This window comes from Anolis sagrei, chromosome 4 (genome assembly GCF_037176765.1).
Source record: "Anolis sagrei isolate rAnoSag1 chromosome 4, rAnoSag1.mat, whole genome shotgun sequence".
NCBI lineage: Eukaryota > Metazoa > Chordata > Lepidosauria > Squamata > Dactyloidae > Anolis > Anolis sagrei.
Window position 1 is genome coordinate 243868814 of NC_090024.1, and position 72089 is coordinate 243940902.

A 72089-nucleotide genomic window follows, 5' to 3' on the forward strand; every position below is an offset into this window, starting at 1 on the left:
CTGCAACTGATTCACGCTTTGGTCCTTGGGAAACTACAACTCTCACAAAGGGCAGAAGTCCCAAGATCCAGCCATTTCCCAAAAGCCTCGTGGGGTCCTTGTTGTCAGTGCCTTGGCAATGTGACCAAGACTTAACCCTTGTTGTGTAGTCTGGTGCCCTTGCCCTTTGCAGAACTATAAGTCACTATCCCTTACTTTGGGGGTGGGGGCTCGACATCAATATACTGTTCTTTTGTGTCAGTAAAATAATAGTAATAATAATAATAATAATAATAATAATAATAAACTGCTTCAAGTGCAAAAGACAAAGAGGGAATATCATAAAAATACAATGCAGAGCAGAAAAGAAAACTGGCAAGAGAAGGCTCTCCGTGGACAGTTCCTCCTCCTGCCTTTCCTTTCCTTATTTCCTCTTAAGGGTCAACCCTCCCTTCCTCTGGGATCTTTGTTGACCCCAAATAACTCCCAGGTGACACCAGGTGAAGATGTCTCCTTTCCGAAAGAAGGAAGGACGGGAGTATTATCTGCCGCACCTGCAGCAGGTTTCTTTATTAACAAAGGCAGCGAATGAGCCGCAGGTGAGCCATTAGAGCTCCCTCCTGAGAGGGTTTGATCATTAACCCCTGGCGATGAGGAGAGAGGCTCCTTATCAAACGGATACGAAAGGAAAACAGAAGAAAGGAAAGGAAGAGAGGAAAAGGAAGGATGGAGGTCACCACGCTCCCGCAGGGGCTGCTGACCACAATGGACAAAGGAGCCACACAAAAGAGGGTGGCAGTGGACAACCCGGCTGACATCGCTGTTATCGTGGTCTACTTCCTGGTGGTCCTCGCCGTGGGCCTCTGGGTGAGTTCCAGGAGGGTCTTCAACACATTGCCAAATCCTTGATCCACCAAATTCCCTCAATCCCTTATTCACTAAATCCACAAATCCTCCAAATCCACAACTCTACGAATACTTGATTCTCGCAATCCATGAATCCACCAGATCCCTCAATCTTTTATTCTGTGACTTCCCCAAATCTGCAAATCCTTGAGTCTCCGAATCCTTAATTCACCCAATTTCCCAAACTCTTGATTCACTAACTCTACAAATTCGCCAGATCCCTCAGCCCTTGATTCTGTGAATTCCCCAAATCCTTGGCTCACTAAATCCACAAATCCTCCAAATCCACAACTCTACGAATACTTGATTCTTGCAATCTATGAATCCCCCAGATCCCTCAATCCTTGATTCTGTGTCTTCCCCAAATCTGCAAATTCTTGAGTCTCCGAATCCTTAATTAACCCAATTCCCTTAACTCTTGATTCACCAACTCTACAAATTCGCCAGATCCCTCAACCCTTGATTCTCTGAATTCTCCAAATCCTTGGCTCACTAAACTCATTGATTTCTCAAATTCCTCAATCCTTGATTCACCCAATTTCCCAAATCCCTGAACCCTGGATTCACCCAATCCACAAATTCCCCAAATCTATGAATTCCCCAGATCTTTGAATCCTTCCTCCCCAAACCCATGAATTCACCAAATCTCCTGAATTCTTCAATCTCTGAATTTGTCAAATTCCCAAATCCCTGACTCCACAAAACCCCAAATTTCTAAATGTCTGATCCCCCAAGTCTCCAAATCCATGAAATCCACAAAAATCCCCAAATACTTTGCTCCCCAAATCCTCCAATCTGTGACTCTTCAAACTCCTGAATCCTGGATGGCATAATATCATCAATTCCTTGAATTCCCAATTCTCCAAATCCCTAACTCCTTGCTTCCCGAATCCTTGAATTGTTGGATTCCTGGGGCTTTTAGAAAATTGTATCTCTATGATTGATAGACTGATTTACATCAACTGCCCTGTTGTTCTATGGGCTGCATTCTCTGGACTTGCAACATAACAGCCTCCACTGTCCACTTCAATCAATCAGTCAATCAATCAATCAAATTAGCCAACCATGGGACAACTGACTGCTTTTCTAGATTTAGTTGTCTCATTTGTCGTGTTTACTATCTATCTATATATATAAATCTGTAGGGGGCGTCGTACGGAGCCGCATAACTCCACAACCCCCCAACGAAACTTAACCAAAATTGCCATGCCCCTAGGCCAACCCACTCGCTACAAACTAATCTACTCCAAAATAAAACAAACACCACTGCAACGACAAAAACACCACAAAACAACTGAACATGCGCACTGGCGCAAACTCCCCGGCACGCGCGCACGTACGGCCCCTCCCACCCCCCACCCCCCGCGCGGCACACATGCGCCCGCAGCGCAAACTCCCCGCCACGCGCGCATCCGCCGCCCCTCGCCCCCCCCGGCGGCACACACGCGCGCGCGGTGGAAACTCCCCGCCACGCGCGCACCCGCCGCCCCTCACCCCCCCCCGCGGCACACGCGCGCGCGGCGCAAACTTCCCCCCCACAAGCGAACCCGCCGCCCCTCGCCCCCCCCCGGTGGCACACACGCGCGCGCGGCGGAAACTCCCCGCCACGCGCGCACCCGCCGCCCCTCACCCCCCCCCTGCGGCACACGCGCGCGCGGCGCAAACTTCCCCCCCACAAGCGAACCCGCCGCCCCTCGCCCCCCCCGGCGGCACACACGCGCGCGCGCGGCGCAAACTCCCCGCCACGCGCGCACCCCGCCGCCCCTCGCCCCCCCCCCCGGCGGCACACCCCCTCCCCTCCTCCCTCTACCCTCCTAACATTACCTCCAAGCCACGCCCCCTTCTAAACCCATCCCCCCTCCCCTCCTCCCTCCTCACGTTACCTCCAAGCCACGCCCCCTTCTAAACACCCCCCCCTCCCCTCCCCCTCCTCACGTTACCTCCAAGCCACGCCCCCTTCTAAACCCATCCCCCCTCCCCTCCTCCCTCCTCACGTTACCTCCAAGCCACGCCCCCTTCTAATCTGTCAAGGAAGAATCATAGAATCATAGAATCAAAGCGTTGGAAGAGACCTCATGGGCCATCCAGTCCAACCCCATTCTGCCAAGAAGCAGGAATATTGCATTCAAATCACCCCTGACAGGAGAGAAAGAGGGAGGGAAAGAAAGAAGGAAGGAAAGAATATAGGTAGAAAAGGAAGAAAGGAGAGAAAGAGGGAGGGAAAGAAAAAGGGGGAGGAAGGAAAGTTAGAGAAAGAAGGAAGGAGAGAAGGAAAGAAAAAAGGGAAAGAAGGAACGAAAGAAGGAGCGAAGGAAGGGGGGAAGATGTAGAGAAAGAGGGATGGAAGGAAAGATGGAAAGAGAGAAGGAAGAAAAGACAGACTGCAGAAGAGAAAAAGGAAGAAGGAAGGAAAGAGGGAGCGAAGGAAGGGGATAAAATGTAGAGAAAGAGGGAGGGAAAGAAAGGAGGAAAGAGAGAAGGAAGAAAAGAGAGACAACAGAAGAGAAAGAAAAAGGGGGAAGGAAGGAAAGCGATAGAGAAGGAAGGAAGGAGAGAAGGAAAGACGGGAAGGAAGGAAGGAAACAGGGAGTGAAGGAAGGAGGGAAAGAAGGGGAGATAGGGGGAAGGTTGGCCACAGCACCACTACTTTGTCAGTACTACATTTTCCAAAACAACACACTACGCCACAGCAACGCGTGGCCGGGTACAGCTAGTTGATCTATATTTTGGGTTGTTGTAGGTTTTTCCGGGCTATATGGCCATGGTCTAGAGGCATTCTCTCCTGACGTTTCGCCTGCATCTATGGCAAGCATCCTCACAGGTAGTGAGGTCTGTTGGAACTAGGGAAAAGGGGTTTATATATCTGTGGAATGACCAGGGTGGGACAAAGGACTCTCGTCCGCTGGAGCTAGGTGTGAATGTTTCAACTGACCACCTTGATTAGCATTTGATGGCCTGGAGCAAACTTTTGTTGAGAGGTGATGAGATGTCCTTGTTTGTTTCCTCTCTGTTGTTGTGCTGTTCTAATTTTAGAGTTTTTTTAAATATTGGAAACCAGACTTTGTTCCTTTTCATGGTTTCCTCCTTTCTGTTGAAATTGTCCACATGCTTGTGGATTTCAATGGCTTCTCTGTGTAGCCTGACATGGTGGTTGTGAGAGTGGTCCAGCACTTCTGTGTTCTCAAATAAAATGCTGTGTCCAGGTTGATTCATCTAAAATTACAACAGCACAACAACAGAGAGGAAACAAACAAGGACAGCTAATCACCCCTCAACAAAAGTTTGCTCCAGGCACTGTCAGGCCATCAAATGCTAATCAAGGTGGTCAGTTGAAACATTCACACCTAGCTCCAGCAGACAAGAGTCCTTTGTCCCTCCCTGGTCATTCCACAGATATATAAACCCATTTTCCTAGTTCCAACAGACCTCACTACCTCTGAGGATGCTTGCCATAGATGCAGGTGAAACGTCAGGAGAGAATGCCTCTAGACCATGGCCATATAGCCCGAAAAAACCTACAACATCCCAGTGATTCTGGCCATGAAAGCCTTCAACAATAGATCTATATTTTAATCTATTTATTTATCTAATATCTTTTTCTCTGTTTCTCTCTGCAGTTCTATCATTCATAAATATCTACCTATCATCCATCAATCGTTATCTATCTCGATCTATAATTCCATTATTCTGTCCTCAATTTTATCTATCAATATCTATCCATCTGTCTACCTAATATCTTTTCTCTCTTTTTCTATCTACAGTTCTATCAATATCTTTCTCTATTTATCTATCTATCTATCTATCTATCTATCTATCTATCTATCTGATATCTTTCCTTCTCTATCTATCTGTTTTTCTATCTTAATCAAAACCTTCCATTAATGAATGAGAGTGATTTTATGTGACCGACAATGCATTGACCTTGGATTATTATTCTGAATTTGCGTATTTTTAAGTGGATGTTTTAATAATTGATATTTTAACTATTTTTTTTCCTCTGATTTTAGGCCATGTATTCAACGAACCGTGGGACTGTTGGGGGCTTCTTCCTGGCTGGGCGCAACATGGCTTGGTGGCCGGTGAGTGGCTTTATTGATTTACTGATCAATCGATCAATCAATCAATTAGATTGAGCAAATTTTCCAAGAAAGGCACTTCATAGCTTTGCCTCTCCCTCCTCTCTTCCCTGATTGGGGCACATGGTTTCCTGATGTTTAATTGATCAATGGATGGCTCGATTGACGAATTAATAAAACTGTTAATTGTTTTAATTCTGGGATATGTTTTTACTGGCATTGAATTCTTGCCGAAGCTGTAAGCTGCTTTGAGTCCCCTCGGGTGAGAAAGGCAGGGTAAAAATGAAGTAAATAAATTGATCGACTGTCAAATAGATTGCTTAATGTATTGCTCGCTTTCTGATATCCTCCAGATTGGGGCCTCCCTCTTCGCCAGCAACATCGGCAGTAGTCATTTTGTGGGTCTGGCTGGGACCGGGGCAGCTGCTGGGATTGCCATTGGGGGGATCGAGTGGAATGTGAGTATTGATCCCAATTGATTGATTGATTATAGGAAATTTGACTATCTATCTATCTATCTATCTATCTATCTATCTATCTGGAGCCCGCGGTGGCGCAGTGGGTTAAAGTGCTGAGCTGCTGAGCTTGTTGACCAAAAGGTCGCAGGTTCAAACCCGGGGAGCGGCGTGAGCTTCCGCTGTCAGCCCAGCTTCTGCCAACCTAGCAGTTCAAAAACATGCAAATGTGAGTAGATCAATAGATACCGCTCCGGCAGGAAGGTAAGGGCGCTCCATGCAGTCATGCCGACCATATGACCTTGGAGATGTCTATAGACAACGCCGGCTCTTCGGCTTAGAAATGGAAATGAGCACCACACCCCAGAGTCGGACATGACTGGACTTAATGTCAGGGGACAACCTTTACCTATCTATCTATCTATCTATCTATCTATCTATCTATCTATCTATTACAATGTAATATAATAATAATATTATAATAATACATATATTACATATATAATAATAATGTGATGTAATGTAATACAATCTAGCAGTAACATAATAATCTAATATATAAAAAATAATATTGTAAAAAAATCTAATTATCTATATAAAACATATATAATATTATAATAATATAATTAAATATATCCTAATAATATTATAACAATATAATATGTTATATATCATATCATCTATGTGACTGGAAGTGACTGGACTGACCTTGAAGGAGCTGGGGGTGGTGATGGCCGACAGGGAGCTCTAGCGTGGGCTGGTCCATGAGGTCACGAAGAGTCGGAGACGACTGAACGAATGAACAACAACAACTATGATAATATGATCTATCTATCTATCTATCTCTCTATATCTATCTATCTATCTATCTATCTATCTATCTATCTATCTATCTATCTATCTGTATCTTAATTGGCTCCAGGCGCTGGTGATGGTGGTGTTCCTGGGCTGGCTCTTCGTCCCCATTTACATCAAGGCCGGGGTGAGTATGAACTTAATGGTGACCCTAAGACTAAATATAGGACTCTAATTTGAACCGTGATCCTTATTCTGACTCTAATTCCAGCCCATCTGTAACTCTAATGACGTCCCTAATTCAAGCCCATCCTTGATCAAACTCTATATTTGACCCATAACAAACCCTCACTAACCTTGATCATTATCCTAACTCATCCCTTAGCTCAGGTCTACCCCTAATTGCAACCAACTCCTGACCCTAACTCCAACCTTGTCCCTGACCCCAGTTCTACCCCTAAATCTTACTCCAAGCCAAATGTAGAACTAACCTTTATTCTAACTGATTCCTGACTTCAATCCTAATTAATCCCTGATCCTAACTCTAGCTCTAACCCATCTTTTATCCTGAACCCTAACCCTATTCAATCCATCCTTTACTCCAACCCCACTCCTAACTCTTATGCTAACCTCTATCTTCCTCCAGCCCTTAATCTAACTCATCATTTCACCCAAACTGAACCCTTACCCTGATTCTAACCCATTTCTGACTCTAATCCTGACCTTTGTTCAAACCCATTCCTTACAACCCTAACTCTCATCTGAACTCTATACTTATTCTAAACCCATCCCTCAGGTTTTTACATTTACCCTTTACTGATGTTGTTTTAATGTGTTATTATTGCTTTTGTAACTATTTGTTTTATACTATTTAAATTGTACTACGTATTTATTGAATATGCCTTCTAACCCTAACCCTTGACCCTAAACCAGTGTTTCTCAACCTTCCTAATGCCGTGACCCCTTAATATAGTCCCTCATGTTGTGTTGACCCCCAACCATAATATTGTTTTTGTTGCTACTTCATGACAGTCAATTTACTACTGTTATAAATCATAATGTAAATATCTGATATGCAGGATGCATTTTCATTCACTGGACCAAACTGGGCACAAATACCCAATACACCCAAATGTGAATGCTAGTGGGGTTGGGGGAGGATTGATTTTGTTATTTGGGAGTTGTAGTTGCTGGGATTTATAGTTCACTTATAATCAAAGAGCATTCTGAACTCCACCAGTGATGTATTTGAACCAAACTTGGCTCCCATGACCAATGGAAAACACTAGGAGGGTTTGATGGGCATTGACCTTGAGTTTGGGAGTTGTAGTTCACCTATATCCAGAGAGCACTGTGGACTCATGCAATGATGGATCTGGACCAAACTTGGCACGAATACTCAATATGCCCAAATGTGAACACTGGTGGAGTCTGGGGAAAATAGATCTTGACATTTGGGAGTTGTAGTTGCTGGGATTTATAGTTCATTACAATCAAAGAACATTCTGAACTCCACCAACGATAGAATTTGCTCAAACTTCCCACATGGAATCCCATTACTGTGTTTTCTTATGGTCTTTGGTGACCCCTCTGACACCCCCTCACAACCCCATCAGGGTTGAGAAACACTGCCCTAAAACATAACTATATCCAATCTTACTGCAACCTTAAACCTTATTCAAACTCAATCGTAACCCTAAGTGACCCCTAACCCTTGTTTGAACCCAACCTGCCTACCTGTCCTATCTCTACCCATCCCTTACTCCCACCCTATTCGTAGCTCTAATGCTACCCAACTTCAACATCATATGGAGGTCTCATAATAACAATAACTCCAACCCTTACTCTAATGAAGCCTTAGTCTAACCATAACCTCAATCATGACTCTAATTGTAATTAGAGTCATGGATGATCCTCAATCTCACTGATCTTTGACTCCTGATGCTAATCTTTGACCCCTGATCCTAACTGACCCCAACCCCTGAATCTTCTAACCCTCATCAGGTGGTGACAATGCCAGAGTATCTCAAGAAGCGCTTCGGAGGGAAGCGGATCCAGATCTACCTCTCCGTCCTTTCACTCCTACTCTACATTTTGACCAAGATCTCGGTGAGTGGTGGCCACCTTCGAAGTTGGGGGGCCCCTTTGAGGGAGGGGGTGGAGCCTCCAAGGGGCAGAGACTATCCAATATGGCCTGAAGCATCCTCCCTCCATCCATTGCTGCCATTGGCTTTTGCTTTAAAGGAGGGGGCAGAGCCTCAAGGGGAGGAAAGTCCCTTTCCCGTGTTCCTACCAAGTGTCCTTGAGTGGGTGGTGGGACCAAGAGGAGGTCCTTCCTAGTTGTCAACCAGGTTCATAGAAATTGATACAGACCTTCAGGTAACCTCGACCGGAGCCATAAAGGGTTTCATCACCAACCCTTTTAATTGTGTCCAGAAACAGACAGGCAGCCAGTGGAGCTTCTTCAACAGGGAGGTTGTCTGCCTCCTTAGCCAACCCCAGTGAGCAACCTGGATGCAGCTCTTTGGACCAGTTGAAGCTTTTGAGCACTCTTCAAATGTAGCCCTATGTAGAGTGCATTACAGTCATCCAGGTGGGACGTAACTAAGGACCATATCACAGTGGGATATAATCCGTTTATATCAGTAAGCATCTGATATTCTTTTAAGACTGGATGCATACTGTATTGAGGCGGGATGCATCCTCTCCTCATCACACCTGGTAATTGTGATTCTTATACTGCTCTTTGACTCATAGTTCCTTGGAAGGCTGTCTCATAGAATCAAAGAATCATAGAATCAAAGAGTTGGAAGAGACCTCCTGGGCCATCCAGTCCAACCCCATTCTGCCAAGAAGCAGTAATATTGCATTCAAATCACCCCTGACAGATGGCCATCCAGCCTCTGTTTGAAAGCTTCCAAGGAAGGAGCCTCCACCACACTCCGGGGCAGAGAGTTCCACTGCTGAACGGCTCTCACAGTCAGGAAGTTCTTTCTCATGTTCAGATAAAATCTCCTTTCTTGTAGTTTGAAGCCATTGTTCCTTGTCCTAATCTCCATGGAAGCAGACAACAAGCTTGCTCCCTCCTCCTCCCTGTGGCTTCCTCTCGCATATTTATACATGGCTATCATATCTCCTCTCAGCCTTCTCTTCTTCAGGCTAAACATGCCCAGCTCCTTAAGCTGCTCCTCATAGGGCTTGTTCTCCAGACCCTTGATCATTTCAGTCACCCTCCTCTGGACACATTGCCGTTTGTCAATATCTCTCTTGAATTGTGGTGCCCAGAATTGGACACAATATTTCAGGTGTGGTCTAACCAAAGCCGAATAGAGCGTGGGGAGCATGACTTCCCTAGATCTAGACACTATGCTCCTATTGATGCAGGCCAAAATCCCATGGGCTTTTTTTGCCGCCACATCACTCATGGCTCATGTTCACCTTCCTGTCCACGAGGACTCCAAGATCTTTTTCACATGTACTGCTCTCAAGCCAGGCATCGTCCCCCATTCTGTATCTTTGCATTTCGTTTTTTCTGCCTAAGTGGAGTATCTTGCATTTGTCCCTGTTGAACTTCATTTTGTTAGTTTTGGCCCTTCATCTCTCTAATCTGTCAAGATCGTTTTGAATTCTGCTCCTGTCCTCTGGAGTATTGGCTCTCCCTCCCAATTTGGTGTCTCCTCCCAATTCATTCAAAACACACCCAACATCACTCTATGACCTTTAAAAAGGTTTTTGTACTAAAATTGCACAGTGATGTAGCCTCAAAGTCTGGAACTATTCCTAATTAAAGTTAAATGCTGCGGATGGAGCATATCTGGATTTCAGTAAGGCCTTCGACAAGGTCCTCCATGATCTTCTGGCAAGGAAACTAGTCAAACGTGAGCTAGGTAAAGCTATGGATCTGGTGGGATTATCTGCCTTGATCTTCTGGGATATAGGGCTGTGTAGAAGGGCCCGTCGTTGCTATGGAGAGATAATGACTTTGACCCCTTGATAAGCGGGTTACTAATTAATCAGTCTGATCTTAATTTCCCATTATATAAACCATCAAAAGGTCAAAGGAAGTAGTGAATGAGTGCCATAAAGTGGGGGCTTAATGGGATGGGAAGGGAACTAATGGAGGCTTGGACCTTCTTATATATATGAGACATAATAATATATTACAATATAATATAATAATAATATTTATTTATTCGTCGTGTCAGGGTAACCAGTCAATTATATTACATTTCTAACAGAACAAAGCAAACAAACAGACAAAATACAAAATTTGTGAGTTTGGTAGTTGATTAAAATAATAATAATAATAATAATAATAATAATAATAATAATGTGATGTAATTCAATAATATAATATAATCATTATAATATAATATAATATAATAATATAATAATGTAATATAATAATATATAGTACATATATAATAATAATGTGATGTAATACAATCTAGCAGTATCATAATAATCTAATATATATATAAAATAATATTGTAAAACAATCTAATTATCTAAATAAAACATATATAATATTACAATAATATAATTAAATATATCATAGTAATATTATAACAATGTAATATATTATATATCATATAATCTATGATATAAAATATAAATATTATATTATACAATATACAATATAGTAATGAACATTATATACATATTATCTTATATATTAATACAATATAGGTACTGTATCATAGAATATTATAATACAATATATCAATGAATAATAATATGTACTATAATATCTTTTAGATTATTTGTATCATAGAATATTATAATACAATATATCAATGAATAATATGTACTATAATATCTTTTAGATTATTTATATATATATATATATATATATATATATATATATGTATAATCTGAAATATATTATAGTACATATTATTATTCATTGATATATTGTATTATAATATTCTATAAAACAGTACAAATATTGTATTAATATATAAGATAATATGTATATAATGCTCATTAGTATATTGTATATATATATATATATATATAATACAATATATCACTGAAAAATAATATGTATACTATGATATTTTATATCTATCTACCTATCTACCTATCTATCTGTATAATCACAATATTTTTTATATATATATATATATATATATATATATATATATATATATATATATATGTTAGGGGCATCCAACGGAGAAACAAAACTCAAAAACCCCCCAACGAAACTTAAACAAAATTCCCATGCCCATAACACAACCCACAAGGTACAAACATATCTACTCAAAATGAAAAACAACACAACAACACACTCACAAAACAGCAAAACAACAAAACTCAAAAATCCCCCAATGAAACTTAACCAAAATTCCCGTGCCCATAACACAACCCACAAGGTACAAACATATCTACTCCAAATGAAAAACAACACAACAACACACTCAAAACGGCAAAAAAACAAAACTCAAAAACCCCAACGAAACTTAACCAAAATTCCCATGCCCATAACACAACCCACAAGGTACAAACATATCTACTCAAAATGAAAAACAACACAACAACTCACTCACAAAACGGCAAAACAACTGAGCATGCGCATTGGCGCCCAGCCGCAAGTTCCCTGGCGCGCGCACATGGCCTTCTGGCCAACGTTCCCTCTGCGGAAACCATGCCCACTCCAAGCCCCGCCGCGCCACTTCCCGCACACACACACCCCCTGCCGCACACACACACACAACCCCACACTCCATCACTCCCCCCGCCGCTGCACACACACACGCAACCCCACTCCCCCTGCCGTCGTACACACACACGCAACCCCACACTCCATCACTCCCCCCGCTGCCGCACGCACACACGCAACCCCACTCCCCCCGCCGCCGCACACACACACACAACCCCACGCTCCATCACTCCCCCCGCCGCCGCACGCACACACGCAACCCCACTCCCCCCGCCGCCGCACACACACACGCAACCCCACGCTCCATCCCTCCCCCCGCCGCCGCACGCACACATGCAACCCCACTCCCCCCGCCGCCGCACACACACACGCAACCCCACGCTCCATCACTCCCCCCGCCGCCGCACACACACACGCAACCCCACGCTCCATCCCTCCCCCCGCCGCCGCACACACACACACAACCCCACGCTCCATCACTCCCCTGCCCCAATCTTACCTCCTTTTACTTCACGCCACCTCCAAACCCCACCCCGCCCCTTCCCGCCCTGTCAAAATCTAGGAAAGACAGGAAGGAAGGAAAGAAGGAAGAAAGAGAAAGGGAGGTAAAGAAAAAGGGGGAAGGAAGGAAAGTTAGAGAAAGAAGGAAGAAGAAAAGGAAAGAAAAGGAAAGATGGAAGGAAAGAAAAGAGAGACAGCAGAAAAGAAAGAAAAAGGGGGAAGGAAGGAAAGAGATAGAGAAAGAAGAGGAGAAGGAAAGATGGGAGGGAAGGAAGGAGGGAAAGGAGAGAAAGAGGGAAGATTGGCCACAGCAACACGTGGCGGGTAAAGGTTGTTATTTCTATTATTATTATTATTATGCTATTGTTCCTATGAGACTCTGGGGGAATGGGAGAGGTGTCAGGTCCCAGACGCAATGCATTGCATTATTGTTATTATTATGATGGTGGTGGTAAAATAAAAGGAAATAAAAAGTGAAAGAAGGAAGCAAACAGGGAGGGAAGAAAGGCAAAGGAAGAAAGGGGGAGGGAATGAAGGAAAGAGAGAAGGATGAAACCAAGTAGTGAAAGAAAGAAAGAGGTAGAGAAGGAAGAAAGGAGAGAAAGGGGGAGGAAAAGGGGGAAGGAATAGGCAGGTACCTCTCTTTCATAATAGTCCAGATATCTACCTCAACTTTGATAAGTTTTACTATAGGCCACAGCAACGCATGGCAGGGCACAGCTAGTATGACATATATGTTTGCTCTTTACTTGCATGGCGGGGGGGGGGGGGGGGTTAAACCTGATGGCCCATGTCTTCTCTTCCAACTCTATTATTCTATGATTCTAAGATTACAAAATATTATATATTATGTGAAAATAATATTGTACTAATATATACAATAATAATATGTAATAATATGTTATGATATATTTTAGATTTTTTTATATATTATAATACTGTGTGTGTGTGTGTGTGTGTGTGTGAGATATATGACACAATAATACAATGTGATGTTGTTCATTTGTTCAGTCGTCTCCGACTCTTCGTGACCTCATGGACCAGTCCACGCCAGAGCTCCCTGTCGGAGCTCTGAATGAAAACTAAATGGATCAGTACAACCAGAGATACAATGTGATCTAGTATAACTAACAAAATGAAGTTCAACAGTGACAAATGCAAGATACTCCACTTTGGCAGAAAAAATGAAATGCAAAGATACAGAATGGGGGACAATGCCTGGCTCGAGAGCAGTACGTGTGAAAAAGATCTTGGAGTCCTCGTGGACAACAAGTTAAACATGAGCCAACAATGTGATGTGGCGGCAAAAAAAGCCAATGGGATTTTGGCCTGCATCAATAGGAGCCTAGTGTCTAGATCTAAGGAAGTAATGCTACCCCTCTATTCTGCTTTGGTTAGACCACATCTGGAATATTGTGTCCAATTCTGGGCACCACAATTCAAGAGAGATATTGACAAGCTGGAATGTGTCCAGAGGAGGGCGACTAAAATGATCAAGGGTCTGGAGAACAAGCCCTATGAGGAGCGGCTTAAGGAGCTGGGTATGTTTAGCCTGAAGAAGAGAAGGTTGAGAGGAGATATGATAGCCATGTATAAATATGTGAGAGGAAGCCACAGGGAGGAGGGAGCAAGCTTGTTTTCTGCTTCCTTGGAGACTAGGACGCGGAACAATGGCTTCAAACTACAAGAGAGGAGATTCCATCTGAACATCAGGAAGAACTTCCTGACTGTGAGAGCCGTTCAGCAGTGGAACTCTCTGCCCCAGAGTGTGGTGGAAGCTCCTTCTTTGGAAGCTTTTAAGCAGAGGCTGGATGGCCATTTGTCAGGGGTGATTTGAATGCAATATTCCTGCTTCTTGGCAGAATGGGGTTGGACTGGATGGCCCATGAGGTCTCTTCCAACTCTTTGATTCTATGATTCTATAATAATATATGTAATAATATAAAATATAATAATATATAATACAATCGTATGTAAAATAATAATAATATTTTCGCTAATATTTCCCCAGTCAGACATCTTCTCGGGGGCCATCTTCATCAAGCTGGCCATGGGTCTGGACATCTATGTGGCCATCATTATGCTGCTGGCCATTACAGCCCTCTACACCATTACAGGTAAGGGTATCTTTCTTTGAATAGATGGATGGATGGGCCTTGTTGGGAGTCCTTTGGGAGTGCATTCCTGTATAGGAAGGGGTCAGACTAGATGACCCTTTGAAACATCTTTCACACATATTTCTCCCTATTTGCATCTGTTATCAGGCGGCTTAGCTGCGGTCATCTACACGGATACCTTGCAGACCATCATCATGTTGGTGGGGTCCGTCATCCTTGCTATATTCGGTAAGACAATAATAATGATAATGATAATGATGTAGAAATATAAAATGCAATAATAGTAATAATAGTAAAAGAAATATAAAATGTAATGATATAAAGCATTGTAATAATGTAAAATATAATATAAAATGTAAATAATCTGTGATGGTAATAACAATAATAGATCCGACCACAGAGCCACCGCTGCCCACTTTCTTACTGATTCCTTTCTTTCCTCTCCCTCCATAACCTTTAAATATAACTAATATGAAATATAATAATAATCTATAATAACAGGGATGCCCTCAGGAAAACAACAGCCAGGCTTTGCACCTGCAAGGCTACTCAATGCTATTCAAGCTTGCTAATGGCAACATCCACACTTGCTTCAAAGAGACAAGAGTTCTTTTTCCCCATCCTGGACATTATTCCACAGGTATGTATACACCCCACTGGCCTCATTTCCAACAGACCTCAGAACAAACAGGAAGGTGCCATGATCCACTGATGCAGGTGAAACGTCAAGAGAGAATGCTGCTGGAACATGGCCTACAGCCCAAAAAACACATAATAACCTAGTTATTCAGGCCACAAAAGTCTTCGATAACACATCTGTAATAACAATCAATAATAATAATAATAATAATAATAATAATAATAATTCACCACACAGTCCTAGATGCTTGGGAAGTGTTGGACTTGTGATTTTGTGATATGAAATCCAGCGTATAGATCTCGTTTGCTGTCACATACTGTGTTTTTGTATCAGTAAATAATAATAATAATAATAATAATAATAATAATAATAATAATAGTGTCTGACATGTGATCCAATACAACAGCCAGCATAATGACCTTGTTTGCTGTGTACTAATCTTCTTGACAAGACAGAGGTACTCCTGGTCAGTCGCAAGGCCGAACAGGGTATAGGGTTACAGCCTGTGTTGGATGGGGTCACACTCCCCTTGAAGACACAGGTTCACAGCTTGGGTGTGACCCTGGACTCATCGCTGAGCCTGGAACCCCAGGTTTCGGCGGTGACCAGGAGAGCATTTGCACAGTTAAAACTCGTGCGCCAGCTGCGACCGTACCTTGGGAAGTCTGACTTGGCCACGGTAGTCCACGCTCTGGTTACATCCCGCTTAGACTGCTGCAACGCTCTCTACGTGGGGTTGCCCTTGAAGACTGCTCAGAAGCTTCAAATGGTCCAACGTTCGGCAGCCAGGTTGCTAACAGGAGCGGCACTCAGGGAGCACACCACTCCTCTGTTGCGCCAGCTCCACTGGCTGCCAATCTGCTACCGGGCACAATTCAAGGTGCTGGCTTTAGCCTATAAAGCCCTAAACGGTTCTGGCCCTACTTACCTCTCCAAACGCATCTCCTCCTATGAACCGACTAGGACATTAAGATCGTCTGGGGAGGCCCTGCTCTTGGTCCCGCCCGCATTGCAGGCGCGGTTGGCGGGGACGAGGGACAGGGCCTTCTCGGTGGTGGCCCCTCGGCTGTGGAACGCCCTACCTGTGGACATCAGACAGGCCCCTTCACTGCTGGCATTCCGGAGAAAGGTCAAGACTTGGCTTTACGAACAAGCGTTCGGCTAAATAGTGCAATGGAATATAGGAAGATGGTACAACTGAACATAGGAGTTGGTATAAAGGATTATGATTACGGATTCTGATTCTGATTTGTTTGCTGAGGCGCACATCTATGATAATGATTGTTTTTGACTTGATATGTTTGTATAATGTGCTTTTAATTGCCTTTTTGATGTTGTTGTGTTAACTTTTACTATGTAAACCGCCTTTCGGCTGAGAAAGGCGGTATAGAAGTAAAGCAAATAAAATAAATAATAAATTGTGTTTTAGATAATAATAATAATAATAATAATAATAATAATAAATAGACCTGACCATGGAGTCACCGCTCCCTAGACACGTATGCCACTTTCTCATTGTGTTTGCTTCATGTACCTCTCAATGCAGCCTTCAACGAAGTGGGGGGCTATGAGCAGTTCAGGGAGAAGTACATGAAGGCTATTCCAAACCTCACTAATGCCACTGCCAACATCTCCGAGAAGTGCTACATGCCTCGTCCGGACGCCTTCAACATCTTCCGGGACCCTATTAATGGAGATCTGCCTTGGCCGGGAATGATCTTTGGCCTCACCATCCTCTCCCTTTGGTACTGGTGCACAGACCAGGTCAGTTAATATGGTTCATCTGGATTGGATGGTGGAAAAGCAAGTGGAGTACATATACACCTGTGGAATAATGTCCAGAGTGGGAGGAAAGAACCCTTGTCTGTTAAACTAGTGTGAAAGGTGCTGTTAGCAACCTTGAAAGTAGCCTAGCCTATGTTCCCTGATGCTAGAACACATTGGCCATACAGCCTGGAAATCACACAACACTCAATTTGTTTATATATATATATATATATATATATATATATATATATATATATATATATAATACTAAAGTATAGTATACATATAATAATATAGTATTAGAATTGGGTTGTTTTGTATTTTTCAGACTGTATGGCCATGTTCAAGAAGCATTCTCTCCTGACGTTTTGCCTGCATTTATGGCAGACATCCTCAGAGGTTGTGAGGTCTATTGGGACACTCGGAAAATGGGATGGGAATGTCCAGGGTGGGAGAAAGAACTCTTGTCTGTTGGAGGTAGGTGTGAATGTTTCAATTGAGTACCATTTGATGGCCTAGCAGTTTCAAGGTCTGGCTTTTTGCTGCCTGGGGGAATCCTTTGTTGGGAGATGATTAGCTGGCCCTGATTGTTTCTTGTCTGGAATTCTACTGTTTTGAGCGTTGTTATTAATTTACTGCAATGTTTTTAGAATTTTTAAAATACTACTAGCCAGATTTTGTTCATTTTCATGGTTTCCTCCTCCTGTTATTTATTTACTGCAATGTTTTTAGAGTTTTAAATACTCCCAAAACAGGTTTTGTTCATTCTCATGATTTCCTCCTTTTTTGTTGAAATTGTTCACATGCTTGTGGATTTCAGTGGCTTCTCTGTGTAGCCTGACACGGTGGTTGTTAGAAAGGTCCAGTATTTCTGTGTTTTCAAATAATAATTCCCCAGGCAGTAAGAAGCCAGACTTTGAAAACTGATAGGCCATAAAATACTAATTAATTGCAACATTAACACTTACCTCAAACAGACAAGAGTTGTTTCTCCCACCCTGGACATTATTCCACAGATATATAAACCCTACTTGCCTAGTTTCCAGCTGACCGCACAACCTCTGTGACGGCGCAAGTGGTGCCACCTATATGTAGAACTGTTAGTTGCAAGACTTAAACTGTTGTATCATGCTTAATCCTGCCTTTTTACCTTGCCTATGTATAGTTGGATTGATTGGTTATTTATAGCTGTCAATCAATGTTGTTTGCACCTGTTATATTGCTGCCTCAGCTCAATTGTTTGGCTCCACCTCTTTCTGGAGGAAGGGAGCGCTTTCCTTTTCCATTCCACCATCAGACTTTATATCAGATGGATGTGAGAAAGAGACTCGGCTCTAAAAGCCCCTGATTAAGTTACCTCTCAGCACCAATTCTGAGGTTCTTACCCTTGAGACTTATGCTTCATGTTCAGATCAACCTGGGTGACGTTGGGAAGTCTCAAGCGCCTTCAAACCAGTCCTTTGGCACCAGAGGAAGACTTTGTGTCTTCAAACATAGGCCATTTGGACTGGGGTTGTGGATTGCTCCGGCATTCACAGCCATTGAGAAAGAAAAGCTTCTCAGCTGCAAAACTCCTTAGACTCAAGACAACCAGAGACTGTAATGTATATTTTCCTTTACCCTTTTGAAACTTCCAGCTTATTGCCTTAAAGGGATAACTCTTTGTGAACAATTAAACTTATTTTGAGTTATCTACAGTGTTTTGGTCTTTGGGAGTTTGGTCTTTGGGAGTTCCAGTTTCCTAAAGGAGGACAAGAAGCAATCCCCTGGGGGAAAGATGTCACGTCCATGCCTCTTTCACTAAGAGTTATAGCCCCCAGGCGCGATGGCACAACCTTTGAGGATGACTGTCATAGATGTGGGCGAAATGTCAGGAGAGAATGCTTCTGAAACATGGCTGTACAGCCCAGAAAACTCACAACAACCCATTGATTCCGGCCATGAAAGCCTTCGACAATACAGTATTATAATTACATATTATATTATTAATTGTATTATTGTACTGAGGATGATGTCCCTGATGATGTCTCTCTCCTCCTGCGTGTTGCAGGTGATTGTGCAGCGGTGCCTGTCTGCCAAGAACATGTCTCACGTCAAAGGGGGCTGCATCCTGTGTGGATACCTGAAGCTGCTGCCCATGTTCCTGATGGTGATGCCGGGGATGATCAGCCGCATCCTCTACACAGGTAACTCCGGAAGCAAGAAGTGAATGGAGGGTACCTTGTGAATGGAGGGGTTTTTATGAATGGAGAAACTCTTAAAGGGGAAGAGGGATCATTGAGGGAAAAATTCACATGCAGGACTCATGTGTGTGTATATATAGAGAGAATCATAGAATTCGAATAAACCTGGTGGGCCATCCAGTCCAACCCCATTTTGCTAAGAAGCAGGAAAATCACATTCAAAGCACCCCTGACAGATGGCCATCCAGCCTCTGTTTAAAAGCCTCCAAAGAAGGAGCTTCCACCACACACACACACACACACACACACATATGGTTTTCAATGGCTTCTCTTTAAAAAATTCCCTAAAATCAATATATATGGATATTTCCGAAAGTTGGGGGGAATGATCCCCTGTTATCTTGTGTCATCGTATAGAACCATGATGGTGAACCTATGACACGTGTGTCAGCACTGACACGTATGGCTATTTTTGATGACACGCAGACACATGCGGCCACATACAGAGAAGTACACCTTACAAGAGCCAATCTAATTCCATCCTTAAACTTGTAAAAGACTCTACAAATTTAACATCTGCACGTTTGAGCATTGTTCACTCCGTAACTCAGCATGGAATATACATTCTTCTTACTTAAACTATAAATATTGCAAAATTATGGGTTTTTTTTTCTCGAAGTTGACACCCCACCCAAGTTATGCTCAGGTTTTTGGCAAATTTTGACACACCAAGCTCAAAAGGTTGCCCATCACTGGTATAGAAAATTCAAGGAGATATAAGGCTCTTGCAGTTTTTTTAAAAAAAGAAATTGTTTATAAAAACTTTGAAAATTCCCCCAAAAGCTGTGGATAAAGGGAACATTCTGAAACTGGATGGGCTAAGAGTGGTACCATTGTGGCAAGTTTCACCCCAATAGCTGTGCAAATGAGGGAGAAATGAGCGCCAAAGTCTACCCACTTGCACAATTACCATAACGAAAAAGTAATGGAATTTCATTACTCTGGCTATAGTAACAAAATGTTTGCTAACAATACTATAGAAACACTTTGGAAACAAAACACCAGTGCCTCCCAGTTTTGTAATGACTTTTGAAATATTTTTAATTGATCGCACGTGCATAATAAACACTGGATAGTTTCTTAAAAGGGAGGGATCATAAACCGATGGCTCTTACGAATGGATGAATGAATAGGTTCTTGTGAATGAATGTGTCCTTACAGGGAAAGGAAAATGGACAGATTTTATGAATGAATGGGCTCTTAAAGGGGAAGGACAAGGAATGGAAGGATCCTATGAATTGATGGTTCTTGTGAATGAATGGAGTTCATATAAATGGGCTCTTAAGGGGGAAGGATGGTAATAATGATAATGATAGAGATTCACACTCGGGACTACCTGTGCTGCCACGCGCTGGGCCTGTAATAATTGATTTTTTAAACAGGACGTGCTCTTTGTGCCCAGTGGGGAGCCGGGGTGCCACGGGTGAGAGGCCTTCAAGGATTTTCCCATACACAGTCTTTAAAAGGCTTGAAATGTTTAACAAAGTTCAATAAAACTGTGGGGAAAATATGCACACTTAAAAGAGCACAGTCCTGAAAAATGCATGAAAGAAACTTTAGTCAATGGGAACAATGTGTAATTATGCACTCATTAAAGAAAGCATATGTTTTAAAGAAAGTGCACCAAAATACATACAAGTTGAGAAAAAATGAAAGGGTGTTGGAGTCAGAGCCCTAGGTTCCACTCCACATGTTACTTCTATTGTCTGTTATGATACCATAGATCAGGGATATAAAGCTCATTAAGGGCCACTTCACCCTCATGGGCACCTTCAAAGGACCATTGAAATCATGGGTGGAGAATCCATGGAGACAGAGAAAGGACCAACTATCTTTCTTCTACATAGTGCTGAGTGCTTTTTCGTTTTTACCCAAATGTTATTGAACAACAATTCCCATCACTGTTGAAGATCTTCTTGGATCTTCAACAGATTAAACAAATGCTTCTTAACTTGCCCCAAAATGGACAGGCACCTTGCTTGGAGAACTATTTCTTTCTTTAACAAGGAAAACCCTTTTTTAACCCCTCCCAGGCAATCTACTGTCTAAGCTTTGCTGATGTGGGTTCTACTACCGGTTCCAATCTGCGTCTTGGGTCCCGAGTAGACCTACCAGTCAAGGCTATGTAGACTCTCCAGCTGGAGTTCTTTGGGTCTGCAAAACTGTTTTCTTCCGAAACTTTAGGACTGTTTCCCTCAGATGCTGTAAAGCTGAGAGGCTGTAAGCTCCCAGCCAGACCTTTGGGAATGTTTCCCCCCCAAATTTCTGCCCCGGATGCTGTAGGAAATGAAGCTTTTCTACAGATGGAGCTAATCCATGTCCTGTAGCTTAGCTTTCCACTATAAGACTGAACTAAAATGGCTCCCTCTCTTCCCATGGCCCTGGGGAAAGGGGCGGAACCAAAACTTAACAATGATAGACAGGTGACTAGCCCTATGATTGCAAACTAAGGGAAGCCACCTTATTGCGAATGCATGGAACCTTGGAATATATGCAAACACTCAATAGAAAGAAAATGAAGCTGAAGCTCCTGGTTCAGCCGTACCAGCACACTACCTATATCTATCTCCCACAGATGAAGTGGCCTGCATTGACCCCAAGAAGTGCTGGGAAGTCTGTGAGGCAGAGGTGGGCTGCTCCAACGTCGCTTACCCCTTGATGGTGGTCAGGCTCATGCCCAATGGTGAGGAGGAGGAGGAAGAGGCCATCGTGGCAAGGAGGGGAAAACATGGTGGCTTTGAGATCAGGGAGCCAGGGAGGGGAGGAAGGAAGAAGCCAAAGTGGGAAAGTGGGTTTGGGGTGTGTGTGTGTGAATCTATGTATTTTTATAATTTATTTTATTATAATATTATTACACTTTACAATCTTATTGAAAATTATTTTATTTATTTATTTGTTACTCTCATTGTATTTTATAATTGTCTAATTCATGTTATTCATATTATTATAATATTTTATAATGTATTTTATTACTCTTTATATTACCATATATACTCAAGTATATGCCGACCCGAATATAAACTGAGGCACCTAATTTTACCACCAAAAAATGGGAAAACTTATGGATTCGAATATAAGTCGAGGGTGGGAAATGCAGCAGCTACTGGTAATACAAAATAAATATAGATACCAATAAAATTACATTAATTGAAGAAACAGTAGGTTAAATGTTTTTCAATGTTTACATAAAACTGTAATTTAAAATAAGACTGCCCAACTTAGATTAAACCATTGTTCTAACCTTTTTCAGTGTCAATGTGCTTACATATCCTTTCAATAATAATAAAGAAAGTAAAATAATAAATGTAATAACAACAATAATGAAGTAAATAAATGTAATAATAATAATAATAATAATAGAGTAAAATAATACAAATGTAATAATGCCAATAATAGAGTAAAATAATACATGTAATAATGATAATAATAAATAGAGTAAAATAAATGTAATAAAATAATAATAGAGTAAAATAATACAAATGTAATAACGCCAATAATAGAGTAAAATAATACATGTAATAATGATAATAATAAATAGAGTAAAATAAATGAAATAAAATAATAATAGAGTAAAATAATGCAAATGTAATAATACCAATATAGAGGAAAATAATAAATATAATAAAAATAATAGTAATAGCAGAGCAAAATAATACATAACTTTGACTCAAGTATAAGCCGAGGGCAGCTTTTTCAGCCTAAAAAAGGAGCTGAAAAACTAGGCTTATACTCGAGTATATTGTATTTTTATAATTCATTTTATTTATGTCAATATTTTATTTTACAATACTTCCATTATTATTATTGTTATATTTTTATAATTCATTTTATTATTTATATCATGATTATCATATTTTTATAATTATTTCATTAATAATTATATTACTATTACTTCTCTTAAATTATTTTAACATTTATTTTATTTATATTATTATTCCTTCTTCTTCCTCCTCCATATTATTATTAATTGTTATCATAGTTATTAATACATTATAACATTTTATTATTCATTAGTATCATGTTAATTATTGTTATTATTATTTAAATTTAAAATTATTATTTTAATTATTTGATATAATTTAATCCTTGAATGACAGGTTTGCGAGGTCTGATGCTGTCGGTGATGCTGGCCTCCCTGATGTCCTCCTTGACCTCCATCTTCAACAGTGCCAGCACTCTCTTCACGATGGACATCTATACCAAGATTCGGACCAAGGCCAAAGAGAAGGAGCTCATGATTGTTGGAAGGTGTAACAAGAGGGCGATCCCGTCACCTCCACCATCACATTGCCTTGCTACAAATCTCATAAACTTATTCCCCATTTCTTCTATTTTCAGGGTCTTCATTGTGTTCCTTATCATCCTGAGCATCCTCTGGGTCCCAGTCATCCAGAAGGCCCAAAATGGGCAGCTCCTCGACTACATCCAATCCATCACCAGCTACTTGGGGCCTCCGATCACAGCCGTCTTCTTACTGGCCATCTTGTGCAAGAGAGTCAATGAGATGGTATGTGATATGTTTCCAGAATGTAATTTAGTAACTGAATTTCTAACAATGAGCGGATGTGATGGTATTATATTTGTGTCGGAAAATTCTAATAAATAAATTTATTTAAAAAAAGAAAAAAAAGAGAGTCAATGAGATGCTGAGGGACAGACCCGAATCGATAAGAAGTTGATCAATCAGAAGGAGAGACCAATACGAAAGGAGTTGATTGGAAGGAGAGATAGATTAGAAAGAAAGATATATAGGAAAGAAAGAGTCAATCGGAGGATTAGATCAATAAGAAGGGAGTCAATCAGAGAACAATAGCAAAGAAAAAATAGATCAGAAGAGATTGATAGGAAGAAAATAATAGAGTGGAGTGAGAGATCAATAGGAAAGAAGGAGTCAGTTGGAGGGAGAGATCAATAGGAAAGAAGGAGTCTATTGGGGGAGAGATTGATAGAAAGGAGTTGATTGAAAGGAGGAGTAGATTGGAGGGAGAGAGAGCTAGGAAAAAAGGAGTCAATCAAATGGGAGATAGGAAAGGAGTCAATCATAGGGAGAGATCAATAGGAAAGAAGGAGTCAATTGGAAGGCGATATGGATAAGAAATCTCGCCTTCCAATTGACTCCTTCTTTCCCATCAAGCAGAGGAAGGAAATATCAATAGAAACCAATCTGGGAGCATTAGAATTGACTCTTAATTGAAAGGAGAGATGGATAGGAAAGGAGGAGTTGATTGGAAGGAGAGATCGATTGGAAAGGAGTCAATCAGAAGAAGAGATCAATAGGAAAGGAGTTGGTCGGAGGAAGGAATTGATGGGAAAGGACGACAAGATCAATGGAAAGCAATAATATTCAAGGAGTCGATTGGAGAACGAGATCAATAGAAATCGATAGGAGGAAAAATTAATAGAAATCAAGATTGATTGGAGAATACAATAGAGGGAGGGATCAATAGAAATCATTCGAATAATAGATCGGAGGGAGGAATTGTTGATTTCTAATGCTCTCAGATTGGTTTCTATTGATCTTTCCTTCCTCTGACCGACTTCTCAAACATTATTGGTTTTTAGTGATCACATTAGTTTTCATTGATATTCTCTGACCTATTGGTATCCATTGATCAACTCCTTCCCAAATGCTATCGGTTTTCACTGATCTCGTCTTCTTCCAATCAACTCCTCAAACATTATTTGTTTCTTTTCCTCTAAACTATTGATTCCTATTGATCCTGTCTTCCCATGGACTCCTTCTTGAACATTATTATTATTGATCTCTCCAATTGACTTCTTCCCAGACATTATTGGGTTCTATTGATCTTCCCCTCCAATCTATTGGTTCCTATTGATTTAATTATTTTATCGACTCCTTCTCGAGCTTTATTGGTTTTTATTGCTCTTGTCCTCCAATCTATCAGTTCCTACTGATCTTGTCTTCTGGTTGACTACTTCTAGAACATTATTCGTTTCTATTGATCTTGTCCTCTAATCTATTGGCTCCTATTGATCTCATTCTCCAATCGACTCCTTCTTGAACATGACTGCGTTTTATTGTTCTTGTCCTCCCACTGACTCCTTTTTGAACACCATTACTATTGATCTCTATGAACATTGTTTCTATTGAGCTCCCCTTCTCTGATGGATTCCTTTTCAACTGTTATTGACCAGTTCCCTGCTGACCTTTCAACTTCATCCGCAGGGGGCCTTTTGCGGTCTGATACTGGGCCTCCTGATAGGTCTTTCCCGGATGATCACGGAGTTCATCTATGGGACAGGGAGCTGCGCCCATCCCAGCCACTGTCCGGACATCATCTGCAAGGTCCACTACCACTATTTTGCCATTATTCTCTTCACCATCTCCATTGCCACCATTCTGACCGCCTCCTTCCTCACTAAGCCCATCGACGACATCCATGTGAGTTCTCTCCTGGCGCTGATCCAAACTTTGGGGGGGGGGGTGTCTCTCTAACCCTATTGCGCTAACCCTACAACTTGAATACTAACTCTTACCCTGACTCTAGCTCTAACCCTAAATGTAATTCTAACTGTAACCCAAAGTGTTTCACTCTAATCCTATCTAACCCTAACCCTAAGGCTCTCTAACCATAACTCTAGCTCTAACCCTATCCTTAACTCTAATGGTCTAATTCTAACCCAACTCTATCAGTAACTCTAAGACAGTAGTTCTCAACCTGTGGGTCTCCAGATGTTTTGGCCTTCAACTTTCAGAAATCCTAACAGTTGGTAAACGGGCTGGGATTTCTGGGAGTTGTAGGTCAAAACACGTGGGAGCCTACAGGTTGAGAATCATTGCTCTAAGGCTAATCCTCTATCTCTAACCTTAATTCTGAGACTACTCCTAATGCTCTCTACCTTTAAGTCTAGCTCAAACTCCATCTCTAACCCTAATTCAAACTCTCTAACCATAACTCTAACTCTAAGGCTAACCCTATTGCTAACTGCAATGCTCTCTAAGTAACTAAGCATCAGCAACATCTGTGCAGGGAGCCCCCATGGCCCCTACTGCCTGGCCCCTTTAAAGGCCCAAGTCTCCTCGCTGCCCGGCAGCAGCTACATCTGTGCAGGGAGCCCCCATGGCCCCCACCACCTTGCCTCCTTGCTGCACCTGTAATGTGTGTGGACTACTTACCTGGATTAGCTAAACTGAGGCTTTTCCATCAACTCCTTACTGATTGTTTTGGGCAGCCTTGGTGACTCTGGTCTACAAAATTGGTAATTGAAAACTACACAAACTGGCAAACAATCATGTCTGACAATTTTAATGGTTTTAATTTATAGTTATATGTTATTGTTTTTGATATGTAATGTATTGTTTGTATTAGTATGTGAGGCATTGCATTTTTGCCAATTATTATGCTGTACACCGCTTTGAGTCCTCCTAGGGATGAAAAAAGCGGTATAGAAATGCAGTAAATAATAATAATAATAATAATAACAATAATAATAACTCTATATCTTACCTTAACGCTAAGACTAAGCTTTGGCTGATACGCCATCTGTACCCTTTCCTAGATTTGGAGGATCCAAAGATGGCAGTGCATGCATTGGTAATCTCAAGGTTGGACTTCTAGAATGCAGTTTACATTGTCTTATCTTTGTATCAAGTTCGGAAACTCTAGCTGGTTCAAAATACAGCAACCAGATTGATTATGGGAACATCCAGGAGTGAGCATATTACACCTATGCTAAAGTCACTCCACTAGCTGCCAATTAGTTTCCAGGCAAAGTATAAGGTCCTGGTTTTGACCTTTAAAACCCTACATGTTTGGGTCCAGGTTACCTATAAGATCACCTTACCCCGTATAATCTGCTCTGTGAGGCATCTGCTTCAACTAGCCAAAACCTGACTGGCAACCACCACCCAGAAGACCTTTTCACCAGCTGCCTCTAGACTGTGGAACAACCTCCCATTAGAGCTCCCACAGCTAAATCAGCAAATTAAGACACAACTGAAGACTTGTCTCTTCCAGCAGGCCTACCCAGACAGTTTTCATGACAAATTTTAAACTTGCATCTTATGTATAATCTCTGTTTTGTATATTTTAATATGTATTTTGTGGAAATTTTAATATGTGTATTTTAAAGAATATTTTTAGGTGAGTATGTGTTTTAGCAATGCTGTGAGAGGCGAGCAAGAAATAAAAATATTATTATTGTTAACTCCAATGTTTTCTAACTCAAATTAGGGTTAAAGTTAAACTTAGAGAGCATCAGAGTTAGCAACAGGTCTAATCTTAGAGTTAGAATTAAAGATGGAGTTAGACAAACCTTATTGCTTACTCCAATGCTCTCTCAGTCTACCACTATCACTAACCCTAACTCTAACTCTAACCCTAATTTGAACTCTCTAACCCTGTCTCTATATCTAACTCTAACCCTAAGGCTAATCCTAATTCTTATTCTCCATCTCTAACCCTAACTCTAATTCAAACTCTCTAAGTCTAACCCTAACGCTATGACAAATCTTACTGCGAATTCCAAGGCTAACTCTAACCCTAAGGCCAACCCTAATACTTATCCTCTAACCCTAATTTGAACTCTAACTCTAAGAGTTAGAGTTCAAATTAGGGTTACTAACTCCAAGGCTCTCTAAGTCTACCTCTGCCTCTACCTCTACCTCTAATCCTGATTTGAACTCTCCAACTTTGTCTCTATCTTTAACTTTAACCATAACTCTAAGGATAACCTTAATTCTTATCTTCTCCCTCTATCTAACTCAAGCTCAAATCTTAAATCGAACTCTAACCTTACCTCTAACTCTCTAACCTTAATTCTAACCCATACTTCATAACCCTAAATCCCCATTTCCTCATTTCCAGCTGTATCGCCTCTGCTGGTCCCTCCGCAACCGGACAGAAGAACGGATTGATCTGGACGCCGAGGAGGAAGAGGCCAAGAAGGAGGAGACTGTCTACCAGGACCAAACCAGTAAACTGACCACTCATACTTATGCAAATTTATGCAAATTAGAAAGGAGGGGAAATTGTTCGGTGGTGATGAGTAGACAATGGGAGTCACAATACAACCTGGCGCTCTCCTGGCGCTCTCCAGGTTGACAATGGAATAATAATAATAACAACAATAACAAAATATTAAATTTAAAGGTCTTCAAGGATGGATAGGTGATGGGAGGTGCAGTCCAACCAATAGATATATTACATTAAAAGAGCTTCTGGGTGTGTGGATAATGACAGTGATAGTTGGTAATTATTATTATTATAGTCCCAGGGGAGTGGCAGCATATAAGTTCAAATAATAAATAAATTATTATTATTATTATTATTATGGATGGCATCTAGCATTATTATGGATGGCATCCCTGAAGTGACTGGACTGACCTTGAAGGAGCTGGGGGTGGTGACGGACGATAGGGAGCTCTGGCGTGGACTGGTCCATGAAGTCACGAAGAGTCGGAGACGACTGAACGAATGAACAACAACAACAACAACAACTATTATTATTATTATTATTATTATTATTATTATTATTATTATTATTATTGAGGCAGATCTTTAGAGGCCTTATTATTATTATTATTATTATTATTATTACTACTACATGTGAGTCAGAAAATAGATTAGAGGAAAAACAGCACAATACAGACATAGGGGGAGAAGAAGAGGAATACCTGGCTAATCCACATGGATTTGAGTTTTTAAAGGCTAGGTAATGGAGTAAAGGAAAGGCAGCACAGTACTGGAATGATGATGATGATGATAAATTTAAAGGTCTTCTGGACAGATGGATTATAGGATTTGCAATCCAATCCATGATTAATTGATTTTTTTTGGGGGGGGGGGGTGGTGTCTGTCTTTCTTGGCAGTGACCGAGGTGGAGACCTCCTGTGGCCGGAAAGCACTGAACTGGTTCTGTGGCCTGGAGGACCAAAGCGGCCCCAAACTGAGCCAAATGGAGGAGGAGGCCCTGAGGCAGAAGCTGACTGACACAAGCGAGGATTTGTTCTGGCAGCGAGTGGTCAACATCAATGGCATTCTGCTCCTGACAGTGGCCGTCTTTTGCTATGGCTTCTTTGCCTAGAAGAGTGGGACAATCTGCATATATTGGCAAAAATTGCAAAAAATCTGCATAAAATTACATTGTGTTGTTCATTCGTTCAGTCGTCTCCGACTCTTCGTGACCTCATGGACCAGCCCACGCCAGAGCTCCCTGTCGGCCGTTACCACCCCCAGCTCCCTCAAGGTCAGCCCAGTCACTTCAAGGATGCCATCCATCCATCTTGCCCTTGGTCGGCCCCTCTTCCTTTTCCCTTCCACTTTCCCCAGCATAATTGTCTTCTCTAGGCTTTCCTGTCTCCTCATGATGTGACCAAAGTACTTCAACTTTGTCTCTAGTATCTTTCCCTCCAGTGAGCAGTCGGGCTTTATTTCCTGGAGGATGGACTGGTTGGATCTTCTCGCAGTCCAAGGCGCTCTCAGCACTTTCCTCCAACACCACAGCTCAAAAGCATCTCTCTCCCTTCGCTCAGCCTTCCCTAAGGTCCAGCTCTCACATCCGTAGGTGACTACAGGGAATACCATGGCTTTGACTAGGCGGATCTTTGTTGCCAGTCTGATGTCTCTACTCTTCACTACTTTACCGAGACTGGACATTGCTCTCCTCCCAAGAAGGAAGCGTCTTCTGATTTCCTGGCCACAGTCTGCATCTGCAGTAATCTTTGCACCTAGAAATACAAAGTCTGTCACGGCCTCCACGGTTTCTCCCTCTATTTTCCAGTTGTCAATCATTCTTGTTGCCATAATCTTGGTTTTTTTGACGTTTAGCTGCAACCCGGCTTTTGCGCTTTCTTCTTTCACCTTGATGAGAAGGCTCCTCAGCTCCTCCTCGCTTTCGGCCATCAGAGTGGTGTCATCTGCATATCTGAGGTTGTTAATGTTTCTTCCAGCAATTTTCACCCCAGCTTTGCATTCATCCAGCCCCGCACATCGTATGATGTGTTCTGCATACAAGTTAAAAAGGTTGGGTGAGAGTATGCAGCCTTGCCGTACGCCTTTCCCAATCTTGAACCAGTCTGTTGTTCCGTGGTCAGTTCTGACTGTTGCTACTTGGTCCTTGTACAGATTCCTCAGGAGAGAGACAAGGTGGCTTGGGATGCCCATCCCACTAAGAACTTGCATACATAAACTGCATACATTACGAGAAACTGCATAAAATTTGCAAAGTGGGTGACAGCAAGTGCTAATTGGAAGCTCAAAATGGACTTTCCCCCCCAAAAAACTTTCCCAAAAAATTGCATATACCTCACATTATTAAAAAAGGATTGATACACTGAAAGTGGCCGAACAAGGTGTTACGAGGCAAAGAAAACAATAACAACAACAAAGAACTGGTAGGATTACAAGCTGGAAAAAGTTACAGAAAATGAGCACGTTAAGCTACTCTGGAACTTCCGGAGCACAATACTCCTGACCTCACAATCATGTTAAAAAACGAAGTATGGATTGTCAATGTTGCAATCCCAGGCAACAGCAGGATTGAAGAGAAACAACTGGAAAAGCTGACATGGTACGAGGATTTAAAGATTGAACTGCAAAGACTCTGGCACATACCAGTAAGGGTGGTCCCAGTGGTGATCGGCACACTGGGTGCCGTGCCTAAAGACCTTGGCCTGCACTTAAACACAATCGGCGCTGACAAGATTACCATCTGCCAGCTGCAAAAGACCAACTTACTGGGATCTGCATGCATTATTTGCTGATACATCACATGGTCCTAGACACTTGGGAAGTGTCCGACGTGTGATCCAATACAAAAGCCAGCAGAGTGTCTGCTTTGGACTCATCTTGTGGTGTTTCAAATAACAACAACAACAACAACAACAACAACAACAACAACAATCCAATTCAACAGCCAGCAGAGTGTCTGCTGTGGACTCATCTTGTGGTGTTTCTAATAATAATAATAATAATAATAATAATAATAATAATAAAAATAAGGCAATCATTTTTCCTACTTGATTTTAAATCTTTTCCCCTAATTCTCCCTTTCTCCTTTTTTTCATTCCTTTCATCTTCTTTCCATTTTTTTAAATGTGCAATTTGAAGCGAAATGGGATCCTTAATAATAATAATAATAATAATAATAATAATAATTTTTGTCGTGTTAGGAGCAACTTGAGAAACTGCAAGTCACTTCTGGTGTGAGAGAATTGGCCGTCTGCAAGGACGTTGCCCAGGGGATGCTCGGATGATTTGATGTTGTTATCCTTGTGGGAGGCTTCTCTCATGTCCCTGCAGGAGGAGCTGGAGTTGATAGAGGGAGCTCATCGGCCTCTCCCCGGATTCGAACCTGTAACCTATCGGTCTTCAGTCCTGCCGGCACAGGGGTTTAACCCACTCTGCCACCAGGGGCTCAATAATAATAATAATAATAATAATAATAATAATAATAATAATAATTTAATTAATTTTATTTCTTACCTGCCTCTTCCCACAGCTCAGTTAAAAACACACAAATACTATAAAATATTCTGCAAACACATGTTAAAAAGCCCTATAAAGCCCTAAACGACTCCGGCCCTGTTTACCTCTCCGAACGTATTCTCCCCTATGAACCATCAAGATTATTAAGATCGTCTGGAGAGGCCCTGCTCTCGCTCCCACCGGCCTCGCAAGCGCGTCTGGTGGGGACGAGGGACAGGGCCTTCTCGGTGGTAGCCCCTCGACTCTGGAACTCTCTCCTACTGGAGGGAGATCAGAACCGCCCCGTCTATCCTGACATTTAGGAAACAGGTGAAGACGTGGTTATGGAGACAGGCATTCGACGAGTGAGCCAACACCCTGAGATATGGATGGAAGATGATGAGCAACGATTTTAGTGTGACGACTGACCATTATAGTTATTGATTGTAATTGCTGTTTTAATGTTTTACTGTAATATGTATTATGATGTTTTATTGATTGTATGTGATATTATGGTTGGAAACCGGTCTGAGTCCCTCAAGAGAGGTGAGAAGGCCGGGATACAAAACTTAAATAAATAAATAAATAAATAAATAAATAAAATTCAGTTCCATAAAAGATACAGAACAAAGCAGTTCTGTAAAATATACATTAATCATGCAACACAGAGAGACATGACATGAGTTCAAAATCCATGCTTTCAGCTGGCTGGGAAGGCCAGTAATAATATAATTTATCATAATAGCAATAATAATAATACCTTCCTTCATTAAAGGCTGGCTGGCGAACACTCTTTGTACTGTCTAACTGAGAAGGAGAAAAAATAGAAATAAATATGTTTTTACTGGTTATTTAATATTTAATGTTATTTTACTTAAGTGATATTTGTCTTTACTGTTCTAATGTAGCACAAATCCTATGTAAATCATACTACGTATTTTTGACATTAGTATTGAAATCTGAAATACATACAGAAAGTGTTTATATGTGCATAAAGTGTATGTTGTTAATTTTTGGTTTTGGGGGAAAAAATTCTCTTCTTTATCGGAAGCTTTTCTAGCAGCATCTGCATTGAAAAGAGATTATTACAGGGAGGCAATGTAATACCAAAGTAATATCTCCAAAGAATAAAAGACCACAAAAGGGGTAATCGGAAGGTCATCTAGTCTGACCTCAGGTATCCCCCCCCCCATAGTCCATAGAGGTCATCCATGCCATGAATATGTTTAAAAGGTTCTTTTATTTCAATCACAATGAGACAAATGATTAACTTCACAAATTAATACAGAGAAAAAAGTAGACAAACTTTATAGCTACATTGGTTACACAAACAAAAGGGAATTTACATTTGACCAGTATTCACATATATATACACATTCACTCCTCATCATGCATATATTACCATCTCTACTTCCTTCTCCTGGAAAAGAAACCCTGAAGTAGGCCAGACTGCATTCCCAGCAAATCAACCATTCTGCAAGTACACCATCTTCCTCCGTCCCTTGGAGAAGATGGTGGGTGGACCAGGTTCCTCCAAGAGTTGTCTTTGGTCATCAACAGTTCAGCAACTTTTGATTACAGTTCATGAATTCTTCACCACCTTCTTGTAGTTTTGCAGGTTTCAGGATGGCATCTCCAGTCCAGACTGTATCAACCCCAACCACACACCTCTCATACAATTCCATTCAAATCATACATCATATTTATCCATGACAGAGGTGCCCCTTGGTAGGGGTTTGGGCAGGATGGCCTATGGGGTCTCTTCCAACTCTATAATTCTATGAGATTGTGCTAAAATTGTGCCCCAGGAAGCATAATATTGGAGCCTGGGATCCATAGCTTGACAAAAATTGGGTTCAAAAACATTTTATCAGCTTTCTCAGTCCTTTTCCATTTTAGCAACATAAAGTAAGCTTGTGTCTGCTTTCTGCTATTATATTCCCCCTCTTCTATTCTTTTCTCTCACACAACTTCTCTTCTCTTCTCCTTGATGCTTTGTTTCTCCTCGTTTCCCTTCTGCTTTCTTTTCTTCCTTGCCTCACATCCATTCTTTGCTGGATGGTGTAGATCCGTCTTGGTGGAGGAGAGACAAGCAGGGCAGAGATGGCTCAAAAGGGCTCGGAAAAGAATTGGAGATGGTAGATCTCCAAGATCGATGAATTCTCAACTGGGAAGGAGGAATCTTCTCTTGGGCCCCTTCCATGGCCAGGCTCCCTTTCTCTGATGTCTGTGGCCTTCTTTCTCCACTGATGGCTGACCCTTCTTCTGAGGCCTTTGTGAGACCCCCACTGATCATTCAACATCTCCATAACTGTACAGAACTCCAGAAGCCCCTTCGCTGCGATATCAGCTTCAGTGGGGTCCACCATTACTTTCTGGAAAGCTGTCAATAAGGAAATGAATAAAGAATAGAAAGGTTAGAAAGGTGGAAAGTGCCCAGGAAGTCAGAAAACCTTGCAGGCCTTCCTCCAAATCCACCAAAGCTAAGCCCACCCTTCTCTCTGGGTTTGAGTTAGGGTCTCATCTTTGCCCCCAAGTACCAGCCCCAGGGGAACACAAAGGCAATGAAGTCACCCCCTTTGGCTGTGAAGAACCCAACCCCTCCCAAGAGAGGCCCTTCCAGCCAGTGTAAGCTTGGGAGCGGAACACGGCCAGTGCTGTTGAGGGCCAGGGAATCCCAGTTCTTCAGGCTAGATCTTGCAGAACATGGGGAAAGGGACCCCTTTGGGCTGCCACTTCTCCTTCAGTTCTTCTTCCTCCATGACCATGAAGTCATCTCCTTTGGCTGTGAAGAACCCAACCCCTCCCAAAAGAGGCCCTTCCAGCCAGTGTAAGCTTGGGAGCGGAGCACGGCCAGTGCTGTTGAGGGCCAGGGAATCCCAGTTCTTCAGGCTAGACCTTGCAGAACATGGGGAAAGGGACCCCTTTGGGCTGCCACTTCTCCTTCAGTTCTTCTTCCTCCATGACCACGAAGTCATCTCCTTTGGCTGTGAAGAACCCAACCCCTCCCAAAAGAGGCCCTTCCAGCCAGTGTAAGCTTGGGAGCGGAGCATGGCCAGTGCTGTTGAGGGCCAGGGAATCCCAGTTCTTCAGGCTAGACCTTGCAGAACATGGGGAAAGGGACCCCTTTGGGCTGCCACTTCTCCTTCAGTTCTTCTTCCTCCATGACCACGAAGTCATCCCCTTTGGCTGTGAAGAACCCAACCCCTCCCAAGAGAGGCCCTTCCAGCCAGTGTAAGCTTGGGAGCGGAGCATGGCCAGTGCTGTTGAGGGCCAGGTAATCCCAGGTGCCTGGAGTTCTTCAGGCAAAACCTTACAGAACATGGAGAAAGGGACCACTTTGGGCTGCCACTTCTCCTTCCTCTGTCAGTTATTCCTCTTCCTTTGAGTGCTGGCATCTCCTGCAGTCTCTCTCAGCTGGTGTTAATGAACCTGTCAGGAAGGAGGCAATAAAAGAGAAATCCCTGGTTATACTGCGAATCACCACCCAGAGCCCTTTCCAGGGGACAGTTGTCCAGCAGTGAAGGAGTAAGGACCAATAGATGGTAGATCTCCAAGATCGATGAATTCTCAACTGGGAAGGAGGAATCTTCTCTTGGGCCCCTTCCATGGCCAGGCTCCCTTTCTCTGATGTCTGTGGCCTTCTTTCTCCACTGATGGCTGACCCTTCTTCTGAGGCCTTTGTGAGACCCCCACTGATCATTCAACATCTCCATAACTGTACAGAACTCCAGAAGCCCCTTCGCTGCGATATCAGCTTCAGTGGGGTCCACCATTACTTTCTGGAAAGCTGTCAATAAGGAAATGAATAAAGAATAGAAAGGTTAGAAAGGTGGAAAGTGCCCAGGAAGTCAGAAAACCTTGCAGGCCTTCCTCCAAATCCACCAAAGCTAAGCCCACCCTTCTCTCTGGGTTTGAGTTAGGGTCTCATCTTTGCCCCCAAGTACCAGCCCCAGGGGAACACAAAGGCAATGAAGTCACCCCCTTTGGCTGTGAAGAACCCAACCCCTCCCAAGAGAGGCCCTTCCAGCCAGTGTAAGCTTGGGAGCGGAACACGGCCAGTGCTGTTGAGGGCCAGGGAATCCCAGTTCTTCAGGCTAGATCTTGCAGAACATGGGGAAAGGGACCCCTTTGGGCTGCCACTTCTCCTTCAGTTCTTCTTCCTCCATGACCATGAAGTCATCTCCTTTGGCTGTGAAGAACCCAACCCCTCCCAAAAGAGGCCCTTCCAGCCAGTGTAAGCTTGGGAGCGGAGCACGGCCAGTGCTGTTGAGGGCCAGGGAATCCCAGTTCTTCAGGCTAGACCTTGCAGAACATGGGGAAAGGGACCCCTTTGGGCTGCCACTTCTCCTTCAGTTCTTCTTCCTCCATGACCACGAAGTCATCTCCTTTGGCTGTGAAGAACCCAACCCCTCCCAAAAGAGGCCCTTCCAGCCAGTGTAAGCTTGGGAGCGGAGCATGGCCAGTGCTGTTGAGGGCCAGGGAATCCCAGTTCTTCAGGCTAGACCTTGCAGAACATGGGGAAAGGGACCCCTTTGGGCTGCCACTTCTCCTTCAGTTCTTCTTCCTCCATGACCACGAAGTCATCCCCTTTGGCTGTGAAGAACCCAACCCCTCCCAAGAGAGGCCCTTCCAGCCAGTGTAAGCTTGGGAGCGGAGCATGGCCAGTGCTGTTGAGGGCCAGGTAATCCCAGGTGCCTGGAGTTCTTCAGGCAAAACCTTACAGAACATGGAGAAAGGGACCACTTTGGGCTGCCACTTCTCCTTCCTCTGTCAGTTATTCCTCTTCCTTTGAGTGCTGGCATCTCCTGCAGTCTCTCTCAGCTGGTGTTAATGAACCTGTCAGGAAGGAGGCAATAAAAGAGAAATCCCTGGTTATACTGCGAATCACCACCCAGAGCCCTTTCCAGGGGACAGTTGTCCAGCAGTGAAGGAGTAAGGACCAATAGATGGTAGATCTCCAAGATCGATGAATTCTCAACTGGGAAGGAGGAATCTTCTCTTGGGCCCCTTCCATGGCCAGGCTCCCTTTCTCTGATGTCTGTGGCCTTCTTTCTCCACTGATGGCTGACCCTTCTTCTGAGGCCTTTGTGAGACCCCCACTGATCATTCAACATCTCCATAACTGTACAGAACTCCAGAAGCCCCTTCGCTGCGATATCAGCTTCAGTGGGGTCCACCATTACTTTCTGGAAAGCTGTCAATAAGGAAATGAATAAAGAATAGAAAGGTTAGAAAGGTGGAAAGTGCCCAGGAAGTCAGAAAACCTTGCAGGCCTTCCTCCAAATCCACCAAAGCTAAGCCCACCCTTCTCTCTGGGTTTGAGTTAGGGTCTCATCTTTGCCCCCAAGTACCAGCCCCAGGGGAACACAAAGGCAATGAAGTCACCCCCTTTGGTTGTGAAGAACCCAACCCCTCCCAAGAGAGGCCCTTCCAGCCAGTGTAAGCTTGGGAGCGGAGCATGGCCAGTGCTGTTGAGGGCCAGGTAATCCCAGGTGCCTGGAGTTCTTCAGGCAAAACCTTACAGAACATGGAGAAAGGGACCACTTTGGGCTGCCACTTCTCCTTCCTCTGTCAGTTATTCCTCTTCCTTTGAGTGCTGGCATCTCCTGCAGTCTCTCTCAGCTGGTGTTAATGAACCTGTCAGGAAGGAGGCAATAAAAGAGAAATCCCTGGTTATACTGCGAATCACCACCCAGAGCCCTTTCCAGGGGACAGTTGTCCAGCAGCGAAGGAGTAAGGACCAATAGATTTCCCAGTCAATCTCAGTCAGTTGGTTTTGGGGGGCAAGGATTGCCAGCATGCCCCTGTATTTATTGGGTCCAGTTCTAATTGGCATGGGACTGGGACTAGCCTTCCCTCCTTTATCACTGTGGTTAATGCAAATGAAAGTGTTCCAAAACAGAAAGAAATCTCACATCCAGAAGATCTATTTCAGATAAGGATTAAGAGGCGTAGAGATAGACAAAGAGGCTGGCAGAAGCCACACAGGGTTATTGGGCCATTTTGAGATGTGGGGGGAGAGGGACTTAGAAGGACAGAATCACAGAGTTGTAAGAGTTCTCTTACCTGATGGGCCAAAGCTGGACTTCATGAAGTGCAGAACATCTTCTCCAACACAAGCCCGTGAGTTTCCAAGACAGAGAGAAAACCTCGCAGTCCTCCTCAAACAGGAAATGGGGTCCAGAGAGGAGACCTCTGTGCGTGTCTAAAGCCCAACCTTAATCCCCTTTCAGAGGAGTTCCAGGGCACATCCAGACAGTCACTTTCAACGCGGGAGTTCCCGCAATTAAAAGGGGGCTATCCAGGTGATGTCCCCGAGAACACAAATTCCCTGGTTTGTGGCAAATTTAATTGTTAGTGGATTTATTCTGTGCCTTCTTGGTAGGCGCGGGGTAGACCCACTACTTTCACTGTCTGGACTGTTCCCTCAAAAGTTCTGGACTTTTGAGGGGGCAGTCCAGACAGTAGTCCCATGTTTTCCGGGCTGATTCAGCCTGGAAAACTGTGAGGGCTCCAACCACCTCCCCAAAGACCCCCACAAAACTCTAAAAAATAAAAAGGAAATTTATCGGGAGCCATTTGGTTTCTCCTCCTTTCTGATGGGACATACTAATGACAGCTGAAATGAAGGGAGGGGGATCGCTCCTGGCTCTCCCTATGTTTTTGGGTGTCATTGGTATGTTCCCTCAGGTAGGAAGAGAAGCCAAATGGCTCCCAGTGAGTTTCCTTTTTATTTTTAAGGCTTTTTGGGGGTATTTTTTTTTTCAGATGGCTACGTGTTATCCTTTTTTTTTTTTTGGAAAAGATTTTATTAAGTTTTTTAATAATACAACGAAAGAGTGAGAACAATAAAGGTATAGGAAAGAAAAAGAAAAAAAGGGAAATAGGAGAGATATAAGAATAAAGAGAAAAAAGAAAAAAACTACCAAAAATTGAAAAAAATACTACAAAAATAAAAATTGACTTTCATTGGTTAAAGTCTTTCTTTTATCAAAATCAGCAAATAAAAACGTCTATTGTAGCCTCTATTTTTGGAGCTCTCCAGATAGCTATTGAAGAGATCCCAATTTGTTCTTTTTAAAGTATTCCCAATGTTCTTTTTCAGCAAAAAAGTCAGTTCATCCATATCTTTTATGGACGAAAATGAGGAGAGAATGCCTCTAGAACATGGTCATATAGCCTGAAAAAAACCAACAACAACCCATTCTGTCAAATACTTTACCCTTTTAATCTATTTTAAAAATTGTGATAACCGGCATTTTTTTCCTGATCTTTTATAGCCATATTTGTAGTTATTTATTTTTTTTGTTCAGGAAACAAAACAAAAAAAATTAACTACAAATATGGCTATAAAAGATCAGGATTTTTTTTCCTGGTTATTGATTTTCCTGGTTATTGCTTTTAAATCCCACTAAAGTTCCAAAACCATTCCACTCCCTCATCAAAACTTCAGTTCCATTCAATGGGTTTTTAAAAATAATCACTAAATTATCTGCAAATGTTCGTAATTTATATTTTTCCCCCCATCTTTATTCAAGAAATCCTTTCCTCCCTTAAAAGTACTCCAAGTACTAGTATCAATAAAAGTGGTGAGAGTGAGCATCTTTGTCTAGTCCTTTTTAAAATTTCACTCAGCTTGGCTAAATTTCCATTTACAACCACTTGTGCTGTCTGCCTAGTATAAATTGATTTTATCGATTTAATGAAATTATCCCCAAAATCTATATGCTCTAAACATTAGACCTGTGTGATCAATGAAAAAAAATATTTCAATACTCATTACAAACTTAGGGGCCACCAGCAAGTTGTTTCTAAAGTGTTTCTAAAATATCGTAAGTGTCCATTTCATTACTATAATGACAGATAATTTATCTAGCCATTGCTCTATTGTTGGGATGTAATCTTCTTTCCAATGTTTCGCGAAAGTCATTCGTGCTGCTGTGGTAACATAAGTGAACAGTATGTCCTCATTACTATTCAAGTTTAGATCTTTATCCGTGAGACCTAATAGGAAGTATTCCGGATTGCGTGGAATCTTTTTTTAAAGGATTTTTTGGGTTTATTTTTGTATGGCACGCCAATATTTAGTGTACTCTGGGCAGGTCCACCACATATGGTAGAAGCTTCCTAGTTGTGCTTTACATTTCCAACAGGAACCTTGATAGGTCTTATACATTAAATTCAGCTTTTGGGGTGTCAGGTACCATCTATGAAAAATTTTCAACCAGTTTTCATTAAGATCAGCCGAATAGGTATATTTTAATTTTTTTCGTCCAAATTTGTTGCCAATTCTGAATCTTTATTTGTCTTCCTACATTTTTAGCCCAAATTATCATACAGTTTTTCATTAATTCTGTTTCAGTTTCCCAGTCTATCAGTTGATTGTATAGTTTTGTTATATTTTTTCTTTTCTGACGTTTTAGTTATATTTTTCTTTTCTGACGTTAGCAGTTTATCCAAAAATAACTCCTTGTCCTCCAATCCAACTATTTTATTCTGTTTGTATATTTCCCTAATTTGGAGATATTGAAGCAAAGTTAGATTCTCATATCTCTGTCTTCCTTAGATTTTAATTCTAGGGTATTAGGTTTTTTCCCAATAGGTCTTTGTATGTTGGCCAAACTTACCAACCTATAACTCTTCTCTGTTTTGCCTCTATCGGCAAAATCTATAGCGGGGTTTTTGTATAAAAGTGTCTTTTATATTTATCCCATACTTTAATAAGCGCTAACCGAACAAAATGTTTCCCAAGGTTTTTTTTTTTCAATTTTTGTTTTCTCATACCAAACATATGAGTGCCATCCCACTCTTAGGTCGAATCCCTCTAACGTCAAAAGTTTTTCATTTTTTAGAGAGGTCCATTCTTTAACCCAATATAAAGCACAAGCCTCAAAATAGGTTTTAAGATTCGGGAGTCCAAATCCTCCTCTTTCTTTTTTTATCCTCTTTTTTTTTTTGCAATTCCAAATGAATTTTGATAAGTCCCTATTCCATTGATCAAATATTTTTGAGTTTCTTATCATTGGTAAGTTTTGAAATAAATATAATAGTTTTGTCAAGGTGTTCATTTTTATTATTGCAATTTTCCCGAGGAGAGAAAGATTAACATTTTTCCAGTTTTGTAGATCTTTCTTTACATTTTTCCATACCATCTCATAGTTGTTCTTGAATAGTTGGGCATTTTTGGCTGTCAGCCATATTCCTAGGTATTTAATTTTGGAGCAAATTTTACAGCCGGTCTAGTTTTTTAACTCTTCTTGCTTAATTTTAGACATATTTTTAGTTAGGACCGCTGTCTTGTTTTTATTCAATTTGAATCCGGCCACTTTGCCATGATCTTCTATTTTATCTAACCATTTCTGTATGTTCTTATTTGGATCTTCTATAGTGCAGATGACGTCATCGTAAAGGCCCTGGGTCTTATATTCTTGTTTTGCTATTTTCATTCCAATTACTTCTTTATCCTCTCTTATCGATTTCAGCATTATGTCTAATGCCATAACAAATAATAGTGGAGAGAGTGGGCAACCCTGTCTGGTATCTTTACTTATGGGAATTTTTTCGGTCAGTTGGTCATTAATTTGTAATTTAGCTGTCTGGTTGGAATAAATTGCATTTATAGCGTTTTTAAAATAATAACCTATATCTATTTCTGCAAGGAGGAGCGTTACAAAATTCCAGTTTAAATTATTAAACGCTTTCTCGGCATCTAATGATAATAGAGCAAGTTCCTTTTGGATGGATAAGTTGACTTTTCTCTTGAAAAATAGCGCAGGAAGACCAATGAACAAACGGAATGGGCTGTGTTCGAGGAATATGAAAAAAGATAGATGGGCACAAAGACTACTAAAGAACAGGAAGACATTGACTGATAATTAGACAGGGAAGGATGCGAATCTGGAATAGATACACCCCTGGATAAACTCTGGGAGAACTTTATAAAGGGGACTATAAACAGCCTGAAATTAGAATGGAAGTCAGTTTTTTATTCATCTATTTATTTATATTTCTGTATATATTTTTTCTTCTTTCTTTCCTCCCCCGAGGTTTTTTTTTTGTTTTTTGACTCATACTTCTTCCTCACTCACCCGATGTTACCACCCCTCTGCACACCCCTCCCATTCCTTTTTAATGGTATTATTGAAAATTGAATAAAGATATTTTTTTTAAAAAAATACTATAATGACAGCAATGCATTATTCATTACTATTTCGTTAAGTAATTTTGTGTGTTGGGGTGGGGGGGGGGGCTTCCAAGGCTCCTTTCTCACTCATTTTAAGAACTATTGGGGCGAAACTTGATACAATTACATACATATTTACCACTGTTACCTCCCTCCCCTGGCCAAGTTTCAGAATGTTTTACTCATCTATTTTTTGTTTGTTTGTTAATTTTTAGGTTTCTACAAAAAACCTTTTTATTAAAAACAAAACTAGGCCTTTGAATTTCTCTACAGTTACATAACATAACCAAGGCATCATTCCACTTAAGTTTCAGAAAGATTAGATTTTTTGGAGAATGTTTAAAATTAAATCTGTTTCTAGCTTCCATGGCTGGCTGGAGTGGTTTTTGGTTCAATGCACACAGATAGCACAGTAGCAGAACTAGAAAATGTTGCAAAAAGGCTTGTTCCTGAGTGAAACAACTTTTTGTATGGTGGTTGTTGGCTGGCAACTCACACAAATAAGTTAGTAAAGCACCCAGCATCCCAGTAGCCTTCAAAAGCTTTCTAAAATGTAGCAAAAAAGATGTTGTTAGGCAAAAGGCACCCACCCACTCAAAAAAACAGTAAGCAAAGCAAGCAAGTAGTGCCTGCCAGTAGGCTTGTGCATTTTGGCTGAACCTCGAGCTGTTTCTGCTATTTGGATTTTGAGGGAACCGTGGCTTTGTTTTTGTGCACCTCCCGAAAATGGGCGTTGGTCAGTCCATGGCCAGAAAACGTGACTAGATCCGGGCCATTGGCAGTAATTGGGATGGGGGGTGGGGTCCTGGGCTCTCCTTCCTGTCATTTTTAGGGCTATCTGGATGAAAATAACCACGCTTGGAGGACACATCTACCACTGATGGCCCACCAAGTTTCACAACGTTTGGGTCATCCCCTGATTTGTAGGAATTTATTTTATTTCTATAAATAAAATCTCCTTAAAAAATCCCAAAAAGGTAGCTCTCTGCAGGCCCCGCCTTGTAACTTCTCCAGGAGCACTAGTAGGGCACCATTCCTTCCTGCCAAATGTCAAAGATGCACTTCTACATCACACAGCCCAGTGTCCACTATTACACTTTCTTAACTAATAATAATAAGCAGTGATGTCGTCGAAATCATTTGCATTTCTTGTTCTCTGCTGTAAGAGACCAGCAGCCCATCATACGCAAGCAAGCAGCATATCCCCTTATCAGAAAAACACTTCTGTATGATCCACTTGCTCAGGAGGTAGAGGACGAAGAGGAAAAAGAGCAGGTGGGTGACCCAACACCAGCCCCAGCTCCACAAAGGCTCACAACTCTCTCAGGCAGAGCTGAAGGAAGGATCACTCCACACCTGCAATTTCCCTCCCCAGTCCTTCCCACTACCTCCCTTCCCACCCCAGTTTCCCCTCCACTTTTTCCAGCACCCCTTTCCCACCCCAGTCTTCCCTTTTTCTAGTTTTCCCTTTCCTATTCCAGTCTTTACTATCCTCGGCTCCTCTCTTCTACTTTTCTGGTTCTCTTTCCATCCCAGCCTTTCCCAGCTTACAGCCTCTCTTTCCCATTTCAGTCTTGCCCCTTTTCCCACTGCAGTTTTCCATTTTCCCAGCCCCTTTCTCACCCTGTCTTTCCCACTTTCCCAGCCCTTTCCCACCTTGATCTTTCCCACTTCTCCACTTGCCCACTCCAATCTTTCCACCTTTCCAGCCTTCCCTTGCACTCCAGTCATACTCATTTTGCAATCTTCCTTTCCCCATCCCAATCTTTTCCAGCTGCCCCTCTTTCCCGCCCCAATTTCCCCAGCTTTTTCCAATCCCCCCTCATACTCTTTGACTGGGGTCTTTCCAACTTTTCCAGCCCCCTTCCCATCCCAGTCTTTCCCAGTTTCCCATTCCCCAGTAGCCCCCTTCCCACCTCAATTTGTCCTACTTTTCCAACTACCCCCATTCCACCTCATTTCCCCACTTTTTCAACTACTTCTTCCCATTCCAGCTTTTCCCCATGTCCAGTCCTTCTTTCCCACCCCTTTCTCAAGCCAGTCTTTCTCACTTTTCCTTATTTACACACACACACACACACAGCATTTCCCCCAAAATGCATACCACAGTTAAAATAAATTATAATGATTTAATCAGAGTTGGACAGTCTTATCTTAAATTTCAGTTTTATGTAAATACTAGTTGTGCCCTGCCATGCGTTGCTGTAGCCTTTAGTAGGATTTTTTGAAGTAGTGGTAGCTATCTGGAGTATTATGAAGGAGAGGTACGTACCTATTCCTTGCCCCCTTTTTCTTTCCCTTCTCTTTCTCTCATTTCTTCCTTCTCTACCTCTTTCTTTCATTCCTTCCTTCGCTCTTTGGTTCCTTCCCTCCTCCTTTCTGTCCTTCCCTTCTCTCCTTCCTTTCCTCCCTATTTCCTTCTTTATTTCAGTTTTTATTTCCTTTTCTCCTTGCTTCCTTCTTTTCCTGTTTCCTGTCTTTCCTCCCCCTTTCCTTTCCTTTCTTATTCTCTTCTTCCTTCCTTTGGTACCTTTTTCCTTCCTTCCTTCCTTCCTTCCTTCCTTCCTTCCTTCCTTCCTTCTCTCTTTCCTTCTTTCCCTCTTCTCCCCTTCCTTCTCTCTTCCGTTCATTGCCTCTTTCAATCCTTCATTCCTTCCTTGCATTCTTCTGTCCTTCCCATCTTCTTCCTTCCTTCCTTCCTTCCTTCCTTCCTTCCTTCCTTCCTTCCTTCCTTCCTTCCTTGTTAGGGAGGTCTTGTCTTTGGGGGTGCCTCCTGTTGCTTCTCCCTCCCACTGCCTTTTGCCTGCCTTTGTGTGTGTTGCTGTCTCTCTTCCCCATGCCCAAGCCTGTTCTTTTCCATCATCCATGCCTTCTATTGATATGAGACCACCAAGGCCCTCCTTGCCTCTCCCAGAAGCCCTTCTCCCACTCACAAATCTTCCACATCTTTTTGAGGGAGGTTTGAGGGAGATAGACATTGTCCATCCATACTGACAAGCTCTGATTTGATACCGTTTTGGGGAAAGGCATCAAGGCCAGCCACACAACCTGCAGATTCAGTCTGGAAACAGGAGCAGAACCAGGCAAAAGAGGTAGCCCATCAGGAGCTAAAGGCAGTACATGGCATGGCTTGCAGCCCCTCCCACAACCTCAAGAATATCGTTATAAACTGCCCTGAGTCCCTCCAGGTTCAGGGGGTGATGTATAATTAAAATTAAAATTTATGGTTATTATTTGAAACACAACAAGATTGGTACACAGCAAATGAGATTACTATGCTGGTTGTTGCATTGGATCACACATCTGACACTTCCCAAGTGTCTAAGTCTATGTGATGTATCGGCCAATAACATGTGCAGATCCCAGTAGGGTGGCCTTTTGCAATTGACAGAAGGTAATTTTGTCAGTACCTATTGTGTTTAAGTGCAGGCCAAGGTCTTTAGGCACTGCACCCAGTGTGCTGATCACCACTGGGACCATCTTTATTGGCTTGTGCCAGAGTCTTTGCAGTTTGAATCCTCGTATTGTGTCAGCTTTATTATCATTATTAGGAAAATAAATAATAATATGATGTGATGAGTCAAAGCAGTGTTTCCAAATCATAAGAACCATTAAAAAAATCAGAGGTGATGAGGAGAGCATGCATCCCATCTCAATACAGTAGGCATTCAGTCCTAAAAAATATGGGATAAATACTGATATCATCATCATCATAGGTGATACCTTGTGGCTGAGTATGACTGCCTTCCAAGCATATAGCCTTGGTGGTGGGTCCCTAGGTGACTGTAGAGACCTATTCTAGATCTGCATGTTCTGTCACTGTGAGGACATTGGTTTCCAAGTGGCAGGTGGTCCCAGCTAGGGTTGGCTTGATAGACCTCCTTCCTCTTGGAACGTTTCTCCCTTTCACACTCCATTTCTGCCTCTTTGAATCCCACAGCACTGTTGCTCACAGCTGACCTCCAGTTCCAACTCTTGAGGACCAGGGCTTCCCAGTTCCCTCTCAGTGTCTATGCCATCGTTTTCAAGGATGGCTTTAAGCCCATCTTTAAATCTCTTTTCCTGACCACCAACATTCCATTTTCCATTCTTGAGTTGAGACTAGAGCAACTGCTTTTAGAGACAGTGATCTTTGGGCATTCGGATAACCTGGCATTCGGTCCAGCGGAGTTGATGGCGGAGGATCATGGCTTCAATGCTGGTGGCCTTTGCTTTTTCCTGATTGCTGACGTTTGTCTGTCTTCCCAAGAGATTGGCAGGATTTTTTGGAGGCAACGCTGATGGAATCCTTCCAGGAGTTGAATGTGACATCTGTAGATGGTCCACATTTTGCAGGCGCATAACAGGGTTGGGAGGACAGTGGCTATATCAAAAAGAATCTTGGTCTCTCTACAAATGTCCCGATTCTCAAAAACTCTCTGCTTCGTTTAGAAAAATTGCTGCACTCACAGAGGTCAGATGGCCTTGTATTTCAGTGTTTATGTGGAGATTTGGCTGCCAAGGTAGCGGAAATGGTCAACATTTTCTAATGGTACACCACTAAGCTGTTTTGCTGGTATTGCAGAGGGATTGGCGGGTGTGCCTTTTGCTGAAAGAGGATGGTGGTTTTCTCGGTGTTCAGTGACAGGCCAAGCTTTTTGTATGCTTCTGTAAAGGCATTTAGAATGGCTTGTAGGTCTACTTCTGAATGAGCACAGACCACGTTATCATCGGCATATTGGAGTTCTATAACACATTGAGACATTGGTTTTGGCTTTCAGTCTGCTGAAATTCGTGAACATCCTGCAGCTCCTCCATGGTGACATGATGGCAACAGTCTTGGACAGCGATTTAAGATGGAATTAGATGCCAAACCATATTCTCCATCTTCATCGCTATGATTCTGCACCTTGTTGATGGGAAGCTTCCCATTGGCATATAAATCATTTATTAGACTGATATAAAGAGTTACAAGCTGGGTAGATGCGGGGAATGCCGTGGATGTAGCGTACCTGGATTTCAGTAAGGTCCTCCATGACCTTCTGGCAAGGAAACTAGTCCAATGTGGGCTAGGCAGAACTACGGTGAGGTGGATCAATAGGAGCATAGTGTCTAGATCTAGGAAAGTAATGCTCCCCATGCTCTATTCCGCTTTGGTTAGACCACACCTGGAATATTGTGTCCAATTCTGGGCACCACAATTCAAGAGAGATATTGACAAGCTGGAATGTGTCCAGAGGAGAGCGACTAAAATGATCAAGGATCTGGAGAACAAGCCCTATGAGGAGCGGCTTAAGGAGCTGGGCATGTTTAGCCTGAAGAAGAGAAGGCTGAGAGGAGACATGATAGCCATGTATAAATATGTGAGAGGAAGTCATAGGGATGAGGGAGCAAGCTTGTTTTCTGCTTCCCTGGAGACTAGGACGCGGAACGATGGCTTCAAACTACAAGAGAGGAGATTCCATCTGAACATGAGGAAGAACTTCCTGACTGTGAGAGCCGTTCAGCAGTGGAACTCTCTGCCCCGGAGTGTGGTGGAGGCTCCTTCTTTGGAAGCTTTAAACAGAGGCTGGATGGCCATCTGTCAGGGGTGATTTGAATGCAATATTCCTGCTTCTTGGCAGAATGGGGTTGGACTGGATGGCTCATGAGGTCTCTTCCAACTCTTTGATTCTATGATTCTATGAAATGGGTTATATCCCAATATGATAAGGTCACAAGATATTCTCCAACTCTGATTTCCTTTTGAACTACAATTTTAACGTCTTTCCTAAATATGTCCTGTAGTTGATGATACTGTCTGAGGCTGAGAGACCATGACCCAAGTCAAGTAATGTCTGAGAGAGAAACGGCGGCATTTGAGACAACAATGTGTTAAATTGTTATTAAAAGGGGATTGTCTGCATTTTCTTTTGTGGCTTAATGTCGTGAGGATGAGGTTGAGCTCAATGATTCATCAAATATTTATATTTTTAATGAGGGGAGGCTTGTCTAAATTGCCTTGAGGAAACCCGGCTGAAAGAGGAGGGAGACATTTTGCAACTTCATTTTATGCAACTTGTTACTGGAAGGATTATTACTGCCAAAATAAAACAGTTGCAAATATGTCTTGATTATAATATAACCCATATCGGAAAAGGATTATACACACAGCCATAGGGAGACACGACTCTCCATGTAGGCAAAAAACAAAACACAAACTCCCAGTAGATTCAAAAAAGTATATTCCCCCGTTTCCCAAAAGAAAGAAGATGAAGAGACTGACTAATTGTGGGATTGAAGAGAAGAGAAGGAGTAGAGAATGGTGATGATGAGATGAGAGACTCTCATGAGAGCTAGAAAAAGAGGAATAGATTCCTGTAAAAGCTCAAGATGGCTCGCATAATGAGAACACCAAGCCTCTTAGAGGAATTGAATATTCAAATCAACTTGAAAGCCATTGATCTGCTGATTCTTGATCAAAGCCATGAATTCCCAGCAAGGAGGAGGAGGAGGTTTCAGAGGCGCCTGAGAACACCTGGCTCCAGTGAAATTATAGTTCACTATCAGAATTTTGATGACAATCGAAGAACATCAGAGGAGTCCCTGTGGAGCCGACTAACACCAGCTCCACCAGCTGTTCCAGTTTCTAAGACTCCGGCAGCAAGTTTGCAGGTCTGTTTCTTGGTAAACCTCCAGTGACATGTCCATAAATCCAAATACTGGTGGGGACGAGAGACAGGGCCTTCTCAGTGGTGGCCATTGATCTGCTGATTCTTGATCAAAGCCTTGAATTCCCAGCAAGGAGGAGGAGGAGGTTTGAGAGGCGCCTGAGAACACCTGGCTCCAGTGAAATTATAGTTCACTATCAGAATTTTGATGACAATCGAAGAACATCAGAGGAGTCCCTGTGGAGCCGACTAACACCAGCTCCACCAGCTGTTCCAGTTTCTAAGACTCCGGCAGCAAGTTTGCAGGTCTGTTTCTTGGTAAACCTCCAGTGACATGTCCATAAATCCAAATACTGGTGAGGACGAGAGACAGGGCCTTCTCAGTGGTGGCCATTGATCTGCTGATTCTTGATCAAAGCCTTGAATTCCCAGCAAGGAGGAGGAGGAGGTTTGAGAGGCGCCTGAGAACACCTGGCTCCAGTGAAATTATAGTTCACTATCAGAATTTTGATGACAATCAAAGAACATCAGAGGAGTCCCTGTGGAGCCGACTAACACCAGCTCCACCAGCTGTTCCAGTTTCTAAGACTCCGGCAGCAAGTTTGCAGGTCTGTTTCTTGGTAAACCTCCAGTGACATGTCCATAAATCCAAATACTGGTGGGGACGAGAGACAGGGCCTTCTCAGTGGTGGCCATTGATCTGCTGATTCTTGATCAAAGCCATGAATTCCCAGCAAGGAGGAGGAGGTTTGAGAGGCGCCTGAGAACACCTGGCTCCAGTGAAATTATAGTTCACTATCAGAATTTTGATGACAATCGAAGAACATCAGAGGAGTCCCTGTGGAGCCGACTAACACCAGCTCCACCAGCTGTTCCAGTTTCTAAGACTCCGGCAGCAAGTTTGCAGGTCTGTTTCTTGGTAAACCTCCAGTGACATGTCCATAAATCCAAATACTGGTGGGGACGAGAGACAGGGCCTTCTCAGTGGTGGCCATTGATCTGCTGATTCTTGATCAAAGCCATGAATTCCCAGCAAGGAGGAGGAGGTTTGAGAGGCGCCTGAGAACACCTGGCTCCAGTGAAATTATAGTTCACTATCAGAATTTTGATGACAATCGAAGAACATCAGAGGAGTCCCTGTGGAGCCGACTAACACCAGCTCCACCAGCTGTTCCAGTTTCTAAGACTCCGGCAGCAAGTTTGCAGGTCTGTTTCTTGGTAAACCTCCAGTGACATGTCCATAAATCCAAATACTGGTGAGGACGAGAGACAGGGCCTTCTCAGTGGTGGCCATTGATCTGCTGATTCTTGATCAAAGCCTTGAATTCCCAGCAAGGAGGAGGAGGTTTGAGAGGCGCCTGAGAACACCTGGCTCCAGTGAAATTATAGTTCACTATCAGAATTTTGATGACAATCGAAGAACATCAGAGGAGTCCCTGTGGAGCCGACTAACACCAGCTCCACCAGCTGTTCCAGTTTCTAAGACTCCGGCAGCAAGTTTGCAGGTCTGTTTCTTGGTAAACCTCCAGTGACATGTCCATAAATCCAAATACTGGTGGGGACGAGAGACAGGGCCTTCTCAGTGGTGGCCATTGATCTGCTGATTCTTGATCAAAGCCATGAATTCCCAGCAAGGAGGAGGAGGTTTGAGAGGCGCCTGAGAACACCTGGCTCCAGTGAAATTATAGTTCACTATCAGAATTTTGATGACAATCGAAGAACATCAGAGGAGTCCCTGTGGAGCCGACTAACACCAGCTCCACCAGCTGTTCCAGTTTCTAAGACTCCGGCAGCAAGTTTGCAGGTCTGTTTCTTGGTAAACCTCCAGTGACATGTCCATAAATCCAAATACTGGTGGGGACGAGAGACAGGGCCTTCTCAGTGGTGGCCATTGATCTGCTGATTCTTGATCAAAGCCATGAATTCCCAGCAAGGAGGAGGAGGTTTGAGAGGCGCCTGAGAACACCTGGCTCCAGTGAAATTATAGTTCACTATCAGAATTTTGATGACAATCGAAGAACATCAGAGGAGTCCCTGTGGAGCCGACTAACACCAGCTCCACCAGCTGTTCCAGTTTCTAAGACTCCGGCAGCAAGTTTGCAGGTCTGTTTCTTGGTAAACCTCCAGTGACATGTCCATAAATCCAAATACTGGTGAGGACGAGAGACAGGGCCTTCTCAGTGGTGGCCATTGATCTGCTGATTCTTGATCAAAGCCTTGAATTCCCAGCAAGGAGGAGGAGGTTTGAGAGGCGCCTGAGAACACCTGGCTCCAGTGAAATTATAGTTCACTATCAGAATTTTGATGACAATCGAAGAACATCAGAGGAGTCCCTGTGGAGCCGACTAACACCAGCTCCACCAGCTGTTCCAGTTTCTAAGACTCCGGCAGCAAGTTTGCAGGTCTGTTTCTTGGTAAACCTCCAGTGACATGTCCATAAATCCAAATACTGGTGGGGACGAGAGACAGGGCCTTCTCAGTGGTGGCCATTGATCTGCTGATTCTTGATCAAAGCCTTGAATTCCCAGCAAGGAGGAGGAGGAGGTTTGAGAGGCGCCTGAGAACACCTGGCTCCAGTGAAATTATAGTTCACTATCAGAATTTTGATGACAATCAAAGAACATCAGAGGAGTCCCTGTGGAGCCGACTAACACCAGCTCCACCAGCTGTTCCAGTTTCTAAGACTCCGGCAGCAAGTTTGCAGGTCTGTTTCTTGGTAAACCTCCAGTGACATGTCCATAAATCCAAATACTGGTGGGGACGAGAGACAGGGCCTTCTCAGTGGTGGCCATTGATCTGCTGATTCTTGATCAAAGCCATGAATTCCCAGCAAGGAGGAGGAGGTTTGAGAGGCGCCTGAGAACACCTGGCTCCAGTGAAATTATAGTTCACTATCAGAATTTTGATGACAATCGAAGAACATCAGAGGAGTCCCTGTGGAGCCGACTAACACCAGCTCCACCAGCTGTTCCAGTTTCTAAGACTCCGGCAGCAAGTTTGCAGGTCTGTTTCTTGGTAAACCTCCAGTGACATGTCCATAAATCCAAATACTGGTGGGGACGAGAGACAGGGCCTTCTCAGTGGTGGCCATTGATCTGCTGATTCTTGATCAAAGCCATGAATTCCCAGCAAGGAGGAGGAGGTTTGAGAGGCGCCTGAGAACACCTGGCTCCAGTGAAATTATAGTTCACTATCAGAATTTTGATGACAATCGAAGAACATCAGAGGAGTCCCTGTGGAGCCGACTAACACCAGCTCCACCAGCTGTTCCAGTTTCTAAGACTCCGGCAGCAAGTTTGCAGGTCTGTTTCTTGGTAAACCTCCAGTGACATGTCCATAAATCCAAATACTGGTGAGGACGAGAGACAGGGCCTTCTCAGTGGTGGCCATTGATCTGCTGATTCTTGATCAAAGCCTTGAATTCCCAGCAAGGAGGAGGAGGTTTGAGAGGCGCCTGAGAACACCTGGCTCCAGTGAAATTATAGTTCACTATCAGAATTTTGATGACAATCGAAGAACATCAGAGGAGTCCCTGTGGAGCCGACTAACACCAGCTCCACCAGCTGTTCCAGTTTCTAAGACTCCGGCAGCAAGTTTGCAGGTCTGTTTCTTGGTAAACCTCCAGTGACATGTCCATAAATCCAAATACTGGTGGGGACGAGAGACAGGGCCTTCTCAGTGGTGGCCATTGATCTGCTGATTCTTGATCAAAGCCTTGAATTCCCAGCAAGGAGGAGGAGGAGGTTTGAGAGGCGCCTGAGAACACCTGGCTCCAGTGAAATTATAGTTCACTATCAGAATTTTGATGACAATCGAAGAACATCAGAGGAGTCCCTGTGGAGCCGACTAACACCAGCTCCACCAGCTGTTCCAGTTTCTAAGACTCCGGCAGCAAGTTTGCAGGTCTGTTTCTTGGTAAACCTCCAGTGACATGTCCATAAATCCAAATACTGGTGGGGACGAGAGACAGGGCCTTCTCAGTGGTGGCCATTGATCTGCTGATTCTTGATCAAAGCCATGAATTCCCAGCAAGGAGGAGGAGGTTTGAGAGGCGCCTGAGAACACCTGGCTCCAGTGAAATTATAGTTCACTATCAGAATTTTGATGACAATCGAAGAACATCAGAGGAGTCCCTGTGGAGCCGACTAACACCAGCTCCACCAGCTGTTCCAGTTTCTAAGACTCCGGCAGCAAGTTTGCAGGTCTGTTTCTTGGTAAACCTCCAGTGACATGTCCATAAATCCAAATACTGGTGGGGACGAGAGACAGGGCCTTCTCAGTGGTGGCCATTGATCTGCTGATTCTTGATCAAAGCCATGAATTCCCAGCAAGGAGGAGGAGGTTTGAGAGGCGCCTGAGAACACCTGGCTCCAGTGAAATTATAGTTCACTATCAGAATTTTGATGACAATCGAAGAACATCAGAGGAGTCCCTGTGGAGCCGACTAACACCAGCTCCACCAGCTGTTCCAGTTTCTAAGACTCCGGCAGCAAGTTTGCAGGTCTGTTTCTTGGTAAACCTCCAGTGACATGTCCATAAATCCAAATACTGGTGGGGACGAGAGACAGGGCCTTCTCAGTGGTGGCCCCTCGCCTGTGGAATTCACTCCCCGGGAAAATTAGGTTGTCAACATCCCTCCTCTCCTTCAGGAGAAAGCTGAAGACATGGATATGGGACCAGGCATTTGGGTAGTCTGGCAGGGTAACGTGGTAATGATGACTAGAGCTGGAAATGACTATGGCAATGCTAAACGGATTGACGGATTTTAGAACACGATGAACGCAAGTTTTTAGGGTGGTTTTTAGTTGATATTGTATTGTGTTATGTTGTACTGTATTAATTGTCTGTTTTTAATCTATTGTGTTTTGCTATTGCATTTTATTGTAATTGTGGGCATCGAATTGTGCCGGATGTAAGCCGCCTTGAGTCCCCCCTCGGGGGTGAGAAAGGCGGGGTATAAATGACCGAAATAAATAATAAATAAATAAATTGATGAGCTAATATTAGATGACTCTGTATAGAAGTGGATTTATATAATATTTCTGAAAGAGAGTAAACTGGTCAGAATTAAACAATTTCTGTCAGAGCAGTTGGTAGATTAGTTCCTACGTTTGCCCGTTTTGCTTTTGTGTGAATGTTTTGTGGATTGGTTTGGTTCACTAGTCTTGTTAGTGGTTATAAGTTAGTGTTTCATATTAAGAAAATGGGTTTTTTTTATTTGATGCAGCTCTTTCTTTAGAATATGTCTTTACTGATTTGTATGATGGGATGTTTGTATCTTTGAATAAACATTAATTTAAAAAAAACCGTTGCCCTCAAGACAGCAACAAAATGGCTGCCTCAAGTCTCCACGCAGAAGGCTTTCTAAAATGGCGGCTGAGCTAAGGGAAAAGGGAGGGAAACAAAATGGAGGCCTTGAAATATACTGGGAAAGGTGTAAAGCCTGATCTGAAGCCTCAACGGAATAGACCAGCAAAGGCTCAAAGCCTGAAACTAAATGGAGTCCTCCACATAAACAATTTTAATTATTACAGTTGGCCCTGCCATAGGTTCTTTTCATGAGTCGTGGTGTTATTGTTAATGTTTACTGCTTGTTTATGAGTTTATTTATTGTTGTATTGTTGTTGTTTTACTGATGTATTTGGGCTCGGCCTCTTGTAAGCCGCACTGAGTCCTTCGGGAGATGGTAGCGGGGTACAAATAAAGGTTTATTATTATTATTATTATTACAGGGAAAACCAACTGATCCCTAATCCATCTAAAACACAGACATGTGCCCTTCATCTCAAGAACAGAGAAGCATCCCGAGCTCTGAGGATCGCCTGGGAAGGAATCCCACTGGAGCATTGCAGCACGTCCAAATATCTGGGAGTCACTCTGGACCGTGCTCTTACCTACAAGAAGCACTGCCTGAACATCAAGCAAAAAGTGGGTGCTAGAAACAATATCATACAAAAGCTGACTGGCACAACCTGAGGATCACAACCAGATACAGTGAAGACATCTACCCTTGCGCTGTGCTACTCTGCTGCTGAGTACGCATGCCCAGTGTGGAACACATCTCACCACACTAAAACAGTGGATGTGGCTCTTAATGAGACATGCCGCATTATCACGGGGTGTCTGTGCCTTACACCACAGGAGAAATTACACTGCTTAGCCGGTATTGCACCACCTGACATCCGCCGGGAAGTAGCAGCCAATAGTGAAAGGACCAAGGCAGAGACATCTCCAGCTCATCCATTCTTTAGGTATCAGCCAGCACGTCAACGACTTAAATCAAGAAATAGTTTTTTTTTAAGATTCTTTATTAGAGTTTTACAAAAATGGATATAGAATGGGTGGGGAGGGGGGGGTGAGGGAGGGAGTGTATGGAGAAAAGAGGTAGGGGTTGCAGAAGGCAAGAAATAGTTTTCTTAGATCTACAGAGACACTCGCTGGAACACCTCAGCAAGCGAGAGTCCAAAAGTGGCAGGCTCAAACCCAGCACCTCAATCTGTGGGTGATACCAGATGAAAGACTCCCTCCTGGGCACACAGAAGACTGGGCGACTTGGAAGGCACTGAACAGACTGCGCTCTGGCACCAAGAGATGCAGAGGCAATCTCAAGAAATGGGGCCACAAAGTGGAATCCACGACATGCGAGTGTGGAGAAGAGCAAACCACTGACCACCTGCTGCAATGCACCCTGAGCCCTGCCACATGCACAACGGAGGACCTTCTTATAGTAACACCAGAGGCACTCCAAGTGGCCAGATACTGGTCAAAGGACATTTAACCAACTACCAAACTCACAAGTTTTGTATTTTGTCTGCTTGTTTGCTTTGTTCTGTTAGAAATGTGATATAATGGACTGGTTGCTCTGACATGACAAATAAATAAATAAATAAATAATACTGATGTATTTGGGCTCAGCCTCTTGTAAGCTGCACCGAGTCCTTTGGAAGATGGTAGCGGGGTACAAATAAAGGTTTATTATTATTATTATTACTATTACTATTAGAGCCTGGCACAAGGCCTAAACAAAATGGAGGCCTCCAAGTATTCTGGAAAAGGATTAATCTGCATGAGGTTTGAAACCAAATGGAGTTCCAACATGAGGCCTGAAACAAAGTGGTGTCCTCCAAATAGATTGGTAAACGCACAAGGCCAAAAATGATGCCTGAAACAAAATGGAGCCCCCCCCCCCCCCCCCCCAGTATGCTCGCCAATGGGTTAAGCTTGGACTGAGGGCTGAAACCAAGGGAAGCCTCCAAATATACAGTCAAGACTCAAAGCCTAATCTGAGGCCTCAACAAAAATAGGCCAGCAAAGGCCCAAAGCATGAACAAGATGTAGCCTTTTCTTGTAAGCTGTTCCGAGCCCCAGGGGAGTGGCGGCATATAAGTTCGAATAATAAATAAATAAATGAAAATAAATTAAAATTGTGTCCTCCACATATACTGGGAAAGGCATAGAGCCTGCCACGAGGCTTAAATGGAGGCCTACAAGTATTCTGAAAAAGGCTCAGTCTGCATGAGGTTTCAAACCAAATGGAGTCCCAATGGAGGTCTGAAACAAAGTGGTGTCCTTTCAAATATGTTGTTGTTCATTCGTTCAGTCGTCTCCGACTCTTCGTGACCTCATGGACCAGCCCACGCCAGAGCTCCCTGTCGGCCGTTACCACCCCCAGCTCCCTCAAGGTCAGTCCAGTCACTTCAAGGATGCCATCCATCCATCTTGCCCTTGGTCGGCCCCTCTTCCTTTTGCCTTCCACTTTCCCCAGCATAATTGTCTTCTCTAGGCTTTCCTGTCTCCTCATGATGTGGCCAAAGTACTTCAACTTTGTCTCTAGTATCTTTCCCTCCAGTGAGCAGTCGGGCTTTATTTCCTGGAGGATGGACTGGTTGGATCTTCTCGCAGTCCAAGGCACTCTCAGCACTTTCCTCCAACACCACAGCTCAAAAGCATCGATCTTCCTTCGCTCAGCCTTCCCTAAGGTCCAGCTCTCACATCCGTAGGTGACAACAGGGAATACCATGGCTTTGACTAGGCGGATCTTTGTTGTCAGTCTGATGTCTCTACTCTTTACTATTTTATCGAGACTGGACATTGCTCTTCTCCCAAGAAGTAAGCGTCTTCTGATTTCCTGGCTACAGTCTGCATCTGCAGTAATCTTTGCACCTAGAAATACAAAGTCTGTCACGGCCTCCACGGTTTCTCCCTCTATTTTCCAGTTGTCAATCATTCTTGTTGCCATAATCTTGGTTTTTTTGACGTTTAGCTGCAACCCGGCTTTTGCGCTTTCTTCTTTCACCTTGATTAGAAGGCTCCTCAGCTCCTCCTCGCTTTCGGCCATCAGGGTGGTGTCATCTGCATATCTGAGGTTGTTAATGTTTCTTCCAGCAATTTTCACCCCAGCCTTGCATTCATCAAGCCCCGCACATCGCATGATGTGTTCTGCATACAAGTTAAAAAGGTTGGGTGAGAGGATGCAGCCTTGCCGTACGCCTTTCCCAATCTTGAACCAGTCTGTTGTTCCGTGGTCAGTTCTGACTGTTGCTACTTGGTCCTTGTACAGACTCCTCAGGAGAGAGACAAGGTGGCTTGGGATGCCCATCCCACTAAGAACTTGCCACAATTTATTATGATCCACACAGTCAAAGGCTTTAGAATAGTCAATGAAGCAGAAGTAGATGTTTTTCTGAAACTCCCTGCCTTTCTCCATTATCCAGCGGATATTGGCAATCTTTCAAATATGCACAAGGCCAAACATGAGGCCTGAAACAAAATGGAGGCCCCCTGTATCTTAGCCAATGCCTCAAGCTTGGACTGAGGGCTGAAACCAAGACTCAAAGCCTAATCTAATCAAAGCGGGCAGGTGCCGTTTGCAAAGGTGAAAGGGCAGCCCGCGAGGCTCCAGGGTTGTTTGGACGTGCTGCAGCGGTTGGCAGAAGCTGGGCCTAACAGCAGGAGCTCACACCACCCACCCAGATTCGAACTTGAGACCTTTCGATCAACAAGTTCATCAGCTCGGCAGTTTAACCCACTGCACCACGGGGAGCTCCAATAGCTACTACATTATTTGAAAGTCAAGGCTAAAACCCTAAGTAGATTTATTTATCTAGACAGAATGAAACCATTTGTCTCCTGCAATTGAAACACAGAAGCTGCAGCCATAACATGGTTCTGTGCCAAATCAGCAATTCACACTGTTGATCGGCAAACAACTTAAACACTGCTTTTGAGCACGCAATTTCCAATTTCCAATGACTTCTCCATACATCCACAAGTGGAATGTGTTAAAAGGAAATTGTGCAATACGGTATTCTTATAGCAGTTTTAAAATTGTCTCACATTCAACTGCTAAATAAACATGTGCTTTATCTAAAATACAACTACACTGAACTATGAAAAAAAAGAAGACTCAAAGCCTAATCTGAGGCCTCAACAAAATATACCAGCAAAGGTCCAAAGCCTGGCACGAAGCCTAAACAAAATGAAGGCTCCCAATATTCTGGAAAAGACTTAGTCTGAATGAGGCTTGAAACCAAGTGGAGTCCCTCACATATACCTAAAGCCCAACATGAGGCCTGAAACAAAGTGGCGTTCTCCAAATGGATTAGTAAAGGCACAAAGGTCAAAAGTGAGGCTTGAAACAAAATGGAGCCCCCCTGCCCACCCCAGTGTAGTATGTAATACTGGCCAAGGCCTCAAGTCTGGACTGAAGGCTCAAACCAAACGAAGCCTCCAAACATACGGTCAAGACTTAAAGTCTAATCGGAGGCCTCAACAAAATAGACCAGCAAAGGCCCAAAGCCTGAACACATTGCCTGAAACTAAATGGGAAAGGCACAAAGTCTGGCATGAGGCCTAAACAAAATGAAGCCCTCCCAATATTCCTGAAAAGGCTTAGTCTGCATGAGGCTTGAAGACAAATGGAGTCCCTCATGTATACCTAACGCCCAACATGAGGCGTGAAACAAAGTGGTGTGCCCCATATAGATTGGTAAAGGCATAAGCCCAAAAAATGAAGCTTAAAACAAAATGGAGCCCTCACCCCCCAGTATGTTGGCCAAGGCTTCAAGCCTGGACTGAGGGCTGAAACAATGAAGCCTCCGAATATATGGTCAAGATTTAAGGTCTAACCCGAATAAGACAGTAAAGGCTCAAAGCCTGAACACGCAGCCTGAAACTAAATGGATTTCTTCACATATATAGGGAAACACACAGAGCCTGGCATGAGGCCTAAACAAAATGAAGCCCTCCCAATATTCTGGCAAAGGCTTAAACCTGCATGAGGTTTGAAAAGAAATGGAGTCCTTCACATATATTAGCAGAGGCCTAGAGCCCAACATGAAGCCTAAAACAAAGTCATGTCCTCCAAATAGATGGCTGTTGTTCATTCGTTCAGTTGCTTCCCACTCTTCGAGACCTCAAGGACCAGCCCCTGCCAGAGCTCCCTGCTGGCCGTCACCACCCCCGGCTCCTTCAAGGTCAAGCCAGTCACTTCAAGGATACCATCCATCCATCTTGCCCTGGTTGGCCCCTCTTCCTATTTCCTTCCAAATAGATAAGTAAAGGCAAAATGAGGCCTGAAACAAAATGGAGACAAAATGGCCAAGGCCTCCAAATATACGGTCAAGACGTAAGGCCTAATCTGAGGCCTCAACACAAATAGACTAGCAAAGGCCCAAAGCCTGAACACGTGGCCTGAAACTAAATGGAGTCCTCCACATATACTGAGGAAGGCACAGAGCCTGGCATGAGGCCGTTCAGCAGTGGAACTCTCTGCCCCGGAGTGTGGAGGAGGCTCCTTCTTTGTAAGCTTTTAAAGAGAGGCTGGATGGCCATCTGTCAGGGGTGATTTGAATGCAATGTTCCTGCTTCTTGGCAGGGGGTTGGACTGGATGGCCCATGAGGTCTCTTCCAACTCTTTGATTCTAAACAAAATGAAGGCCTCCCAATATTCTGGCAAAAGCTTAAACCTGCATGAGGCTTGAAAACAAATCGAGTCCCTCACATATATTGGCAGAGGCCTAGAGACCTATATGACGCCTAAAACAAAGTGGCTTTGTCCAAATAGATTGGTAAAGGCAAAATGAGGCCTGAAACAAAATGGAGGCCAGTATAGTATGCTGACCAAGGCCTCAAACCTGGACTGAGGGTTGAAACCAAACAAGGCCTCTAAATATATGGTCAAGACTTAAGGTCTAATCAGAGGCCTCAACAAAATAGACCAGCAAAAGCCCAAAGCCTGAACACGTGGCCTGAAGCTAAATGGAGTCTTCCATATATACTGAGAAAGGCACAAGGCCTAAACAAAATGAAGGCCTCCCCACTGTTCTGGCAAAGGCTTAAACCTGCATGAGGCTTGAAAACAAATTGAGTCCCTCACAGAGGCCTAGAGCCCAACATGAGGCCTAAAACAAAGTGGTGTCCTCCAGATACTTGAAAAGAAATGGAGTCCCTCACATATACCTAAAGCACAACATGATGCCTGAAACAAAGTGGCATCCTCCAGATAGACACAAGGCCAAAAATGAGGCCTGAAACAAAATGGAGCCCTCTCCCCTCCGTGTAGTATGCAATGCTGCCCAAGGCCTCAAGTCTGGACTAAAGGCTGAAACCAAATGAGGCCTCCAAATATACGGTCAAGACTCAAAGCTTAGAACCCCCAACTAAATAGACCAGCGAAGGCCCAAAGCCTGAACATGCGGCCTGAAACTAAATGGGAAAGGCATAGACGCTGGCACGAAACCTAAACAAAATGAAGGCTCCCAATATTCTGGCAAAGGCTTAAACGTGCATGAGACTTGAAAACAAATTGAGTCCCTCACATGTACCTAAAGCACAACATGACGCCTGAAACTGAAGCAGGCTTTTTCTTCCCCTGAGCAATTGCTCAAAGGCTCAGCCAAAATGCTCCGTTTCAGTTCAAATTGCGGACGCAGATGAGTCAGGAAAGACAGCCAACTGGGTTCAGCAAGAATATCAAAGTTTATTTATAGCAGCTGCTAGTGGCTTTCCGACACAACAGTGGCGTCTCTGGGAAAAGCCCACCAGCATCAAAGGGTAGTGTTCTTTTATACATCAAAAGGGGTTCGGCTTTAAGAGCCGCCCCGAAGATTAAATCATTGGTTAAGAAAGCTGTCAATATTATAGTTATATTAAGCAATTAGCTCATATATTTTTAAGTTTCGCTTCGCAATAAGCAAGCCCCTTCTTGGAAACATCTCAAGATGCTGACATGCAAAATACAGCTGAAAACATCTGCTGATCTTGGCAAGTTCAACTTTAGCCTTGGCTACTTCCTTTCTGCAAAGTCGGCATGTCTCATGACCGATTTTTCACCCCTTCACAAAAAAACTCATCTTGAGCCTGTCTTTGTCTCCCATATATGGTCAAGTCCATCCGTTCTCTTTTCTACATGCAATCCCCAACAGCTTTAGTAATACTAAGGCTGTGCTTTTTTGCCTTTTCTATAGCTGTACCTTTCTGCATACCTTTCTGCCTTATTCCCACATGTTTTTGTTTTGCGAAGCGATTTTACAAAAGCGAGAGCAAATCAGCAAGGGTTAGATATTACGGATCTCTCCAATTATGCCCTTTAATGAGAGCTATCTTTTCTACCGAAGCTGCCTGATGCATATATCTCTGGCAAACTTGAAGCAAAATTGGAAAACAGCACATTAGCAACAAAAAGACAAAACCGCATAGCATAATCACAAGTATTATTTCTCTAAGCCATGATGCTGAAGGAAGCAGAGACGTCAACCATGAAAAAGGTTGCCATCCATCTTCCTTTACGTTATGATTTATTAACTCTTGCAATTTTTCCAAATCATCTTCAATTGTTTGGTTCAGATTATGAAACTGGACCACGCACTGGCCCTTTATTATAGAACAGAATCCTCCTTTTGTTGCCAACAAATAATCTAGGGCTAGCTTGTGTTGCATTGCCATTTGGCTTAGTTCTTCAATTTCTGATTGTAATTGTCTAACTATTTTTCCTGTGGCATTTATGCTTTTCTCTAATCTATATGTGAGTCTCATGATACTCTTTCTGTTTTCTTGGGCCATTATTCCAGGATAGGACCCGAGGGTTAGGAGCCCTGTTATTAATCCTCCTCCTATCCTTGAGCCTCCAGTTTTGGACAGTTGTGAGTCTATAATCACTTCGTCTGAGCACTCAGGTCCTAGGGGTGTTATGGCTTTCAAAGATCTCTGAAGCCTCCTAGGGTGTTTAAGGACTCGTACAGGGAATGTCAGGTATCCTATCCCAACACACTGGCTTCTTCCTGGATGAAAATTGGTTGCCCATTTATCAAAGAAAAACCACATATTGGGATCTCTAATATGCCATCCTGAACAAATACTGCCTCCATTTCTCAGGGATGTGTAATTTGACTCAAACAGTGGGTACTCAGGGTACAGTTCTTTCCAGTCCGTGTCGGCCAGATTTTGTTTGTTAACATATGTAGAGTTATAGGTTCCATATAAATAAAACTTGTCCTGACAGTGAGTGTAATTTGTCAAACTCGTTAGGAAGGCTTTTCTGTGCTTCCAGCCTTTCTATTTTTGATTCCATGTACCCTTGTTTGCACAACAAAAACACATTCCCCTCGTGGTGGCAGTATATCTTATTCGTCTAAATTTAATGTGTTTTAATCCATCGGGGACCTGAGAAAATATGGTGGGATTTTGAATAGTTCCTTGTAACCCCCCGAGCACCACCTGGGGGTCAGCTATTAGGGTAGGGAGGAAAGAGAAGTCACCCACTTTTTCTGGATGTTCATATAGGAGTGCCACATCTTTTCCATGCTGATCAAACATGAATCTAGCATGCTCTTTTAGCCAATTTCCCTGTATCATAGTGATCATGTTTATAAGCATCAGATATCCAAAAACCGTTTGAACTCCTATTGGTTTCTTAGGGTATCTTTCCCTCCTCCCCATTATAATCTCTATCCACCACTTCCAAGATAGGGCTTTCGTTGGGCCACACTGCGTCATATTTGACCTGCGACGATCTGTTGTTCCCGAAGAGGTCAGCTTCATGGCCTTGTTGACCCCTCAGGGAGTTGCCGGACGATCCTGAGTCTCAGGTCACTCTGATCTGCCTTTTTTATCTCCCACATGGGGGGTGCCAGCTTGGCACGGGTGTAATGTATCCAAGGTTTAACTTCATGGCCTTCACTTTAATGGCAGTAGGGGTTGATATCAGCACAGTATAGGGCCCTCTCCACTTAGGTCCTAGTGGGTCAATCTTCCACTCTTTCACAAGCACCTCGTCACCTGGCGAGAAACAATGCAAAGGTGTGGTAGGATAGGGTGGATTTAACTCTGAAGTATATTGTGCAATTTGTTTTATCTGTCCAGCCAGGGCTTGCACTTGTTGAATGGTTTGTTTATCTCCAATCACATGTTGGTCTCCCCCTTTGTCTAGTACCGACCTCAAATTTAATGGTGGTCTGCCATATAGTCTCTCATAGGGGGTCAGACCTGTTCTTTTGTGAGGGGTACACCTTACTCTCAATAGTACCATGGGCAGTATTACAGTCCAACCCAGCCCTGTCTCTTGACAGATTTTTGACATAGCAGTCTTTAGAGTCCGATTCATTCTCTCAACTTTAGCTGAGGACTGGGGCCTATAAGCGCAATGCAATTTCCATTTTGTGCCCAATATTTGACACAGTCCTTGAATCACCTTGTGTACATAAGCTGGACCGTTGTCAGACCCTATTTCTAATGGTATTCCAAATCTGGGGATTATGTCCTTCAAAAGTGCTCTTGAAACTTCTACTGCCTTTTCAGTTCGGGTTGGGTATGCCTCTACCCACCCGGTGTAGGTGTCCACAAAAACAAGCAAATATTTGTAGCCCTTTTGCGGGGGCATCTCAGTAAAATCAGTCAAAATTGCCTCGAATGGGACGTTGCCTATGTGTTGAATTCCTGGTGGCTTTAAGGGTCCTTCTCGAGGATTATTCTTGGCGCATGTCCAGCATCTGTGAGCTGCTGCTGCTGTCAGGCTATGGAGTCCATCAATGTACATTTGCCGTTCTAGCAGCTTAGCTAAGGCTGTCTTACCCAGGTGTGTGTTGGAGTGCATATGTCGGACTATGTGCCACGCCATATCCTTAGGGACATAAACGCGGTTATCTGGCATCACAATGACCTCTCCCTTCCATTCTCCTTTTTCCCCCAAAGCCCAATTCTCCTCTTCTTTTGTGTATGTAAACTTTTCTAATGGGGGATCTCCTATTACCGTCACAGCCAACAGGTGCTGCTTATTGTGGGGGTGCTTAGCTGCCTCTCTTGCGGCCAAATCAGCTAATCTATTACCCTGTGTCACTGGGTCTTCTCCCCTTTGGTGTCCTTTGCAATGCATTACAGCCACCTTGTCCGGGTCCCAGACCGCCTCCAGGAGGGCCACAATCTCAGCTGCATTTTTAACGCCCTTTCCAGCCGACGTAAGGAGTCCCCGCTCCTTGTACAAAGCTCCATGGGCATGGAGCGTAGTAAAGGCGTACTTTGAGTCCGTGTAGACATTGACCCGTTTTCCCTTTGCCAACTGCAGTGCTCTGGTGAGGGCTATCAATTCAGCCCGTTGAGCGGAGGTTCCCGGAGGGAGCGACTCTGCTTCCAGAATCTCTCCCCCCCCCCTGTACCACCGCATATCCTGCACGCCTCTCACCGTTCTCCATGAAGCTACTGCCATCTGTGAACAGGGTCATGTCTGCCTTGGACATTGGTACGTCCTTTAAGTCAGGTCGGCTGGAATATACCTGTTCCATCACCTGAATGCACTGGTGGACTGTTTCCTCTCCTGGGGCAGGCAACAAGGTGGCCGGATTTAAGGTGGCACAAGTTTCTAGGGTCACCATCGGGTTATCACACAACACCCCCTCATATTTTGTCAGTCTCTCATTTGTGAGCCAGCGCGGTCCCTTGGTGTCTAACAGCGCCTTTACATGGTGTGGTACTTTGACGGCCAGTGGCTGTCCTATGGTCAATTTACTTGCTTCTTTTATCAAATCTACTGCTGCTGCCACTGCACGAAGACAGGGCGGCATTCCCTGTGCTACCGTGTCTAACTGTTTTGACAGATAAGCCACTGGTCTCTGCCATGATCCTAATGTCTGGGTAAGCACCCCTATAGCCACTCCTTCCTTTTCAGACACGAACAAGTCGAACGGTTTCTCCAAGTCTGGGAGCCCGATCCTCCATTCCTCTTTCATGGGTATTGTCAATTCCATTTGGCCATTGTCTAAAAATTGGATTTGTGCTCTTAATTTTGACAAAATGTCTCTTCCTAATAATGACACTGGGCAATCAGGGTGATATAGTAATTTATGACTCACATTATGGCCTGTCAGATTATATGTCCGTTCCTGTAGAAAAGGGCATTTTTGAATTTTTCCTGACAGCCCCACCACTTTGGTGACTTCTGCGCTGGTAGGACCAATAAGTTTGTTCACCACTGATCGTTCTGCCCCAGTGTCTACTAAAAAGTCAACTTGCTGGTCTCCTACTTCTATGGTGACCATCGGCTCCCCGGGGTCCAGCAAAACAAGAGCCTGGTCGGTTCATTCTTCTTCCTCCGCATCCTCCCATTCTTCTTCTGCTATTGCAGCCACTACTGCTTCCCTCTTCTGGTGCGGAGTATAACCTCCACGGCCTCTTCCACGTCCTCTACCTCTTCCTCTGCCTCGTCCTTCGCCTCTCCATCCATCATGGTCAACAATACTTTATATCCTTCTTTACGATCTCTCTTCTTCTTCTCTTCCTTATCATCATATACTGTACTTCTTTACACTTCCTGACCCAATCAGGATTTTTTGGGTCTCCACGTTGTCCCAGGCATCAATATAAATATATTGATCCGGATGATAGTTAGCACAAAATTTTCTACCTGCCTAATCTTCTTTAGGTCCCACGACCCCTCTGCAGGCCACCCAAAAGGAAAGGTGGGCCATTCTCCTGTGCACAGATTCCTTAATCTGTAGTCCTTAAAATCTCCTGGATCTCCCTGACTCGATGCAGCTACAAACTTGTCAAAGTTGTCTAGCATACACTGAAGCGGAGACACTGCCTTTGAGTTCCTCCCACCCATGGCCTCTAGTGGGGAGCAAACCTTGACCTAGACGCCCGGACACTCGACGGCACGTTTTAGGAACTGCAAGGTTTGCCCCGTCCTCCCACTACCCCACGGGATACTTAGTGGTCCCCCTTTCCCCCAGCGCTGGTGTGTGTGTTACCTAGTGTCTTTACTTGACCACTTATACTTGCCGGGTCTCTGTAGACGTTGGAACAACCTTCGTCCCCCGGACTTTCCTCCTCTTGGATCCTTCTTATCACTCCTCCACTCCCAGTTGATTTCTTGAGAACCCGAAGAGTTGCGATTTACCTTGATCAAGCAGCACCGACAGAAGAGGGGAGTGTCGCAGCCGGTAATTAGTCGGGGGCCCCCTTTTGTCTCGGCTCACGGCAATCGCCTCTCGCGCCCCTGATGCTGATCAAAAATCGTCTTGCCAACAAGATCCGTCTCCCCCGACTCTGGCCCGTCTGAATCAAATCTCGGTGGAACCTCCAAAAATGAAGCAGGCTTTTTCTTCCCCTGAGCAATTGCTCAAAGGCTCAGCCAAAATGCTCCGTTTCAGTTCAAATTGCGGACGCAGATGAGTCAGGAAAGACAGCCAACTGGGTTCAGCAAGAATATCAAAGTTTATTTATAGCAGCTGCTAGTGGCTTTCCGACACAACAGTGGCGTCTCTGGGAAAAGCCCACCAGCATCAAAGGGTAGTGTTCTTTTATACATCAAAAGGGGTTCGGCTTTAAGAGCCGCCCCGAAGATTAAATCATTGGTTAAGAAAGCTGTCAATATTATAGTTATATTAAGCAATTAGCTCATATATTTTTAAGTTTCGCTTCGCAATAAGCAAGCCCCTTCTTGGAAACATCTCAAGATGCTGACATGCAAAATACAGCTGAAAACATCTGCTGATCTTGGCAAGTTCAACTTTAGCCTTGGCTACTTCCTTTCTGCAAAGTCGGCATGTCTCATGACCGATTTTTCACCCCTTCACAAAAAAACTCATCTTGAGCCTGTCTTTGTCTCCCATATATGGTCAAGTCCATCCGTTCTCTTTTCTACATGCAATCCCCAACAGCTTTAGTAATACTAAGGCTGTGCTTTTTTGCCTTTTCTATAGCTGTACCTTTCTGCATACCTTTCTGCCTTAAAACAAAGTGGTGTTCTCCATATTGATTGGTAAAGGCGCAAGGCCAAAAATGAAACCTGAAACAAAATGGGGGCCCTCCTGTATGTTAACCAAGGCCTCAAGCCTGGACTGAGGGCTAAAACCAAATTAAGTCTCTTCATCAGTGGTTCTCAACCTTGCTAATGCCATGACCCCTTAATGCAGTTCCACATGTTGTGGTGACCCCCAACCATAATATTGTTTTTGTTGCTACTTGATGCCTCTCATTTTACTACTGTTATAAATCGTCATGTAAATATCCGATATGCAGGATGTATTTTCATTCACTGGACTAAATTGAGCACAAATACCCAATGTGCCGAAATATGAATGCTAGTGGGGTTGTGGGGAGGATTGATTTTGTAATTTGGGAGTTGTAGTTGCTGGGATTTGTAGTTCACCTACAATCAAAGAGCATTCTAAACTCCACCAGCGATGGATTTAAACTGAACTTGGCACACATAACTCCCACGACTATTAGAAAACACTGGAAGGGTTTGGTGGGCATTGACCTTGAGTATGGAGTTGTAGTTCACCTATATCCAGAGGAGTGCTGTGGATTCATGCAATGATGGATCTGGACCAAACTTGGCACGAATACTCAATATGCCCAAATGTGAACACTGGTGGAGTCTGGGGCAAACAGACCTTGACATTTGGGAGTTGTAGTTGTTGGGATTTATAGTTCATCTACAATCAAAAGCCTTCTGAACTCGACCAAAAATAGAATTGGGTCAAACTTCCCACACAGAATCCCCCTTGCGACCCCCTCAGGGGTCCCGACCCCCAGGTTGATAAACACTGCTCTACATATAATGGGAAAGGCACAGAGCCTGGCACGAGGCCTAAACAAAATGAAGCCCTCCCAATATTCTGGCAAAGGCTTAAACCTGTATGAGGCTTGAAAACAAACAGAGTCCCTCACATATATTGGCAGAGGCCTAGAGCCCAACATTAGAGGGGACATGGTTTTTTAAAAAGGGTATTTCCAGAGATGTTCCCAATGCCCATATGTGCTGATTTACTACCATATTGACCTATTTCTGCAGTAGGTCAATGTTCACAGAAAATGCTGATTGTTTGAGAAATCAGTGCTCCAGAGAAGTAATTACTATTCAAGGATAACAGTACATTCGGACAAAACTGGCTAGCTGGTGGCTGGTTGTTGTTGTTGTTCATTCTTTCAGTTGTTTCTGACTCTTTGTGACCTCATGGACCAGTCCACGCCAGAGCTTCCTGTCGGTCGTCACTACCCCCAGCTCCTTCAAGGTCAAGCCAGTCACTTCAAGGATGCCATCCATCCATCTTGCCCTTGGTCGGCCCCTCTTTTGCCTTCCACTTTCCCCAGCATCATTCCCTTCTCTAAGCTTTCCTTTCTTCTCATGATGTGGCCAAAGTACTTCACATTTGCCTCTACTATCCTTCCCTCCAATGAGCAGCCAGGCTTTGTTTCCTGAAGTATGGACTGGTTGGATCTTCTGGCGATCCAAGGCACTCTCAGAACTTTCCTCCAGCACCACAGCTCAAAAGCTCCTCTCTTCCTTCACTCAGCTTTCCCTATGGTCCAGCTCTCACATCCGTAGGTGATTATGGGGAATACCATTGCTTTAACTATGTGGATTTTCGTTGCCAGTGTGATATGTCTTCACTATTATATCGAGATTGGTCATTGCTTTCCTCCCAAGAAGTAAGCGTCTCCTGATTTCCTGGCTGCAGTCTGCGTCTGCAGTCATCTTTGCACCTAGAAATACAAAGTCTGTCCACATTTTCTCACTCTATTTCCCAGTTATCAATCATTCTTGTTGCCATAATCTTGTTTTTTTTCTTCTTCTAATGTTTAGCAGCAACCCAGCTTTTGCGCTTTCTTCTTTCACCTTGGTTAGAAGGCTTTTTAGCTCCTCACTTTCGGCCATCAAAGTGGTATCATGTGAATATCTAAGATTTTTAACAGCAATTTCTACCCCAGCTTTGCATTCATCAAGTCACACATCGCATGATGTGTTCTGCATACAAGTTGAATAGGTTGGGTGAGAGTATGCAGCCTTGCCGTATGCCTTTCCCAATCTTGAACCAGTCTGTTGTTTCGTGGTCAGTTCTGACTGTTGCTCCTTGGTCCTTGTACAGATTCCTCAGGAGAGAGACAAGGTGATTTGGTATCCCCATACCACCAAGAACTTGCCACAATTTATTATGATCCACACAGTCAAAGGATTAGAATAGTCAATAAAACAGAAATAGATGTTTTCCTGAAATTCCCTGCCTTTCTCCATTATCCAGTGGATATTGGCAATTTGGTGTCTTGTTCCTCTGCCTTTTCTAAACCCAGCTTGTACATCTGGCAACTATCTCTCTATGTCTTGCTGGAGTCTTCCTTGCAGGATCTTGAGCATTACCTTACTGGCATGAGAAATAAGGGACACTGTGCAAAAGTTTGAGAAGTCTTTAGCATTTCCCCTTTTTGGTATGGGGATATAGGTTGATTGTATGGGGATATAAGTGGTATGGGGATATAAGTGGCTAGTTAGAACCCCCAAATTTCCCAGTCGCTCAGGAGCCATGTTTGCAACAGACTAACAGATAAGATACAGTCATGGTCAGAGAACAATGGACTATAGTTGTGCTATAGCTGTGCCATTGTTAGGATCCCTCGTGTGCTATAATGTCAATCAAAATCATAAACAACTAATGAACAACTGTATAGCTACCTCAGACCAATGAAATGATTTGTCTTTGGACACAAATGAAAATGTATATTCCATTTACTATCAAAGTGATACAAGCTCTGCAGCTCCATTGGGGGTTATCACAAACCCTTTGATTGCGTTCGTGCATGCTTGTTTGTTGTTATTGCGATGGCCACGCAATAAATAGTTTTTGCAGTTGAAAAGATTCAACTTTTGTGGTGTTCAAAGGGGCTTCTTCCAGATCGATAGGTAAAGGCAAAATGAGGGCTGAAACAAAATGGAGGCCAGTATTGAAGGAGGCTTCAAGAGTGAGTGGAATTAAGTAAGGGGCTTTGAATGAAATTAACAGCAAAAGAAAGACATACCCTTTCTCTGACTTAAAAAGAGCAATACGGAAGAAAATGTTTTTAGGTACAAGAGGGAACTTTTCTTACACAGGATGTTGATGTGGTTAACTTCAAAGGTTGTTTTTGAAGCGCAGAGGCCGCATGTACAAGAAGGTACTTTCCATCAAAAGGTCAAGAGAGGGGGCTGGAAAGAGAGTACTTTCCATGACAAAAAATGTTCTTGTTTACTTGAGGTTATATATTTGGTGGTCAAAAGCCAAGGGGGCACGGCAGTCACTTGAAGGACAACATCTGCGCATGTTGCCTGGCTGTCCATTTTTTTCATGAAGAAATTAAAAATAAAACCTTGTTTTTTTTATCTTTCATTGGGACTGTCTCCTTCCTTTCGTGCTCCCGTGATGTGGACCTAAGAAGACCCAATTTAGGGTCTCTAACAGTATAATATGCTGGCCAAGGAACCTGGAATGAGGGCTGAAACAAAATGAGGCTTCCACATATACGGTCACGACTTAAAGTCTAATCTGAGGCCTCAGCAAAATAGATCAGCAAAGGCCTAAAGCCTTTGTTTGGTCCATATAGATTGGTAAAGGCTCAAGGCCAAAAATGAAGCCTGAAGCAAAATGGACCCTCCTGCTCCAGTATGTTAGCCAAGGCCTAAAGCCTGCACTGAGGGCTAAAACTGTGGCCTCAAGCCTCGACTGAGCCTCCAAATATATGATCAAGTCTAATCCGAGGCCTTAACAAAACAGACCAGCAAAGGCCCAAAGCCTCAAACTAAATGAGAGAGACACTGAGCTTGGCATGAACTCTAAACAAAATGAAGGCTCCCAAAATTCTGGAAAAGGCTTAGTCATAGAATCAAAGAGTTGGAAGAGACCTCATGGGCCATCCAGTCCAACCCCATTCTGCCAAGAAGCAGGAATATTGCATTCAAATCACCCCTGACAAATGGCCATCCAGCCTCTGCTTAAAAGCTTCCAAAGAAGGAGCCTCCACCACACTCCGGGGCAGAGAGTTCCACTGCTGAACGGCTCTCACAGTCAGGAAGTTCTTCCTAATGTTCAGATGGAATCTCCTCTCTTGTAGTTTGAAGCCATTGTTCCACGTCCTAGTCTCCAAGGAAGCAGAAAACAAGCTTGCTCCCTCCTCCCTGTGGCTTCCTCTCACATATTTATACATGGCTATCATATCTCCTCTCAGCCTTCTCTTTAGTCTGCATGAGGCTTGAAGACAAATGGAGTCCCTCATGTATACTTAAATTCTTTTAAAGTTTTTAATGCAATACAACTGTTTTGGTTTGCTTCTGACATGATAGATAAATAAATACCTAAAGCCCAACATGAGGCCTGAAACAAAGTGGTGTGCCCAATATGGACTGGTAAAGGCTCAAGGCCAAAAATGATGCCTGAAACAAAATGGAGGCTCCCCAATACATTGGCCATGGCCTCAAGCCTGGACTGAGGGCTGAAACAATGAAGCCTCCAAATATACGATCAAGACTCAAAGTCTAATCTGAGGCCTCAACAAAATAGACCAGCAAAGGCCCAAATCCTGAACAACCAGCCTGACACTAAATGGTAGGCTTGTTTGATCGTGTTTGTTAGTTTCTAAAGTCGTTATTAATTCGTATTTAAATTAGCTTACAATCCAATATTGAGCCATGCAGGAATAGTGTGAAGAGTAATTAAGAATCGAAACAATTTTTCCAAATTTTCGTAATTATTTCATAATTATTAAGACGGGAAAGAAGGAGAGAAAAGGTGCCAGCGTTGCCTTTCCTCCTCCTCCTCCTCCTGGAGATATTTTATTATCTTATTACTTATTTTATTATTTTATTTTATTATTTTATTATTTATTTTATTATTTAATTAATTTTAAGTGGTTTTAATTTGTATTTTTACTAACTTAATGTATTTTAATTTCATCCTGAATTTTAGAAGTCCCCCCTGTCCCCTTTGGAGGTGTTTTTAGCGCATTGCGCAATCGCGTCCACCATTAACGAATCGATTCGTAATTAACGAAATTTCGTAAATTTCGAAATTTTGAAATCTTAAATTTCGGAAGTCCTCAGAAATTCGAAACGCTGGCGCCCCCTGGAAACGAAGCGAGTTTAGAACCAAATTTTTTCTTGATCAAACAAGCCTACTAAATGGAGTCCTCCACACATACTGGGGAAGGCATAGAGGCTAGCACGAGGCCTAAACAAAATGGAGGCTTCCCAATATTCTGGCAAAGGTTCAAACCTACATGAGGCTTGAAAACAAATGGAGTCCCTCACATATACTTAAAGCCCAACATTAGGCCTGGTAAAGGCGTGAGGCCAAAAATGTGGCCCGAAACAAAATGGAGGGCCCCCTATATGTTAGCCAAGGTCTCAAACCTAGACTGATGGTTGAAACCAAATGAAGCCTCCAAATATAAGGTCAAGA

General features: G+C 43.3%; 1 protein-coding gene across 1 annotated transcript; it reads left to right on the forward strand.

The window, feature by feature from the left end:
* Nucleotides 1-705: 705 nt before the first annotated feature.
* Nucleotides 706-29191, forward strand: LOC132772551 (sodium/glucose cotransporter 1-like). Its single transcript, XM_067467071.1, has 15 exons — nucleotides 706-846; nucleotides 4893-4964; nucleotides 5315-5419; nucleotides 6339-6398; nucleotides 8216-8320; nucleotides 14389-14494; nucleotides 14642-14722; nucleotides 16681-16898; nucleotides 18952-19087; nucleotides 21720-21827; nucleotides 23242-23392; nucleotides 23483-23651; nucleotides 25332-25547; nucleotides 27973-28081; nucleotides 28977-29191. The coding sequence occupies exons 1-15, from the start codon at nucleotides 706-708 to the stop codon at nucleotides 29189-29191; spliced, it is 1992 nt and encodes a 663-aa protein (XP_067323172.1).
* Nucleotides 29192-72089: the final 42898 nt, after the last annotated feature.

Coding starts and splice junctions, on each gene's coding strand:
- LOC132772551 (XM_067467071.1), top strand. CDS start 706: ATGGAGGTCACCACGCTCCCGCAGGGGCTGCTGACCACAATGGACAAA. Junction 6,399..8,215: donor CCATTTACATCAAGGCCGGG/GTGAGTATGAAC, acceptor AACCCTCATCAG/GTGGTGACAATGCCAGAGTA. Junction 25,548..27,972: donor AGCCCATCGACGACATCCAT/GTGAGTTCTCTC, acceptor CCTCATTTCCAG/CTGTATCGCCTCTGCTGGTC.